Raw genomic sequence first — 72,089 nt, 5'->3', positions numbered from 1 at the left:
GTATTCACAATATTGCGAAAAGATTTTTCTGTGCAGTTTCTTAGTAGCTCGAGACTTACTCTTCCAGTGCGATCAGTTCAGTGCTTGTCATTCCTGGTTTGACGTCACAAACACACCCAGCGTTCGCCCAGACACTCCCCCGTTTCTCCAGCCACTCCCGCGTTTTTCCCAGAAACGGCAGCGTTTTTTCACACACACCCATAAAACGGCCAGTTTCCGCCCAGAAACACCCACTTCCTGTCAATCACACTCCGATCACCAGAACGAAGAAAAAACCTCGTAATGCCGTGAGTAAAACACCAAACTTCTTAGCAAATTTACTTGGCGCAGTCGCAGTGCGAACATTGCGCATGCGCAATTAGCGGAAAATCGCTGCGATGCGAAGAAAATTACCGAGCGAACAACTCGGAATGAGAACCATGGATCTAGAGCAGTTGAGAATGGAACAAAATCGTATATATGCCCGCATTACTTTTAAAAGGAAAAAAACGTAACTCTTGCAAAAATTGGGAAAAAGCTGCCCTGCAAGATGAGCTGTTGGAACTTGCTGACAATTTGGCTGCAGTGAAAAAGAGAGTTATGATGTTGCAGGCTCAGGCCTTGCAGGAAAAAGAGGTACTTTTAAAATCTGTGCCTGGACAGAATGGCGGCTGTGCAAATGATGGTAGCCTGGTCCCAGCGGGTTCTGCAGTGACATCTGGGCCCAAGGATCACATGGAAGAGATGGAAGTATGCGGCCAGACAGCAGGAGTGGCAGCCGTTGTGAGCCGGGATGGAGGTGAAGCTTCTAAGATTGCAGTGAATACAGAGAAGAAGCTTAAGATGGCAACATCCTGTGCATTCCATGAGGGGGAGGCGTCTCTCCCAGAGAGGGTGCTGGGTGGTGGCAGTGCAGGGGGCGTGGTGGTTGCCGGGGTGACGGCGGCTGCTGGAGCTCTGGTAACTACTGCTGCATCCGGTGGACTTGCCCCCTCGGCACCTGTCTTCAAAGCTGCGGATATAGGGCAGTGGTAATGGTAGATCCTGAGGCTGGCTTTCCTTGTAAGCCTGTGGTGGTTGGCTCCGGCTTAGTCGCTGTGGTGGCTGAAGGAGGCGGGGCCAAAGAAGCATCACAAGTGACATCACTGATGGCATCAGTGGGAATCCCGTGGTCTGAAACCATAGTAAAGACTGGACAGAGATTAGCCCAAGGACTGCCAGCAGTTAATAAAAACAGTTTAACCCCTGCAGAGACTGTACTGGTGGAAACAGTTTATGGGGATATGGATATGCCTGTGAGGGCTTTAGCGGCTGTAAATTTGATTCAGGCAAACCAAGCTAGGTTGGCTAGTGATGCTGGTGCAGGGGTCAGTAAAAATATAAATGTTCAGGAACCCAAGTATCTCCCTGAAATTCCTCCTGTGATGGTTAGACTGGGATCAGGCTCATATGCTGGAGCTTTGACTTCTGCTGGTCGGGCTAATACTGGTCCTCAGCCTGGGGTAAGTGGTGGTCAACCTATCAAAAGGCGTACTGTGGTCCAGTTTAGATGGGTAGGGGGGGAAAAGGCTCCTTCAAAGTCAGAGTTCCTGGATATGGTGTTCTCGCTGGGCTTTAAGGCCGCAGACCTTTTTGCGTGCATTCATCCAGTGACAACTCCTGACTTTGATCTTAGCTTTCTCTCTCTGAATGGCTTACAAGCATTTGGCTCCCAATGGGAGAAAAATAAGACCAAAGAGCCTTACTGCCATTTTAAGACCAACACCATCACAAGGCAGGATAGGGTAAAGGTTACAGTTCTGGTGCGCAATGAGTCGCTGCCTCCCTCGGATATTGTGTATTGGTTATCCAGGTCCTGCACAGTATTGTCCCCGCTTGAGAAGTTTGATTATACTAAGGGTGTCTGGGGTGGAGCCTATTCAGCTTTTGTGAGGTTGCACCAGGTAGGGGCTGAGACAAAGCACATTCCATCTGCTGCTTATATTGGCCGTGACCGGCTTCAATGCTTCTACCCTGGGCAGCCCAGAACATGTCACAAGTGTGGTGATTTTCGTCACTTTAGTAATGATTGCACAGTTGTAAAATGTGCTCTGTGTGGCTAGACAGGCCACGGGTCCCGTGAATGCAATAAGGTCAAGTGCAATCTTTGTGGAGCGGATGGCCATCCCTATAGTCGGTGCCCTAAGGCATCACATAATCATGACATAGCTGTGGTTGGGGAGGCATTGGAAATCAGTCCCAGCCGTGACAATAGCATGGTGGAAGTTTTACAGCATCAGGAGATGTTGAGACAGCTAGAAGTTGGTGGAAGAGGGGAAGTCCAGGTGGAGGAGGGGGAGGCATCCTTTCAGACGGCAGGAGAAAGAGGTTGAAAAAGAAGGGGGTAGACATTGTATGTGCTAACAAATTTGACATTTTGTCCTCCTCTGATGTTGAGGATGAGGAGGAGGTAGTTATGATTGGGGGAAAAGAACTGGTGTTTGTCCCAAATACTCCCAAGTGTAAAAAGTCAGAACAGCCTTCTAAACTGTCTGTTAGTAAGGTGGCAGTTACTGTCAATACTAAAGAGAAAAGGGAGAGGCGTGGTAAAGCCCAAGCCAAAACCAGACACCTGGATGGTTCCCAGGGGGACCTAGAGTGGGATCCTGCAGGGATAGAATTAAGTCAGGCTTAGGATCTCTATTAAATGAGGTTGAGATAGTGCAGAATTCTGAGGGGAAGGCCCCTCAATCTCCACGAGATGAGATGGTGGTGGAGGAGACTCCTGACCTTGAGTAGGGAGGCCCTACCTCTCCTTCCTATTCTCCTCTAGAGTCCCCTGGTGGGGACGATCCTGGGGGTGGTTCATGTGTTGTTGCCCCAAAAAACCCTGATCCGGATCCTCCCCCGGACATGGGGACAAATAGGGAAGGGTGTGATGTTAGGGAGGGTGTTGTTGAAGAGAGGCCTAAGGGTCTGCTTGGCGAGGCTACAGTCTCAGATGTTGGGTGTGTGTGGGGTGGAGGAAGGGGAGGTGGAGGAAATTGTTTTGTCTAATTTTGTCTAATGAGGATGCTCTCTCCTTTGGGATCACATGTAAAAGGGTAGGGTCCTCAGATGAGGACTCTGAAAGGCAAGTAAAGAAAAAGTGAATGGGGTACTACCTCTATAATCCAAGAAACATGGATCCCCAACCTATACGATGTTCCACCATTAATGTGGCTTCTGTGTTTTCTGAACATGCTCGTTTCTTGGCCTTTGAATTTTTTAACACGGTTGATGTTGACTTTTTATTTTTGCAGGAGACCAGAGTAGGTTACTTGGCCACACTCCATCGGGCCAAGTGTCAGTGGAAGCAGGGGCCATCTTTCTGGTCTCTTGCGGCCGAGACGTACAGTGGGTTGGCAGTGCTTTTTACTGATATGGTAAACGTGCACAGGATTATAGAATTACAGGTAGGTAGGTGCATAGTTTTAGATGTCACCCTGAGAGGACATGACCTGAGACTAATAAACATTTATGGGCCCCAATCAGCTTGGGACAGGAAATGTCTTTTCAGGGAGATTAAACTGTTTCTTTTTACGGCCCTGCAGATTGTCTTTGGAGGGGATTTTAACACCGTCAGTAGGCCAAAAGACAGAGGAGGCACACGGGCAACCCTGGGCTATGATTCCAATTTTCTAGTTAGCATGGTTAGAGAGGCTGGTCTGGTAGATGTGCACGTTCGCCATTTCCCAGACCTCACGGGTTTCACCTATCATTGTGGTAGTCGTAGGTCTAGGATAGATAGGTTTTTTGTTAAGGAGTCCTCAAAAACTTTGCCTCCTGAGGCAAAGCCAGTAGAGTTCTCCGATCACGTTTTTCTGTGTGTTACTTTGAATGTCTCAGAAACCCCTCAGAAAGGGCGGGGCCTTTGGCGTTTGAATTTCCGAGCTCCTGAAGGAGGAGGGAGTCAGACAGTCCTTTAGAGACTTTCTTCAACTGCAAGAGACACTTCTGGAGGCTGGCTGGAGTAGATCTGAGTGGTGGGAGGAGTGTAAAAAGAGGACTCAAAGGTTTTTTCAACGGCTGGTAGCCAGTGATGTGACAGTGGAGGAAGTCAAGAAAGCCATAGCCGGTTTGTCTATAAAAAAGTCTCCAGGCCCAGATGGGTTAACATCTGAATTCTTCAAAGCCTTCTCAGACATCTTGGCTCCTCATCTCATGGAGGTATTTAATGAAAGCCTGGGTAAGGGATCACTCCCTCCCTCTATGAGCTCCTCTGCTCTCATATTATTGTCTAAAGGTAAGGACCTGGCCCGTATTGAGAACTGGCGCCCCATCGCTCTTCTCAATACAGACAGAAAGATTCAGGCAAAGGTACTCTTTAATCGGCTGATGGAAGTTTCCGGGCTGTTACTTTCTCCATCTCAGCATTGCACCGTGAAAGGCCGAAGCACCTTTAGTGCTGTCCTTGGCATCCGGGAGGCTGTGGAGCGATGTCATGCTGAAAAGTGGGGTAAGTATTTGCTGGCATTGGATCAGTCCAAGGCTTTTGACCGAGTTAATCATCAGTACCTGTGGGCTGTGCTGGAGAGGTATGGTCTTCCTGTGAGGGTGGTAGATTGGCTACGTGTCATTTACAATCAGGCCGAGAGCTTCCCACTTGTCAATGGCTGGGTAAAGCCTGCTTTTGCGGTCGACTCAGGTGTCCATCAGGGGTATCCCCTGAGCCCCCTTCTATATGTATTTGCAATTGATCCTTTTGTGCGGAGGATTGAGAGCGGTGCTGTGGCAGGGGTGCAGCTGGGCCCTGGATTGCCTCTGAGGGTGGTGGCCTACGCAGACGATGTTACTGTGGTCCTGTCATCTGTGGCAGAGGCACGTGGCATGGAACATCTTATCTGTGAGTATTCTGAGGCTTCATGCTCCAGAGTCAATTAGGATAAGTGTGAAGCTTTCTGGATGGGGGAGGAAGGTGATGAGTTTGCCCTTCCGGATAGCCTCCCTCGGGCCAGCCCAGAGATAAAAATTCTAGGTATCAAATTTGGCCGTGGTGATTATGCCACTCAAAATTGGGAGAGGAGGCTGGAAGATGCTACCAGGAAGGTGCAGTCCTGGAGAAAATGGCAATTTTCTCTCAGGGAGAGGGTTGACTTATGCAAAACCTATCTGATTCCACTTTTTCTGTATGTCAGTTACGTGTGCTTCTTGCCACAGTCTTTGTGGACCAAGATGAATTCTTTATTCTTCCTGTTGTTATGGGGGAATAGAATGAATCTGGTCAAGAGAGGGATCACATACAGATCACGGGAACAGGGTGGGCTGAGTATGGTCAACCCTGTGGTGTTTTTTGCTACAACTTTTTTAAAAATGAACCTAGGGAGTTTGTTTCTAAAAACTCCCCCTCGATGGGTAGAGAGTTTTAGGGCCTGGGTGTTTCCCTTCCTCAGGTTATGGATGGATGGTGGCCAAGTAAAAACCCTTCGAGTCCGGCATGACTACCTCCCGATCTACGTTATATTGTGCTTGAAGATGATGAGGCGTTGGTGGCTGGAGGTGGGTGAAGTCAAAAACTTCTCTAGAAGGGAGTTGGAGAGAAGAATTTTGCAGACTCACTTTTATGTTCCGCTGTCGTTAAGGGACTGCCCAGGCAGTGTCTGCTCAGATGGGTTGGCTTTGATTAATTCTCATAGAATCCCACTGAAGTTTAGAGATATTGCCTGGCTTTCCTTCCAAGGGAGGCTTTATGTGCGGGGTAACCTCAAGTGTCGAAGTGCCTATGATCGTGGCTGCCCACGTGAGGAATGTCTAGGGGAGGAGGAGACAATGGACCACTTCCTCCTTGAGTGTCCCTTCAATATAAAGGTTTACAGAGCGGTATCAAGGGCCTTATGCATCCCATGCTTTTCGGGGCTTAGTTACCCTGAGTGGGCAAAGGGTATAGAAGGTTTGATTTAACCACAATTTTTATAGTTAGTTTAGTAGTTAGGTTTCACACATGGAATGCACGGTGTCAGGTTTCCCTCAGAACAAAGGTCCTCCCCTGTGAGGAGGTGGTGGGCAATATCCTGCACGAGGTTAAGAGGATGATGGATATGGACAGGAAGAGGATGGATGCTGTCGGGTGGTCTAGGCTCTGGCGCCACCTGAAACCCCCTTGAGTGGGTGGCAGAAGTCCTTTTTCTTGTTCATCTTATGGCTTCCTATCCTTCACCTTCCCGTAGATTTTCTTTCTTTCTGTTTTTTTTTCATTAAACGGTTTACATGTGGCTAAAAGACTTCATTCATCTTTTCATTGCTTAAGGTTATGGTAGGTTTTGTGTGTAGTATAGTATGTTTTTGTATAGTAGGTTGTTTATGCTTAACTGTTTATGTTAAGCAATACTGATATTATATATATTTATATAAGCTTTGTTGCTTTTTGAAAATTGGGCAACAATTCAATGTATATGTCCTATTTTATGCATTTCTCTGACGTCCTAAGTGGATGCTGGGGACTCCGTCAGGACCATGGGGAATAGCGGCTCCGCAGGAGACAGGGCACAAAAGTAAAAGCTTTAGGATCAGGTGGTGTGCACTGGCTCCTCCCCCTATGACCCTCCTCCAAGCCTCAGTTAGATCTTTGTGCCCGGCCGAGAAGGGTGCAATCTAGGTGGCTCTCCTAAAGAGCTGCTTAGAGTAAAAGTTTTGTTAGGTTTTTTTTATTTTCAGTGAGTCCTGCTGGCAACAGGCTCACTGCATCGAGGGACTTAGGGGAGAAGGAGTGAACTCACCTGTGTGCAGGATGGATTGGCTTCTTAGGCTACTGGACACTAGCTCCAGAGGGACGATCACAGGTACAGCCTGGATGGGTCACCGGAGCCGCGCCGCCGACCCCCTTGCAGATGCTGAAGAGAGAAGAGGTCCAGAAATCGGCGGCTGAAGACTTCCCAGTCTTCTTAAGGTAGCGCACAGCACTGCAGCTGTGCGCCATTGCTCTCAGCACACTTCACACCAACGGTCACTGAGGGTGCAGGGCGCTTGGGGGGGGCGCCCTGGGCAGCAATGAAAGTACCTATGCTGGCTAAAAATACATCACATATAGCCCCTGGGGCTATATGGATGTATTTAACCCCTGCCAGGTTGTCAAAAAAACGGGAGAAGAAGCCCGCCGAAAAGGGGGCGGGGCCTATTCTCCTCAGCACACAGCGCCATTTTCCCTCACAGAACTGCTGGAGGGAAGGCTCCCAGGCTCTCCCCTGCACTGCACTACAGAAACAGGGTTAAAACAGAGAGGGGGGGCATTTTTGTGGCGATATTATTACATATTAAAATGCTATAAGGGAAAACACTTATATAAGGTTGTCCCTGTAAAATTATAGCGTTTTGGTGTGTGCTGGCAAACTCTCCCTCTGTCTCCCCAAAGGGCTAGTGGGGTCCTGTCCTCTATCAGAGCATTCCCTGTGTGTGTGCTGTGTGTCGGTACGTGTGTGTCGACATGTATGAGGACGATGTTGGTGAGGAGACGGAGCAATTGCCTGTAATGGTGATGTCACTCTCTAGGGAGTCGACACCGGAATGGATGGCTTATTTAGGGAATTACGTGATAATGTCAACAAGCTGCAAGGTCGGTTGACGACATGAGACGGCCGGCAAACCAATTAGTACCTGTCCAGGCGTCTCAAACACCGTCAGGGGCTTTAAAACGCCCATTACCTCAGTCGGTCGACACAGACACAGACATGGACACTGACTCCAGTGTCGACGGTGAAAAAACAAACGTATTTTCCATTAGGGCCCCACGTTACATGTTAAGGGCAATGAAGGAGGTGTTACATATTTCTGATACTACAAATACCACAAAAAAGGGTATTATGTGGGGTGTGAAAAAACTGCCTGTAGTTTTTCCTGAATCAGATAAATTAATTGAAGTGTGTGACGCTCACACGCTTATCAAAACAAGTGGCGTTACCGTCTCCAGATACGGCCGCCCTCAAGGAGCCAGCTAATAGGAGGCTGAAAAATATCCTAAAAAGTATATACACACATACTGGTGTTATACTGCGACCAGCGATCGCCTCAGCCTGGATGTGCAGCGCTGGGGTGGCTTGGTCGGATTCCCTGACTGAAAATATTGATACCCTTGACAGGGACAGTATTTTATTGACTATAGAGCATTTCTATATATACGAGATGCACAGAGGGATATTTGCACTCTGGCATCATGAGTAAGTGCGATGTCCATGCCTGCCAGAAGATGTTTATGGACACGACAGTGGTCAGGTGATGCAGATTCCAAACGGCACATGGAAGTATTGCCGTATAAAGGGGAGGAGTTATTTGGGGTCGGTCCATCGGACCTGGTGGCCACGGCAACAGCTGGAAAATCCACCTTTTTACCCCAAGTCACATCTCAGTAGAAAAAGACACCGTCTTTTCAGCCTCAGTCCTTTCGTCCCCATAAGGGCAAGCGGGCAAAAGGCCAGTCATATCTGCCCAGGGGTAGAGGAACGGAAGAAGACTGCAGCAGGCAGCCCCTTCCCAGGAACAGAAGCCCTCCACCGCTTCTGCCAAGTCCTCAGCATGACGCTGGGGCCGTACAAGCGGACTCAGGTGCGGTGGGGGGGGTCGTCTCAAGAGTTTCAGCGCGCAGTGGGCTCACTCGCAAGTGGACCCCTGGATCCTACAAGTAGTATCCCAGGGGTACAGATTGGAAATTCGAGACGTCTCCCCCTCGCAGGTTCCTGAAATCTGCTTTACCAACGTCTCCCTCCGACAGGGAGACATTATTGGAAACAATTCACAAGCTGTATTCCCAGCAGGTGATAATCAAAGTACCCCTCCTACAACAAGGAAAAGGGTATTATTCCACACTATTTGTGGTACTGAAGCCAGACGGCTCGGTGAGATCTATTCTAAATCTGAAATCTTTGAACACTTACATACAAAGGTTCAAATCAAGATGGAGTCACTCAGAGCAGTGATAGCGAACCAGGAAGAAGGGGACTATATGGTGTCCCTGGACATCAAGGATGCTTACCTCCATGTCCCAAATTGCCCTTCTCACCAAGGGTACCTCAGGTTCGTGGTACAGAACTGTCACTATCAGTTTCAGACGCTGCCGTTTGGATTGTCCACGGCACCCCGGGTCTTTACCAAGGTAATGGCCGAAATGATGATTCTTCTTCAAAGAAAAGGCGTCTTAATTATCCCTTACTTGGACGATCTCCTGATAAGGGCAAGGTCCAGAGAACAGTTGGAGGTCGGAGTAGCACTATCTCAAGTAGTTCTACGACAGCACGGGTGGATTCTAAATATTCCAAAATCACAGCTGATTCCGACGACACGTCTGCTGTTACTAGGGATGATTCTGGACACAGTCCAGAAAAAGGTGTTTCTCCCGGAAGAGAAAGCCTGGGAGTTATCCGAGCTAGTTAGGAACCTCCTAGAACCAGGCCAAGTGTCAGTGCATCAATGCACAAGAGTCCTGGGAAAAATGGTGGCTTCTTACGAAGCGATTCCATTCGGCAGATTTCACGAAAGAATTTTTCAGTGGGATCTGCTGGACGAATGGTCCAGATCGCATCTTCAGATGCATCAGCGGATAATCCTGTCTCCAAGGACAAGGGTGTCTCTTCTGTGGTGGCTGCAGAGTGCTCATCTACTAGAGGGCAGCAGATTCGGCATTCAGGACTGGGTCCTGGTGACCACGGATGCCAGCCTGAGAGGCTGGGGAGCAGTCACACAGGGAAGAAATTTCCAAGGAGTGTGGTCAAGTCTGGAGACTTCTCTCCACATAAATATACTGGAGCTAAGGGCAATTTACAATGCTCTGAGCCTAGGAAGACCTCTGCTTCAAAGTCAACCGGTGCTGATCCAGTCGGACAACATCACGGCAGTCGCCCACGTAAACAGACAGGGCGGCACAAGAAGCAGGAGGGCAATGGCAGCAAGGATTCTTCGCTTGGCGAAAAATCATGTGATAACACTGTTAGCGGTGTTCATTCCGGGAGTGGACAACTGGGAAGCAGATTTCCTCAGCAGGCACGACCTCCACCCGGGAGAGTGGAGACTTCATCTGGAAGTCTTCCACATGATTGTGAACCGTTGGGAAAGACCAAAGGTGGACATGATGGCGTCCCGTCTGAAAAAAAACAAAAAAAAAAAAACTGGACAGGTATTGCGCCAGGTCAAGAGATCCTCAGGCAATAGCTGGGACGCTCTGGTAACACCGTGGGTGTACCAGTCGGTGTATGTGTTCCCTCCTCTGCCTCTCATACCCAAGGTACTGAGAATTATAAGAAGGAGAGGAGTAAGAACTATACTCGTGGCTCCGGATTGGCCAAGAAGGACTTGGTACCCGGAACTTCAAGAGATACTAAGAAGGGACTTGCTTCAGCAAGGATCATGTCTGTTCCAAGACTTACCGCAGCTGCGTTTGACGGCATGGCGGTTGAACGCCGGATCCTAAGGGAAAAAGGCATTCCGGAAGAGGTCATCCCTACCCTGGTCAAAGCCAGGAAGGAGGTGACCACACAACATTATCACCACATTTGGCGAAAATATGTTGCATGGTGTGAGGCCAGGAAGGCCCCCACGGAGGAATTTCAACTCGGTCGATTCCTACATTTCCTGCAAACAGGAGTGTCTATGTGCCTCAAATTGGGGTCCATTAAGGTTCAAATTTCGGCCCTGTCGAATTTCTTCCAGAAAGAATTGGCTTCAGTTCCTGAAGTCCAGAAGTTTGTCAAGGGAGTACTGCATATACAACCCCCTTTTGTGCCTCCAGTGGCACTGTGGGATCTCAACGTAGTTCTGGGATTCCTCAAATCACATTGGTTTAAACCGCTCAAATCTGTGGATTTGAAATATCTCACAGGGAAAGTGACCATGCTGTTGGCCCTGGCCTCGGCCAGGCGAGTGTCAGAATTGGCGGCTTTGTCTCACAAAAGCCCATATCTGATTGTCCATTCGGACAGGGCAGAGCTGCGGACTCGTCCCCAGTTTCTCCCTAAGGTGGTGTCAGCGTTTCACCTGAACCAGCTTATTGTGGTACCTGCGGATACTAGGGACTTGGAGGACTCCAAGTTGCTAGATGTTGTCAGGGCCCTGAAAATATAGGTTTCCAGGACGGCTGGAGTCAGGAAAACTGACTTGCTGTTATCCTGTATGCACCCAACAAACTGGGTGCTCTTGCTTCTAAGCAGACGATTGCTAGTTGGATGTGTAGTACAATTCAGCTTGCACATTCTGTGGCAGGCCTGCCACAGCCAAAATATGTAAATGCCCATTCCACAAGGAAGGTGGGCTCATCTTGAGCGGCTGCCCGAGGGGTCTCGGCTTTACAACTTTGCCGAGCTGCTACTTGGTCAGGGGCACACCCTGGCTGAGGAGGACCTGGAGTTCTCTCACTCGGTGCTGCAGAGTCATCCGCACTCTCCCGCCCGTTTGGGAGCTTTGGTATAATCCCCATGGTCCTGACGGAGTCCCCAGCATCCACTTAGGACGTCAGAGAAAATAAGAATTTACTTACCGATAATTCTATTTCTCGTAGTCCGTAGTGGATGCTGGGCGCCTATCCCAAGTGCGGATTGTCTGCAATACTTGTACATAGTTATTGTTACAAAAATCGGGTTATTATTGTTGTGAGCCATCTTTTCAGAGGCTCCGCTGTTATCATGCTGTTAACTGGGTTCAGATCACAGGTTGTACAGTGTGATTGGTGTGGCTGGTATGAGTCTTACCCGGGATTCAAAATCCTTCCTTATTGTGTACGCTCGTCCGGGCACAGTATCCTAACTGAGGCTTGGAGGAGGGTCATAGGGGGAGGAGCCAGTGCACACCACCTGATCCTAAAGCTTTTACTTTTGTGCCCTGTCTCCTGCGGAGCCGCTATTCCCCATGGTCCTGACGGAGTCCCCAGCATCCACTACGGACTACGAGAAATAGAATTATCGGTAAGTAAATTCTTATTTTTTATCATATTTATGTATTTTTGATATGTAAGTTGCAATTTTTCTTAATAAAGAAGAGTCAGGTGTCGCGCGTTGACACGTGTGTGCGCGCACATCAGGTGTCACTCATGTACGTACACGTGTGTGCGCGCACGTCAGGTGTCGCACGTGTACGTACACGTGTGTGCACGCACGTCAGGTGTCGCACGTACACGTCTGTGCACGCACGTCAGGTGTCGCGCGTGTATGTACACGTGAGTCAGGTGTCGCGCGTGTACGTACACGTGAGTGTGCGCCAGGTGCCACACGTAGACATGTGTGTGGGCGCTTCAGGTGTCGCGCTTGTACATACACGTGTGCGCGTGTCAGGTGTCGCACATGTACGTACACGTGTCTGTCAGTTGTATGAGGTGTCACTTGTTTGTGTCAGGTGCCGCACGTGTATATGTGTGTGCCAAGTACTGCATGTGTATATTAGTGTGTCTGATGCTGTGCTTGTATATGTCTGTGTCTGGTGCTGCGTGTGTATGCATCAGTTGCCGCGCGTTGTGTGTCAGGTGTTGTGCGTGTATATGTGTGTGTGTCAGGTGCTGTGTGTGTCAGGTGCTGTGCGTGTATATATGTGTGTCAGGTACTGCGCGTGTATACATGTGTGTCAGGTGCTGCGCGTGTATACGTGTGCGTCAGGTTCTGTGTGTATGTGTGTGTGAGTGGCAGGTACTTTGCATGTATATGAGTGGCAGGTGCTGCGCGTGTATATGTGTGTGTGTGAGGTGCTGCGGGTGTATGTGTGTTAGGGGCTGCGAGTGTATATGAGTGTGTGTGTCAGGTGCTGTGTGTGTGTGTGTGTGTGTGTGTGTGAGTGTGTGTGTGTGTGTGTGTGTGTGTGTGTGTTAAATGCCATGTGTATATATGTGTATCAGGTGCAGCCTGTCTATGTATGTGTCAGGTGCTGCCTGCCTATGTGTGTGTCAGTTGCTGCCTGTCTATGTGTGTGTCAGTTGCTGCATGTGTATATTAGTGTGTCTGATGTTGTGCTTGTGTGTATATGTGAGTCAGGTGCTGCCTTTGTGTGTGTCAGGTGTTGCACGTGTATATGAGTGTCAGGTGCTGCGTGTGTGTTAAATGCCGCTCCCCCCCCAACACACACATACCGAGCTCTCTAGATCTGCTCTCACTCTTAAGGAGCGTTGTCTTGTATGACTGCAGATCAGTGGTTCTCCTCACACCCCTATATAAAAAAATATTTTATATATATATATATATATATAGTGGAAAGCAACACTCAGGGCTCAGGGGACTGTGCTGAAGGGGGCAACAAGCAAGGCACAGGAGACTGGACGGGGGCGGCACGCAGGCACAGGACTGTACGGGGGATCGACACTCAGGGCACAGGGGACTATACAGGGGGACGACACATAGGGCGCAGGGGACTATGCAGTGGGGAATTGCACGGGGCGCATGGGACTATACAGGGGGGCAACACACAGGGCGCAGAAGACTGTATAGGGGCGACACACAGGGTGCAGGGGACTGTTAAGGAGGGGTGATACACAAGGTGCAGGACGCTGGGGACTGTACAGGGTGGTGACACGCAGGTGCAGGGGACAGTACCGGGTGTAAGCGACACGCTGGGTGCAGGGGACTGCACAGTGAGGGCAACATGCAGGATGTAGGGTACTGTGAGTGGGGCAACATGCAGGGCGTAGAGTCCTGTCACACTGCAGTGCCGGGCGGTGGGAACTCTGTGTCTGGCAGAGCGCCCTGCACACACAGCGTGGGAAGGACACAGCGGGAGGAGGTGGGGGGTTGGCCGGACACACAGCGGGAAAGGGGCCAGACACACAGCGGCAGGGGGGGGTTGGATACACAGCGGGAGGAGGGGGGCTGGCCGGACACACAGCGGGAGAGGGGAGGTCGGACACACAGCGGCATGGGGAGGGGGGGGTGGCCGGACACCAGGGACGTGCAGTCAGGGGAGGCAGGGGAGGCAGTGCCTCCCCTGTCATTAATGATTAAAATAATACAAAGAATATACTTATGACACACTGTTTGTGTCATAAGTATATTATTTAGCCTTTGCATTATTTTGATAATTTTTTGTCTACTAAAAAAGTTTTAAAAGTGTTTTGGAGGCACCGCTCTCGGTGCCTCCCGATGTCAATGATACAGGGTCGGAAGCAGGGAGGCGGGGCGAAGCATGGAGCAGTCATAGCCCATTCAAAAAAAAACCTAGAAGCGGCACCTCTAGCAGTGCCGCTGTGACAGGGGCGTGCTGACAGCAAGCACATGCAGGCACGCCCATGTCACTGAGTTCATGTGATTGGCAGTGTACAATTTCGGGGGCGGGGGTACAGCAGTCCAGGGCCCCGGGCACTGTAACAGAGAAAGGGGCCCCGGCACGCTGCTACCGCTCACAGGCTGCAACGTGAATGGAATCCTAAGATATATACAAAATAATGAAGCGCTGTCCAAATCAATATATATTTAAAACATGTAACATTTAATTAACAATTACAAGACAAACATGAATCACACGGCCGGTGTTTGTTCTGATATCACTTAAAACATATATAATATATATGGTAAATAATGTAGCCACTCCGGAATAATTATGCTTAATTGGTGGGCTGAATGTTAGTAGCCATTAGCATGCCATAATGGAAAACGAAGAAAGTTTAAAAGCATGAAACTCTTTCAGCTGATAATTTGATTATGGTTCAAAGCTTGAAATTTGTTAGTAGCAAGCGTATTAGTGCAGGAATCTCCTTGCTTAATTGTAACAATTGCAGACAGTTTTTAGTATATTCCTAAGATAACCTGCCCGCTGCCGCAACTGCTGCTGGCTGCCACATCTAGTGCCGAATGCCATGAAAGGGAGGAGGCGGGGCTTACCGGCAGTATCAGACAGTGCACCTGCCTCCTGACAGCCTACTGCCCATCTCCTGCACAAACAGTCCACGCCCCTCCCCCCCCCCCCCCCCTCGGCCGCCGCGCTGCTCCTGCTCTTTGGTAACTCACTTGGGAGGCAGCAAGAGGTGAGTTTAGCAATGTGGACTGCTGGGGGGGGGGGGGAGTGCTGGGGCAGACACACTCCATGCGTAGAGGAGGGCACACACCACACCAGGCTCAACCATGATGATTAGTTCAGTGTTACTATGTTGCTGTGTGTATGTATGTGGCTGTGTCTGCATATGTGGATGTGTGTAGCTGTACGTGTAATGTGGCTGTGTCTGCATATGTGGATGCGTGTAGCTGTACGTATAATGTGGCTGTGTCTGCATATGTGGATGTGAGTGTGTATGTGGTATATGTTTATGTAATGTGTAACTGTATGTAACCAAGTAATGCTGTGTACAACACCAGTTGTCTGAGCAAATGTGACCCATTGTATATAGACATAATGGTAATTTTGGCTGAAGAAGGCTGGGGCAGGGGGACTACAATAAAGCAGCGAAGAGCAAAATCCAGCCTTCAGGTCATCCGTCAGGCGTATTCAGTTAGACATAGTACAAAAGCTGTGTATTGCCATGTTTGTTATACCCCCTATGATGTGTGATACCCTGAAACTGCAGCCCAAATCAACTGTGGCACTACAGGTGCCAGCATGACTTTAATAAAAGTAAAATGTTTGCTGGAGTTGCATAAGCACTGTGCCAGCAGCCTATAGCTTCCAGCACAGAAGGAGTTAACAGCACAGCTCATAGCAATACAGATCAGTCTGCAAAATGCAAAGTGCATGACTCACCCATTTGCAAACTAAGAGCGGGAAATCCCAGATAGAATGTGGTCCTGGGAATGCAAAGTTATAAAAGGGTTGTCCTGCAGCAGCCTGGAGAAGAGTGAGCTGAGGAGAGTGAGCAGGCAGTGAGGAGACTGAGAGAACAGTGAGCTGAGGTGATCGGGGCAGAGGCGGGAAGACGGAGAGAGAGAGGACCGCGGTGTGAGGGGAACGAAGAGAGCGCGCCCACCCGCCAGACTCGCTGCTGCCTGCCACGGCCGGAGCAAAGGAACAACACCGCCACGTGTACAAGAGAGGGAGGTGGCTCAGGTCACAGAGGCTTCCTGACACCTGCCCAACATCAAAGACGCCACGGCACAAGGGCTCGAGATCCGGAAGGGGGGAGATTGCGTGGGAAGAGAATTCCCCTAACAACAGTCATACGGGAGAGGCTGCAGTGACTGGGAGCACGGCTGCAGACAGCAGGAGCACCGAATATACCGCAGGTACTCTCACTTATCCCCAATATCCCAGCTATCCGGGTTACAGGAACCCCAAGTACAGAAGTACTGTACCTGGGTCTTCATAGATGTTTCCATGTAAAGTAGAGGGTTATCATTAACTGCCGCCTGTCAGAAAAGGGGGACGCCCCTAACCCTAAACAGCTCCGTCAAAGACTCTCCCTATGTAATAGCGCCTCCTAACGGGTCCATGTTATGACCTTCACACTTATACTGCACCCGGTTGTTACAGCACAGTTCAACAAAAGGTAACAGGACTGTGCAAACCCCTGTTCTTACTGTGCAAACCCCTGTTCTTACTGTGCAAGCCAGAACTGGTCTGTTTACTAGTTTATATCACTGGATGATAATTGACTTACCTTTCTGTGGATACAAATGCGGTTGGTACCGTGAATCATTACTGCTGTTCTGTATTATGGAGAAAGTGGTTTTGCATGCCTGTTTACAACTGTTTACCTTGCGTCCACTGACGCCTCCTTAGAAGTCCTCTGTTTCAGTATAAGCAGTCTATTAGAGAGACATTGGCCGCAAATGCCTCTGGGGCGCAGGAACTGAACGTTACGGTCCAGCATATAACACCCCCCTCGTGGACAGTTTAGGGATGGCTCCCGCGTTACTGCCAGGACATACTTTACCCTAATAGGACATTATCCTCCAAATGATTGGTAGTACGGGTGAAGTATTTGATTGTTTGATTTGGTCAAAGTTATACCTTCGAGGTGTTAAAACTGTGAATGTTGTTATAAGACAGGGAAAGACTCAGGTTATTGTAATAATGTTCAACCTATGCAACTGTGTTTAATGAAAATTGAGTTACAGCGGTGACTGATATCGTCAGTGCAATAAATGGTTGTCACCGTCTCCATGTGTCGTGGTCCTTGAGCACATTGGGTTTGGGTTGCCCTTCCGGGGTTCTCCTGGTCCTTCTGCCCCAGCCTTACAGGTGAGGAGAAGAATAGACGCTGGCCAAGACATCGTTGAAGAGTGGATACGGCCGATTACGAGACCGACAGAGTTTCAGGTACGAACCCTTTTATAGAGATATTACACTTGGCGTCCGCGAACAGGATCGTTTCAAGATGTCGAACCCAGATGTTCCGGAGTCGTCCTCGGCACAGGGACAACCACCAGCGGCACCCGGAAATCCGACAGGGACAACGGCATCACCGATCACCATGCCATATTACTTTGGGGCCTCATGGTTGCCGACATATGCAGGAAAACAAGTCCCTGGCTCAAGTACTTTCAAGGCATTCAAAGACAAAATGCTCTCCATGTTCCGCCTATATACGCTCACGGAAGAACAAAAAGTAGAGATCCTGAAGGGACAATTAACCGGCCCAGCACTGAGGGAGGTAGAAGCATGGGAGGATACGGAGAAGAAGAGTGCAGATGGTATACTCCAGAAATTAAGGAACATATTTGAATGCAGAACGGTAGCAGAACTAAAGTGCCGTCTGTACGCAAGAAAGCAACGACCAGGCGAATCTCTACGGGAGTTTGCACTAGGCCTACAGGAAGCCTTGAGAGCTGTACGAACACTAGATCCACTGGATGCCGGACTGACCGATGACACCCTAATTAATTTATTTATGGAAGGAGCACAAGGTGAAGCAATTCGGTCACAATTACGAATGTGGAAACGCCAAAAACCGGACAGTTCCTTCTCTGCATTTAAAGAAGATGTTCTACAGATCTTAGGAATGAATCAGGGCAACGAGGCTGAAGACGACGAGAGACCAAGGAAAGTGGACGAAGAAAGCCTCCAGAGCATCCCTTCGTACAAGAATGTAGACACCACTACCCGAGCGGGGGCAGTCCTTCAGCAGGCACAGGCCCCAACAGGGCCAGACCCTATCGAAGCTTAAACCGAGCAAATGTCACCTGCTCAAGCCCAAGGTCCAGTATCTGGGGCATGTCGTCAGCGCTGAGGGCGTGATGCCCGATCCGGAGAAGATCAGAGTCGTTCAGGACTGGCCAGTCCCCAAGACCGTCAGAGATGTCCGAAGCTATTTGGGATTTGTGGGGTACTATCGACGCTTCATTGAACAATTTGCCACAGTGGCAGCCCCGTTGCACGAATTACTCAGAGGCCAATCGGGTCATGAGCGAAGAGGGTCGTCCCTGGTATGTTGGGGAGAGGAACAGCAGCGAGCCTTTCATCAGTTGAAAACGTCCTTAATCGAAGCCCCGTTGTTGGCCTATCCCGATTATGAACAACCATTTCAAGTTTATACAGACGCCAGTCACCGGGGTTTAGGGGCCGTACTCTCCCAGGTGCAGGACGGGCGGGAAAGAGTGATTGCATATGCCAGCCGGGGCCTCCGCAAGACCGAGCGTAACTGTGAGAATTACAGCACATTTAAGCTAGAGTTACTCGCCCTCATCTGGGCCGTCACCGAGAAGTTTAAACACTATCTGGCCGCCACGCCATTCGTCATCATGACGGACAATAACCCGCTGGCACATCTGTCCACTGCTAAGCTCGGAGCCCTGGAACAGAGATGGGTATCCCGATTAGCAAATTTCCAGTACACCGTATCCTACCGAAGTGGGAAGTCCAACGGGAACGCCGATGCCCTCTCCCGATTACCCACCGTGGACATTACAGAGGAAGATAGAGATGTGGATGAGGATGTCGAAACCCCGGTGTTTAAAGTCTCTCGAAAGGGACGAACGGTCACGTCAGACCCCCTATCCATCACCGGACCTCCACGAGTGGAGAATGCCCTACTGGATGCTCCCACAGTCGACTGGCGCGAGAAGCAGCGGAAGAATCCAGTGCTGAGGGAACTTGTGGCCTTGTTGCACCAGCGGCGCCCATTGACCCGGGCCCAACGGGATAAAGCCGACCCGGAATTGATAAAGTTACTACGGCATAGGGACCGCATTCACTTGGAGGAGGGGATCCTAGTGCGTACCAGCATAGATCCAAGTACCCACCAACCAGTCACTCAGGTGGTTGTATCCAAAGATCAAGCTGCTCTTCTGCTCACGGCCTACCATGACAAGTCCGGGCACTTCGGCACACAAAAGACTGAAGCTATCCTACGCACACGGTATTTCTGGGTGGGCATGCGAGAAGATGTAGAAAGATGGTGCCGTGACTGTGTTCCATGCACAAGGAAAAGGCAGGCCGACATTACCCAAAAGGATCCTCTGCATCCCATTAAGAGTCAACATCCACTACAAATTGTTGCCCTGGACCACATGAAATTGGAGCCGAGCACCAATGGATATCTGTATGCCCTTACAATAACGGACCATTACAGTAAATTCCTAGTAGCCGTCCCGGCCAAAGACCTCACTGCAAAAACCACTGCTGAACTGTTTTTGAAGCACTTTGCCAGGCCCTATGGGTATCCAGACTGCATCTTGACCGACCAAGGCCCTGCCTTTGAGTCGCAGTTGTTTCACGAACTGTGTTCCTACTACGGCTGTCGGAAAGCTCGGACCACAGCTTATCACCCACAGGGGAATGGATTGTGCGAAAGAGCTAACCAGACCCTCATCGGGATGCTCTGGAGCCTCGTGGCAGAAGATCGCACCAAGTGGCCGACCGTACTCCCCGAATTAACCTATCTTTACAACAACACTGAACATTGCTCTACCGGCTTCACACCGTACTACCTCATGTTCGGCCGACGAGGCAAATTACCCCAGGACCTGGAATTGACCCCTGCTGTTGTCCCTCCCATCGACCCAAAGACCGACTGGGTCCGTGAGCACCAGCGGAGGATAGAAGCTGCCCGAGAAATTGTAATAAAAAGAATTGAGCGTGCCCAGCAGCGCCAAGAGATAAACTACAATGCCCACATCCGACCGGAGGCACTGAAGACTGGGGACCTTGTCTGGAAGAAACGGAATCACCGTACCAGCAAGCTTGACGCTATGTGGGAAAGTTGCCCGTACGTCGTGATCAGTGTTCCTGAGGGCGACCGATACACCTACAAGATCCGTAAGGGCCCGGAAGGTCCAGTCAGCGTGGTACCAAGAGACCAACTCAAGCTCTGTACCGTAAAGTTACCAATGAGAAGCGCAGATCCACCTGTGGCAGAGGGACGGGAGACCCTAGGGGGCATACCCTTACACGATCCCATGGAGCTCTTAGTGTTTATGGGTGGACTACCACCACCGCATTCAGCCTCACCCATAATGCCAAACCCGGTGTTCAATGGGCCTGTTGAAGACCAGGATCGGCCTAGCCTAATTACCGCTCCTGACGAGAGCGACATCCCTGGGGTTGAGACCAGAAGGTCAGGACGCAGCACCCAGGGTGTCCCGCCTTTAAGGTATAGGGAGTAAACTGTTAACCGTTTCCACTGTATACTTATATCCGATTTGTTTACACCTGTTTATTGTTATGCTTAAATTGAGATTTATATTAGAGACTTTGGCTTGCTGCCATAGGCGTGAGGACACGCAAGATTTTAGCTGGGGGTGCATGTGATACCCTGAAACTGCAGCCCAAATCAACTGTGGCACTACAGGTGCCAGCATGACTTTAATAAAAGTAAAATGTTTGCTGGAGTTGCATAAGCACTGTGCCAGCAGCCTATAGCTTGCAGCACAGAAGGAGTTAACAGCACAGCTCATAGCAATACAGATCAGTCTGCAAAATGCAAAGTGCATGACTCACCCATTTGCAAACTAAGAGCGGGAAATCCCAGATAGAATGTGGTCCTGGGAATGCAAAGTTATAAAAGGGTTGTCCTGCAGCAGCCTGGAGAAGAGTGAGCTGAGGAGAGTGAGCAGGCAGTGAGGAGACTGAGAGAACAGTGAGCTGAGGTGATCGGGGCAGAGGCGGGAAGACGGAGAGAGAGAGGACCGCGGTGTGAGGGGAACGAAGAGAGCGCGCCCACCCGCCAGACTCGCTGCTGCCTGCCACGGCCGGAGCAAAGGAACAACACCGCCACGTGTACAAGAGAGGGAGGTGGCTCAGGTCACAGAGGCTTCCTGACACCTGCCCAACATCAAAGACGCCACGGCACAAGGGCTCGAGATCCGGAAGGGGGGAGATTGCGTGGGAAGAGAATTCCCCTAACAACAGTCATACGGGAGAGGCTGCAGTGACTGGGAGCACGGCTGCAGACAGCAGGAGCACCGAATATACCGCAGGTACTCTCACTTATCCCCAATATCCCAGCTATCCGGGTTACAGGAACCCCAAGTACAGAAGTACTGTACCTGGGTCTTCATAGATGTTTCCATGTAAAGTAGAGGGTTATCATTAACTGCCGCCTGTCAGAAAAGGGGGACGCCCCTAACCCTAAACAGCTCCGTCAAAGACTCTCCCTATGTAATAGCGCCTCCTAACGGGTCCATGTTATGACCTTCACACTTATACTGCACCCGGTTGTTACAGCACAGTTCAACAAAAGGTAACAGGACTGTGCAAACCCCTGTTCTTACTGTGCAAACCCCTGTTCTTACTGTGCAAGCCAGAACTGGTCTGTTTACTAGTTTATATCACTGGATGATAATTGACTTACCTTTCTGTGGATACAAATGCGGTTGGTACCGTGAATCATTACTGCTGTTCTGTATTATGGAGAAAGTGGTTTTGCATGCCTGTTTACAACTGTTTACCTTGCGTCCACTGACGCCTCCTTAGAAGTCCTCTGTTTCAGTATAAGCAGTCTATTAGAGAGACATTGGCCGCAAATGCCTCTGGGGCGCAGGAACTGAACGTTACGGTCCAGCATATAACACCCCCCTCGTGGACAGTTTAGGGATGGCTCCCGCGTTACTGCCAGGACATACTTTACCCTAATAGGACATTATCCTCCAAATGATTGGTAGTACGGGTGAAGTATTTGATTGTTTGATTTGGTCAAAGTTATACCTTCGAGGTGTTAAAACTGTGAATGTTGTTATAAGACAGGGAAAGACTCAGGTTATTGTAATAATGTTCAACCTATGCAACTGTGTTTAATGAAAATTGAGTTACAGCGGTGACTGATATCGTCAGTGCAATAAATGGTTGTCACCGTCTCCATGTGTCGTGGTCCTTGAGCACATTGGGTTTGGGTTGCCCTTCCGGGGTTCTCCTGGTCCTTCTGCCCCAGCCTTACAGGTGAGGAGAAGAATAGACGCTGGCCAAGACATCGTTGAAGAGTGGATACGGCCGATTACGAGACCGACAGAGTTTCAGGTACGAACCCTTTTATAGAGATATTACATGATGTACTTTCCTCACTACTCCCTAACACCATTATTATTATTATTATTATTATTATACTTTATATTTAATGTGCTGACTTACAATGGCATGTCAGCAAAGATGGTCATGCACCAAATGACCATCTATCTATCTATCTATCTATCTATCTATCTATCTATCTATCTATCTATCTATCGTGTAAGGTCTCCGATATGCGCAGTGGTATACGGGGAACAAGCCGCAGGTGCATGGCCCCCTCCCATAACAGCTTCTACTACGGTGACAAGATGGACCAGCTGGAGAGGATGGAGGTACATTCTGTTCACCCTTCGCCAAGAACAGTGTAGATATACAGCTGTTATAGGGCAGGGTGGAATAGGGAGGGGGTAGAAAGGTGGAAGTGGCCGTTGGGGGGTACCAAGTGACCTGGCAAATGCCAGTCTCTTTACTAGCTTATAATATCATTATGCATAGTTATTCGGTCTTCCAGCGGTTGGTGGTGAAAGCCGGGGGGGGGGGGGGGGGCACCATTGTTATTTTGCCTCCGGGCGTCTGCTATGATCTGACACCCCTGGAGACACGGTGCCTGAGAAGCAACTTGGATCAGGAGAGGTGTATGTTTGCTGGCTGAGGCAGAACTTTGCTGGAACAACAGTGTGTGAGCATGACTGCAGTGAGTGTCTGTGCATTGCTGCAGAGTGTGAGTGACTACATTTTTTTGTGTAAATATAAAGTAGCAGGGGGAAGGGGGTCCTGCCTATTATGTCAGTCCTGGGCCCCATAATTTCTGATGGTAGCCCTGCTGCCACATAGGCAGATTCAGGGGAGGGGGTTGCCCTCTGATGGGTTGCTGAGAACTCAGCTTACTAAGTTACCATGCTCCACCAGTGGCCGGCTCAGATGGTCCCCAGCTGTGATGACTTCCTCTATCACAGGCAGGGCTGCAGAGAGGATGGGACGGCTGGAGCGTGGGATGCCTGCCGCACTGTGTGGTAAGCTAGTGGTGCCTGGCTATCCCCTGACTACTAGCCACTGCCACAAACCAAGTTGCCGGGTGACTGCTGCATTGTGTGATACGCCAGTGGCGCCCGGCCCCTGCTGTCCCTGAATCTCCCTGCTTTCAATGCCTTCCTCCTCCTCTTCCAGTATGTGACACGATCTGCCCATTCAAGAAGGAAGAGCACACAGCATCACACAGAGAAGAGGAGCTGTAAGAAGAAACAATGAACCTGTGGATTGGCCCTGCTCCTTCCAGCCATAGTCAGCCCAGTATAAGTAAGTTAAAGAAACAGATGATGGCATTAGTAGATGTTCCTATTAATATTTATAATTCATTAGCCACTTTTGACTTGTGATTATGTTTTGTACAAGGCGTATGTGCCTGGGGGAGGGGTGTCAGTCATAGTCTTGTTAGGTGTAATTTATCTTCCCCTTTCCTATACTCCTAGCATATTACTACAGTGGCACTGGAGGGAGACAGGGCAGGATGGTGGCGTCGAGGGAGACAGAGCAGGATGGTGGCGCTGGAGGGCAGGATGGTGGCGTCGAGGGAGACAGAGCAGGATGTTGGTGTGGAAGGAGACAGGGCAAGATGGTGGCGTCGAGGGAGATAGGGCAGGATGGTGGCGCTGGAGTGAGACAGGGCAGGAAGGCGGCAGCCATTTGCGTGGGCAGAGGCCATTAGCGGTAATGGTAGTGGGCATCGGCTAGGGGCAGTAGCAGGCTTCGGTTCGTCGGTGGTAGGGGTCATCGGCGGGACTCGGTGGACATTATGGCTGCAGTGCCTCACCAGCCACTGACCTCACCGCATGCCACTGCCGGACACACAGCGGCAGGGGAGGGTGGCCGGACACACAGCGGGAGGAGAAGGGGCTGGCCGGACACACAGCGGGAGGAGAAGGGGCTGGCCGGACACACAGCAGGAGGTGAAGGGGCTGGCCGGTCACACAGCGGGAGGAGAAGGGGCTGACCGGACACACAGCAGGAGGAGAAGGGGCTGGCCGGACACACAGCGGGAGGAGGGGGGCTGGCCAGACACAGCGGGAGGAGGGGAGCTGGCCGGACACAGCGGAAGGAGGGGGACTGGCCGGACACAGCGGAAGAGGAGGAGAGGGGTGGCCGGACACAGTGGGAGGGGGGGTGGCTGAACACAGCGGGAGGAGGGGGGGTGGCCGGACACACAGCGGGAGGAGGGAGGAGTGGCCAGACACACAGCAGCAGGGGGGGTGGCCGGACACACAACGGGAGAGGAGATGAGGGAGGGGGGGGGTGGCCGGACACACAGCGGCAGGGGGATGTGGCCGGACACACAATGGTAGAGGAGGGGAGGGTGGCAGGACACACAGCAGGGGGGGGGGGTGGCCGGACACATAGCGGGAGGAGGGAGGAGTGGCCGGACACACAGCTGCAGCGAGGGTGGCCGGACAAACAACGGGAGAGGAGGGTGGCCGGACACACAGCGGCAGGGGTGTGTGGCCGGACACACAACGGAAGAGGAGGGGAGGGGGGGATGGTGGCCGGACACACAGCGGGAGGAGGGGGGCTGGCCGGACACACAGCGGGAGGAGAAGGGGCTGGCCGGACACACAGCGGGAGGAGAATGGGCTGGCCGGACACACAGCGAGAGGAGAAGGGGCTGGCCGGACACACAACGGGAGAGGAGGGAAGAGGGTGACCGGACACACAGCGGGAGGTGGCCGGACACACAGCGGGAGGAGGGGGATGGCCGGACACACAGCTGGAGGAGGGGGGCTGGCCGGACAGACAGCGGGAGAGGAGGGTGACCGGACACACAGCGGGAGGTGGGCGGACACACAGCGGGAGGAGGGGGGCTGGCCAGACACACAGCGGAAGGAGGGGGGCTGGCCGGACACACAGCGGGAGGGGGTGGCGGCCGGACACACAGCAGCAGGTGGGGGGGGGGTCAGACACAGTGGGAGGAGAGGGGCTGGCCGGACACACAGCAGGAGGGGGGGGGTCGGACACACAGCGGCAGGTGGTCGGACACACAGCGGCAGGGGGGGTGGCCGGACACACAACGGGAGGGGGGGAGGGTGGCCGGACACACAGCAGGGGGGGGATGGCCGGACACACAGCGGCAAGGGGGGGTGGCCGGACACACAGCGGCAGGGGGGGTGGCTGGACACACAGCGGCAGGGGGGGTGGCCGGACACACAACGGGAGGGGAGGGTGGCCGGACACACAACGGGAGGGGAGGGTGGCCGGACACACAACGGGAGGGGGGTAGCCGGACACAGCGGGAGAGGGGTGGCCGGACACAGCGGGAGAGGAGGGGAGGGGAAGCCGGACACACAGCGGGAGGGGGGGTGGCCAGACACAGCGTGAGGAGGGGTGGCCGGACACAGTGGGAGGAGGGGTGGCCGGACACAGCTGGAGAGGAGAGGAGGGGAGGGGGGGCCGGACACAGCGGGAGAGGAGGAGAGGGGGGGGGCAGACACAGCGGGAGAGGAGGAGAGGGGTGGCCGGACACAGCAGGAGAGGAGAGGAGGGGAAGCCGGACACAGCGGGAGAGGAGAGGAGGGGGGCCGGACACAGCGGGAGAGGAAAGGAGAGGAGGGGGGGCCGGACATGGACAGAGCAACAGGGGGACGGGTAGTCTGTATTTATCTGCCGGAGACCGACGTCCTGCTGCACGCCGCCTGTTTCTCCTTGCTGATCTCCCTGGTCCGTGCGCTCTCCTACATCTTGTGTGCTCACCAAATTACGCTGGCTCCGGGAACTGCACGAATGCCGCACCCGCTCCCCCACTCCACTCGCTTTTACATTGCCCTGTCCAGTGGCGCCCCCCTCTGACGGACCTGCACTGCGCCCAGCACATGCCCTGCTCGACCCCTCCACCACCACCTTTGGTACGCTTCTGCCAACCACTTACCTCTGCAACCAGGAACAGGGTGACATGGCTTCAACACAGCTGAGTATACTGGGAGCCCGCAGCGGATCACAAGGTGGGTTGCGGGAGATCCCACGGCTGCAGCTTTTCTCTGTCTGCCTGCCCTGTCATACCTGGCAGACTCAGCAAAGATCGTGTGGGGGTCCCGCAGCTGCTACAACCCACTAGGGGTGGGGGGTTATATATATGTACTGTAGCCTGCAACAAAGAATGATGGAGGAGCTGTGGAGGTCGGCGGTGTGTTAAACTGTAGTATGCTCGATCAGTTCTAAAACCGCTTATTTCAGGTCCAAGCATACTACAGTTTAACACACCACTGACCTCAACAGCTCCTCCATCATTCTTCACAAGATCTTGTTACAGCAAAGCACTGTTAAATTCCCCGCTACCTGATGACATCACGGGAGTGGGTGCGGCTATGCTAATGCACTAACAGCTGCCCGACCACCGCACAGACTCGAACTCTTTAATGTGAGCACTGCCTACAATAATATCTCTGTTTGCACTTCACAGCTAAAAAAAACATCCCCCCTACCCTCCAATATAACACACATTTCTCTACTGCACGCAGATAAAATTAGCTAAGTTGGTGGCGTCAGCCATGTTAGTGCACCCAAGTGAAGCTACACTGTGTACACCCCCTGCTGGCGGCCACTGCGCAGCCGCAACAAATTGAAATTCCCTATCTCTATAATGGGGCATATTTTACTAAATTAAAAGAAACCTGTAACTTTCTGAAAAACCACAACCCCAAAAGGCACTACACTGGGACAAGATCTATCTAATAAAACAAACCCCAAGGGGTATATTTACAAAGATTCGTGTTTTTGCCGTTTTTAATGGTGTTTGAACTCGAATGGTATCGGGTGCATTTTACTGCAACTTTTTGAATCCTGATACGATCATTCACTAAGCTGCCGATTTTTCCAAATTCGTATTTTCCGATGTCGATGTGATTCGTAATGTCAGGCAGTGTTTTACGGGAGTGATGAGTAAAACACTGCCTGACAAAACACAAGGAATCCCGGCCGGATCTGTGAGATCCGTGCAGGGCTTCATTGTGTACCTTAAGAAGGTGTTTAAAGTGTTAAAAATTTGAGCCGGTCCTGGTTGACAAAATATGGGGGGGGGGAATTACAGGGGTTTCCCCATATTTCATCAACCAGCACCGGGCTCTGCGCCTGGTCCTGGTTCAAAAAATACGGGGGACAAAAAGCATAGGGGTCCCCCGTATTTCTTAAACCAGCACCGGGCTCCACTTGCCAGGTACATGATGCCACAGCCAGGGGACACTTTTATTGTGGTCCCGGCGGCCCTGGCATTACATACCCAACTAGTCACCCCTGGCCGGGGTACCCTGGAGGAGTGGGAACCCCTTAAATCAAGGGGTCCCCCCCTCCAGCCACCCAAGGGCCAGGGGTGAAGCCCAAGGCTGTCCCCCCCATCCAAGGGCGGCGGATGCGGGGCTGATAGCCAAGTGTAAAAAATCAGAATATTGTTTTTTAGTAGCAGTACTACAAGTCCCAGCAAGCCTCCCCCGCAAGCTGGTACTTGGAGAACCACAAGTACCAGCATGCGGTGGAAAACCGGGCCCGCTGGTACCTGTAGTACTACTACTAAAAAAATACCCAACAAAAAACAGGACACACACACCGTGACAGTATAAGTTTATTACATGCATGCACACCTCCAAACATACATACTTACCTCTGTTCACACGAGGCTCGGTCCTCTTCTCCATGTAGAATCCTCGGGGTACCTGTGAAAAAAATTATACTCACATAATCCAGTGTTGCTTGTCTTCTTTGTATAATCCACGTACTTGGCAAAACAAAAAAACGGAAACCCGACCACGCACTGAAAGCGGTCCCATGTTTACACATGGGACCCCTTTCCCCGACTGCCAGGACTCCCCCTGACTCCTGTCAAAGAGGGTCCCTTCAGCCAATCAGGGAGCGCCACGTCGTGGCACTCTCCTGATTGGATGTGTGCTCCTGTAGTGTCTGTGAGGATGCACACGGCAGAGATACAATGTAGCGCCTATGCGCTCCATTGTATCCAATAGTGGGAACTTTGCGGTCAGCGGTGAGGTTACTTTCGGGTTCCAGCGCTGCATGGAGTAGTCTCTCCCACCTGTAGCTACGATGCCTCCTGCCACTTACCCTGCTTATTGCCCATTCTGGGCATCCACTGACTGGCCAGCCGCCCCCCCCCCCCCAGCAGCCTTAATGACTTCCTTTTCTGCATGGAGAAGTTTTTGGCTCCGAACATGCAGGGTAAAGCCTCCGGCAACAAGCCTGATTCTGCCCATGACTCCTCTTCCAAGATGGCCGTCATGGTGTCCGCAGACTTCAGAGCTCCGGCGGCGAGTACTCGGGCTGAAGGTCTGGGTACTATCCCCCCTGCTCCCGCTCTGCCTCCCCCTGCTGGGACCCCTAAAGTAGGGAACGCTCTTCACTGTCAGACTCTGCTGCATGCTCTATCCTATGATGATATTGTCAGGGCTGCAAAGGAGACTGTGCAGCCATTGTTCCTGGAGCAAGCTCAGTCTCATGCTGCAGCTTTGCAACAAGATGTCCTTGATATTAAGAGTCAATATAAACAACTCGCTAAGAGGGACTTACAAGAGGAACACAATGCTGGAGAAAATTTCCAACAGATTGCTGATTGGACGATCTTGAGAATAGATCACATCATAACAACCTTAGACTCATTGGGCTCCCTGGATCTGTTAAGGGCTCGGCTCTCTATCATTTTCTTCATCATACTTTACCTGAAATACTGGGTATCCTCGGACCTGGTTATTGAGCGCGCGCACAGAATGGACCCCGCCCATCCATCTTCATCTCTCAGACCAAGGGCTGTATTGTTCATACAGATGTATCCACATTTATCTTGACGGTTAATAGGATTAACTGTGACTGGCCAGTCAGATTTAATCCCCTGCTGTAATGACTTAATCCCTTGCTGTATTGTTCTCTGTATTGTATTGCAGTTGAGAACAATAGATGAAGGGTTTATGCTAATAAATCATGTTGTGACTAGGCACAGAAAACTACTCAAGATAACGGTGGATACATCTGTATGCCTTAATTTCCTCCACAATGAAGCCATGCGGTCTGCATCTCATCACAAATGGGACCTTGCCTGGAAAGATGCTAAACTATTGCTCTTTTACAAAGAACAAAAGTCCCGCACCAGACCTATTCTCATAATAATTTTGTGTGTGATACACACATATATATATAGACTGGTGCTACCCACTGATCCTAACAAATATGCAAAATGGGAGAAGAAAAGGGATCAGTTGTTATGGGTGCACTCACTCCCATAAATACAATATATTATTGTTACTGTAGTGTCACTAAAAAAATGTCTTTTATATATACGAGTTGACACTCAATTGTAGTACATTACCAATACCCATATGGAATGAATCAACTTTAATAGTATCCCATATGAAGTATTATGACCTCAAAGTAAGGCCTCAAAGGTGAAATATAAAAATAATAAAAAGATGACGCTAGAGCCCTGACGAAGCTCTAATATAGAGAGAAATGTGCATAGGATTAGCCGTGCGCCGTCTATTGAAAACGCTATAATCTATAGGAACTGTTAACCTAATATGCCTGACAACCGATTACTATGACCCTTTAATGAATGCATAGAAGAATTATACATAGAATGGCATTGTGAGATCTCAGCAGCATTAATCACAGGCAGCATTGCTGTCTTGTGAGATTCTATGATGGAGTGAACGTCTCCCTCTTTCATGTTTTGCTGCTTTTTGTCGTCGAACCCATACACCTGTTATTGGATAAGTCTAATGCCTCTATTTTCTCTGTGCCTGTACTCTGACCCATGTGTCTGACGGCATGCAGGATATAGTATTTGTCCTTCTGATGGTCATATGGCTGATGTATAATTATACCAGCTCTACAGTCTTTTCATAATTTGTGACTATAGACTTTTTTACTTTATTTACTGGTCTTGCCTGTTTGAACTGTGTATTCTGTTTGCATCCCTGTTCGATTACACATGCTGAGTTTCCCTTCAGGGTTACTCCCTTATTTTTCTACTGTATTGATTACTATGGTAGTGGTTGGCTTGGGGCTTGTACTCCCTGCCCTATGTCTATTGCTACTGGTTTAACTTACCGTGAAGTCTTTCTAAACTTATCTTTGGGAAGACTCCCCTCAGAGTCTTTTCTTCTTTTCTTGTTCATTCTGTGTTCTTTCTGTAATCTTCCCCCTCCCCTCCCCCTTGTGTGTCTCCCTTCCCTCCCTGGGTTTCTGTGAATTATGGTTTGCCTGCAACTCTGATTGTTGCTCTACTATATGCCTATGTCTTTGCTTAAAGTAGGATCTTGGAAAGGGAATACACTCCCCCGTTAAAAGGAAGAAGATTCTAATATATTTAAATAGGCTGCATATGGGTTTGGTGTTTTTACAGGAGACTCACTTTCTTTCCCTGGAAGCTGAAAAATTGGGTACCCTGGGATGGAAGGTGCTCTCTGATGCCCCTTTTGCTTTCATAGCTAGAGGTGTCTTGGTACTAGCCAAACGTAGCTTACAAATTGATGTTCTTAATCCTGTTTCTGACCCAGGCAGCAGGTGTATTATTCTAGATATGAATATGTGTAATACAAGATATGTCTTATGCACTGTATATGCTCCAAATTCCTACTCTAAAACGTTCTTTAGAACCCTTATGTCTAAGCTATACCCCTTTGCCACATTCCCTATGATTGTTGGTGGTGATTTTAATGTTATTGTCTCTAAATATATGGACACTAACTCCTCTGCTTGTACACGCTCCCCCCTACTCTTGATATCCCATTTATTGTACAACAATTCAAATTTACTGATGTGTGGAGGTTCATCCACCGTACGGATATGGAGTTCTTATGCCTCTCAGCTGCCCATAATACCCTATCCAGGATTGACTTTCTTTTGTTGTCTGACCAGCTGATTCCCACTGCTACAGACTTCCAAATGGATCCTATTTCCCTTTCTGACCATTCCTTAGTTTTGGTGGCTTTCACAATGTCCCTTGATTTTGGGTCATTTAAATGCTGGTTATTCCCGACTGCTTTTACCTCCTCTTTAAAATTTCGGAACAAGCTAGATGTGTTTTGGGAAGAGACTGGACAATGCTCATATTTGCTCTACCGACCCTTTGACATTTTGGCAAGCCTCTAAGGCAGTTATCCACGGTAGACTTATTGACTATGTCTCCTCGAGGAAGAAATCTTTCCTTTCTGACTTCAAACTATCGCAGAGCAAACTCACCGAGGCCTACCAGGCTTTCAAACAGAATCCCTCCCCCAAGTCCAAAAATTGTACTTAGATGCTCAATCTCAATTTAATGCAGTCCTAGTAACAATGGGAGGAGATAAGCACACATTTCATAAAAACCACAGGTTCTATAGGTTTGGCAACAAGACAGGTCACCTCCTTTCCAACCTTCTGAAGGGATCTGTGCCTTCTTCCATGATTCAGACGTTACGACGTCCTGATGGTTCACTGGCATCAAAATCTAGTGAGATGGCGCAACTCCTTTCAGAATTTTATACTGAGATTTATCCTCAGCCCCCTATTGATGAACAGGCTAAAGATTCCTTTTGGGATTCCCTCCCTATCCTTCAGATTCCTTTGACCTTGGTCGATGGAATCTGTTCCCCTATTACTACACAGGAGGTAGAGAATGCTGTGAAAAGCGTTAAAATGTTGAATGCCCCGGGTCCAGATAGTTTCTCAGGGGAATTTTATAAGATGCTGCTGCCTAATTTGCTAGAACCCTTAACTATGGTATTTAATACTATCCTGTCTTCCTGCTCTATCCCACTTTATTTCAATGATGCCCTAGTCCGTCTTATCCCTAAAACAGGTAAAGATCCCCACCTTCCGGGGTCATACCACCCTATTTCCCTTCTCAATGTAGACTAGAAGTTGTTAACTAAAATTATTGCTGACAGATTAAAGGGACTGCTACCCCCTATCATACACATGGATCAGAGGGGTTTGATCACTGGCCGTCACTCTACCAATAATATCCACAAAATTATAGCAGTGGCTAGTTGGTTGGGGTCTAGCGGGTGCCCTGACCCAAAATACAAGCTTTCTTTAGATGCTGAGAAAGTGTTTGGTCTCGTAAACTGGGATCATCTCTACACTTCCCTGGAATGGTTTGGGTTCCTGCTGGACCTGATCAACATGCTACGTACCCTCTACTCCCCCTCAGCTTCCCGTATAATGTGTAATGGCTATCTTTCCACTCCCATCCCCCTTCACAGGGCCACCAGACAAGGTTGCCCGCTGTTCACCATTGCGGTTGAGCCTCTGGCCATCATGTTACGCAATCACCCTGGATTTTTGGGTATAACAATCCATGACTCTGAACTACGAGTTAGTTTGTTCGCGGGTGATATGCTCCTGTTTATCTCCAACCCTATCCCAATTATTATGCAAATCATTACTATGTTTGGCTCTTTTGCAGGCTACCGAGTACACGCTTCCAAGTTTGAACTGTGTCCACTCACTCAAGCTGCGTTTGTGCGATCTTCCTCTCTCGCTCTCTCCCAGTTCCAATTGAATGTTACTAAATAAAAAATACCTGAGTGTATATGTCCCAGTTAAACTGTCAGATTTATACTCTGTAAATTATACCATGGTTTTCTCAAAAATATCCCAACTCCTTACCACCTGGGCTTCACTCCCTATTTCTTTACTAGGCCGTGTTGCCATTCTGAAGAGTATTATCTTCCCTAATATTTCTTACCTCCTTCAGATATTGCCTTTAAAACCTCCAAAATCAGAATTTGTATTATGTGAGTGTTGTTTTCTAAATGTTTGTGGAAGAACATCCCTTGCTAAACTCAAACTCGTCTGCAAGGATGATTGCCTGGCAGTTCCTGAGCTTTTAGCATTCTTTAGGGCTGTATCTCTCAGGCATATTTCTGATTGGTTGTTGGGCACCTCCCACTATACTACATGTCATAAGACTCCTTATGACCTCAGGGCACTCCTTCACCCTCCTTGGTCCTTACTCCTGCCAGTAGCCCACTCGAATATCCTTTTCTGGAATACTTACATCTCATGGTGGGCCATATATAAGGCAATAGACAGGAACCCTGAGTATTCCTCCTTTATCCCGTTCTGTGAAAACCCCTGTTTTACCCCACCTTTTGAGAATTGCAAATTTTCTACCTGGAAAACAAAGGGAATCGATATTATTAGAGACGTCTTTGATCCAGCTGGGTCGATATTGTCTTTTAGGGAACTAGCTGAGAGGCATGCTGTGCTCCCGTCTAATTTTCATATGTTTCTCCAATTACAACATTATGTGCAATCCCTACCTATCGCCACTGTGCATGAGCAGAGGAGTGACCCCTTGTCCCCCCTTCTATTACGGTTGCAATATTTCTCATACAGAACTAGGTGGTTGCACTGGGACCTCCTTCCACACAATTCTACGGTCCTTTGGCCCTCTACGATTTCCAAATTGTATTTGCAAACTGATTGGTCCTGGACACCGGACACCGACGAGTTTCATTCCCCTCTTCCACATGTGCTTAAAGCAGAGGTTTCCAAACAGGGCGCTCAAGGCACCCCAACAGTCCAGATTTTAGGATAATAGTTACCACCCCGAATTACAGGCGCTTCTCAATGAAATTTCAAGGGTTGCCCAACACCATTGGTATAATGGAGAATAAAACCTTTTTAAAAATGACATAAAGCACAGACATAGTGTGATACAGTTAAATATATGATCAGAAGGAATAATTTCAACTTCAGACTCGTACCAAGGATAATGGTCTACTCAAGTAGACAAATAACGCCTTATAGGAGCGGGCCACCGGCGTGGCTTGGATCCCAATCCTTCTTTACTTCTGATATATATTTCTCTCCGAGCAATCAATTCGCAATGTGCATGTAGATAAAAAAGCTCAATAGTGTATTACCAAACTATTTATTTCTACAGACAACATATACAATGAACCAGGTTTTTGACAAGTGGACTCTCACCAGACTGAGTGGTCTACAGATGGAAGTAGACAAACAAGCAGGTAAATGATATACAGCCAGGCGTCACCAGGAGTACTCATTAACAGTCGAGTCCCCATGCTACCTTCACCAATGCGTTTCGATAACTGAATGTTATCTTTTTCGAGATGTAGAAGGTAGCCACAGAATCAGAGAATTTATATCCTCCCCCCCCATTAAAATCAATCTATAGCCTAATGCCAGACATGGATCATCTAGCCGCTAAAACCTCTATACATAATACAATTAAAACCAATCCATTTAGTCCATTTCATATGATCGGAATGTCCTCCCTAAAATTCTTTATGTCCATTTCCCGCACTTTGTTCATTTAACAGTCTCCCGGTCACATGGGTGTTACTTCTGGCAGAAGCTGAATCGTACGTCAATTTCCCCGCTCGTGGCCACCTCCGGAATACGGAAGTCCCGCAAGCGGAAGTGCGTCATCCGTGCGTTCCAATTCTGCGGGACTCGTGACAGGACGTATCATGTCCATTTCTCAATGTTACGATGTTCAGTGTCCCATACAAATACCACTTATTCGATGCCATTTTATTGGAGGCCAGCCGATATTAGTCATTATAGAATAAGAACAAAAAGATAAAGTTAGGATTCTTTATCCAAAATACAATCAAATTACAAGATCATGAGTTTAAATAACTACATCTTGAGTTTGAATAAAACATCTTCTTAAAAATTTCAATTGTTATTACCAAATTCATAAAAACCATTTTGTTTCGAAATCTTTATTTAATCCCCCGGGTTCTAAAGTTTTATAAGTAAAAATTGCCTGCATTTCAGCCCTTGCCAATTTCTTATGTGGATCCCCACCTCTTATGTCCGATTTAATCTTTTTTAATGCATAAAAGTTTTTTTATATCATTGGGGTCACAATGGTGAATCTTCTTAAAGTGCAATGATAAGGTGTGAGTCTCTAGTCTTTTTTTTATATTCTGGAGGTGTTCCGCCAACCTGACCTTTAATGCCCTACTCGTACGTCCAATGTAGACTTTATTACAACGGCACTCGATACAATAAATAACATTGACCGAATGACAGGTAATAAATTCCTTAACAATACACTTCCTGTCATTAATGGTGACTTCCACTTTCTTATTTCTGAACGTATTTGCGATATTCTTACAAGCTATACATGATCCGCATCTGTAGAACCCCTCTGGTGTTATTATCGGACCGTTAGGAGTAGTAGGATGAAAACCTCGGACCAACTTTGATTGTAAATTGGGTGCTCTCCTATAGATGCAGATAGGATTATCTGGTAATTCTGTGCCAGTGACTGGATCTCTCTTTAATATCGTCCAATGTTTCCTCAAGATCTTCTGAACTTTCCTATGTTGGGAAGAATAGTTTGTGGTGAAAGCTCACTTGTATCTATCATCCTTCCCATTATTGTTCTTATTTTTGGCTCCAACCAGGTCTACCCTTTCTATCTTGGAGACTTCTTCCAATGATTGTTTTATATCTTGAGCATCACAACTACAATCAACAAAACATTCCACCATTACTGACACCTGGGCTAAAAAAACCTTTTGATCAGTACAATTTCTTTTAAGCCTTTTGAACTGGCCAACAGGAATACTGTTCAACCAGTTATCGTGATGACAGCTCAACCTATTAATATACGCACTAGAGTCTGTTGGTTTGATGAATGTTTTGGTTTTAATCATCCCGTCCTCAACATATATGGTAAGGTCTAAAAAATTAACCTCTTCCTTACTCATATCGAATGTCAATCTAATGTGATTCTCATTGTTGTTCAGGTAAGTGCAAAAAAGATCCAAAGACTCCTTATCTCCTTCCCAAATAAATAAAATGTCATCAATATACGTGTGCCAGGTCACTAGACTTGCCCCATGCATGCCCCCAGTCCATACATGATGATCTTCCCAAGTACCCATAAAGTTGTTGGCATAGCTAGGGGTGAACCTAGTGCACATGCCACACTTCTGCATGAAGAACACCTCTTTGAAGATTAAATAATTATTGTAAAGGATAACTCTTATATTATCCAGTATAAAATCCTGCAGACTCATTGACAGATTGGACTTTAATAGCATTTCTTTAACCGCTTTTAACCCTTGCTGATGATCTATAATAGTGTACAAAGCACTGACATCAGCTGTCACTAGCTAATAATTGTTTTTCCATGTGATGTCCTTTAAAATTCGTAAAACGTCACCTGTATCTTTCAAATGCGACCAATTGTGTAAAAACAAAAGGTTGCAGATGGGAATCAATCATTTGCAATAAATTTGCTGTCAATGAGTCCACTCCGGAGACTATAGGTCTTCCCGGGGATTGTGGATGCTCTTGTGCATTTTAGGTATTACCGAGTACTCAACGAATAAAAATACGCACCTTCCACTAAAGCGAATCAATTCGATACTTTTATTGATATTGAAAAATTTACAAGAAAATTAACCTTAAAAAAGATTTTTAAAATAAAAGGAGAATCAATAGTAGCAGAAAATGTTGAAATCCTGAGTTTCAAACCTAGGTCCACGTTTTATCCAGCCCACCTTAAGGGGTGTTTTGTAGAAACATTTGCCAACTTAGTAAAGGAAGATTGGGAGAAATGAGAATGAAATCATATTAAATACAATCTGACTCCACAAGAAAGAAAAGCTATCAAAACCCTCACTTCCGATAAGGAACTCATTATCAAGCCTGCCGATAAGGGGGGTGGGATTGTCCTTCTGGATAAGAAAGAGTATGAGGCAGAAATAAATCATCAATTAGGAGACAAAGTCACTTATAAAAGAATGCAGGGGGACCCCACTAAAAAAAATCCAATCTCAACTAAAGGAACTTATAGATAAATACAATAAAAAAGGAGTTCTAACGGAATCTGAGTGTAAATTTTTATACGTTGAATACCCGGTAATACCTACCATATATATTTTACCTAAAATGCACAAGAGCATCCACAATCCCCCGGGAAGACCTATAGTTTCCAGAGTGGACTCATTGACAGCAAATTTATTGCAAATGATTGATTCCCATCTGCAACCCTTTGTTTTTACACAATCGGTCGCATTTGAAAGATACAGGTGACGTTTCATGAATTTTAGAAGACATCACATAGAAAAACAATTATTATCTAGTGACAGCTGATGTCAGTGCCTTGTACACTATTATAGATCATCAGCAAGGGTTAAGAGCGGTAATAGAAATGCTGTTAAAGTCCAATCTGTCAATGAATCTGCAGGATTTTATACTGGATAGTATAAGTTTTATCCTTTACAATAATTATTTCATCTTCAAAGAGGAGTTCTTCATGCAGAAGTGTGGCACTGCCATGGGCACTAGGTTCACCCCTAGCTATGCCAACATCTTTATGGGTGCTTGGGAAGATCATCATGTATGGACTGGGGGCATGCATGGGGCGAGTCTAGTGACCTGGCATAGGTATATTGATGACATTTTACTTATTTGGGAAGGAGATAGGGAGTCTTTGGATCTTTTTTGCACTTACCTGAACAACAATGAGAATCACATTAGATTGACATTCGATATGAGTAAGGAAGAGGTTAATTTTTTAGACCTTACCATATATGTTGAGGACGGGATGATTAAAACCAAAAACATTCATCAAACCAATAGACTCTAGTGCGTATATTAATAGGTTGAGCTGTCATCATGATAACTGGTTGAACAGTATTCCTGTTGGCCAGTTCAAAAGGCTTAAAAGAAATTGTACTAATCAAAAGGTTTTTTTTAGCCCAGTCGTCAGTAATGGAGGAATGTTTTGTTGATTGTGGTTATGATGCTCAAGAAATAAAACAATCATTGGAAGAAGTCTCCAAGATAGAAAGGGTAGACCTGGTTGGAGCCAAAAATAAGAACAATAATGGGAAGGATGATAGATACAAGTGAGCTTTCACCACAAACTATTCTTCCCAACATAAGAAAGTTCAGAAGATCTTGAGGAAACATTGGACGATATTAAAGAAAAGAAAGATCCAGTCATTGGCACAGAATTATCCTACAACTCCTAACAGTCTGATAATAACACCAGAGGGGTTCTACAGATGTGGATCATGTATAGCTTTTAAGAATATCGAAAATACGTTCGGAAATAAGAAAGTGGAAGTCACTATTAATGACAGGAAGTGTATTGTTAAGGAATTTATTACCTGTCATTCGGTCAATGTTATTTATTGTATCGAGTGCAGTTGTAATAAATTCTACATTGGATGTACGAGTAGGGCATTAAAGGTCGGGTTGGGGGAACGCCTCCGGAATATCAAAAAAAGACTAGAGACCCACACCTTATCATTGCACTTTAAGAAGATTTACCATTGTGACCCCAATGATATAAAAAAAACTTTTATGCATTAAAAAAGATTAAATCGGACATAAGAGGTGGGGATCCACATAAGAAATTGGCAAGGGCTGAAATGCAGGCAATTTTTACTTATAAAACTTTAGAACCCGGGGGATTAAATAAAGATTTCAAAACAAAATGGTTTTTAGGAATTTGGTAATAACATTTGAAATTTTTAAATTTTTAAGAAGATGTTCTATTCAAACTCAAGATATAGTTATTTAAACTCATGATGTTGTAATTTGATTGTATTTTGGATAAAGAATCCTATCTTTTTGTTCTTATTCTATTATGACTAATATCGGCTGGCCTCCAATAAAATGGCATCGAATAAGTGGTATGTGTATGGGACCTTGAATATCGTAACATTGAGAAACGTCCTATCACGAATCCTGCAGAATTGGAACGCACGGATGCTGCACTTCCGCTTGCGGGACTTCCGTATTCCGGAGACGTGAGACGGAAACGAGCGGGCAAATTGACGTACGATTCAGCTTCCGCCAGAAGTAACACCCACGTGACCGAGAGAAACTGCGGGAAATGGACATAAAGAATTTTAGGGAGGACATTCCGATCATATGAAATGGACTATATGGATTGGTTTTAATTGTATTGAGGTTTTTTTTTTTTAATTAATATTTTTTATTAAAGAAAAGTCGAGTATGCAAGTACAGAACAAACAGGAGATGACAGCTCCAAGTAAGTGCTTAATCATATGCAAGTTATCCCCTAAGGAACAACCAAATATTACAGAATCAAGGGAATATTATGACAAATACAAAGTATATGCATGTCTCGACCATCACAATTTTTTATGTTTAAACATCAAACAAGCAAAAAAGAAAATAATAAGAAAGGTTCTGAGGAGAGGAGAGAGAAAAAGAGTGGGGGAAAGAGAGGAAAGGGAGGAGGGGATGGGAGAGTGGTGGTTCGTCAGAAAAGCGGACTAGGTGAATACATGAGATGGGAGAGTAATACTTCCCAGCTACAAATCATACCATCTGTACAACCGGGGTCTGTATTACACCTCTTATGTTTATTGGAACCTGTGTGGTGTAGAGAACTGCCTCACAATGTGACGTATCCCATCAAATCCCGGTAGCGGGGGGCGTAGTATAGGTGAACCATGGTTCCCATATCCTCCTATATTTGTCCGATCTGTCATGTAAGGAGGCTGTGATTTTCTCCATCGTGGAGATATGCCAAATTTTTGCTATTAGCATGCTCCTAGGGGGGTATTGGTGTTTTTCCAATTTTTCGCTACCACACAGCGAGCTGCATGTAAGATTTGGAGAACTAAGCTATTAGCTTGGTTATCTAGGTTGGGTAAGGGTAGGCCGAGCAAGGCTGACCAGGGGCTCAGAGTTATCCGTGAGCAGAAGACAGAGCCCAAGAGAGCTTCCACCTGAGACCAGAACGTGTGCATTTTGGGGCATGACCACCAGATGTGTTTAAAGTCTCCAATCTGGCCACATCCACGCCAGCACAGTGGGGAGGACCCGGGAAAGATCTTATGCATTGTTGCTGGGACCCGATACCATCTAGTGTAGACTTTATAAGAATTTTCCTTCACAAGAGAGGAAATTGATGATTGGGCTACTTTTTGTCTAATGGTTTCCCATGAGTCTTCATCAGGTGGAGGGCCTAGGTCCTGCTCCCACTTACTTTCATGGGGGAGGATGTTTGTTGCCTTCAGGGAACGTAGTAATCCGTAGAGTATAGAGATAATACCCTGCCGCATAGGAGAGTAAATACATAGACGCTCCAAGGGGGTGAGTTGGCGAATAACCTGGGATTTGGGAAGGGAGCTTAAAAAGGAGCGGAGCTGTAAATATTCGTAAAATACGGGTTGGGAGATATCGTATCTGTCACATAAAGATTGTAGGGAGCGCCATGAGGATCCTTCTATAAAATCAAATACGAGACCCGGGCGTGGGTTCAGATGAAGCCACGAATGAGATTGCAAAGTGGAGCCTGGGGGGAAGTCCCTGTTATCCCAGATGGGCGTGATAGGAGATGGGAAAGTGGACAGGCCATAATGTCGAATGCAGAAAAACCACAAGGTGCAAGTGAGGGTTGTTGAAGGGACACAGGTTTGTAATGACCGTAGTGGCTTGGTCGGTGAGAGGAGGGAGACCAAAGAGGAGACCCCGGCCGCCAGAAGCTCGATTCGAATCCAAGGCAGGTGGGGGGCAGGGGAGAACCATGCCAGAGCCTGACTCAGGTGGGTTGCATGATAATATTTACGAATATCCGGCAATCCCCTACCCCCTGCCAATGGGTCATGTATCAGAGTGGAGGTCCTAATTCTAGGGGGCTTACCAGACCATATAAATTTTACAAATAGTTTCTGCATTCGACATAAGGCCTTAGCGGGGATGCTCACGGGGATCGTTTGGATCAGATATAGGATCCTCGGAAGGATGTTCATTTTAATTGAAACTATCCGTCCAAACCAGGCTATAATCTGTTTGTCCCAAGCTCTAAGGTCAGACTCTATACACTTAAAGAGGGCAGGGAAGTTTTCAGAGTATAGAGAGTCGTAGGAGTTTGTGATGTACACGCCAAGGTACTTAAGTTTCTTGGAGCGCCAAGAGAAGTTATAGTTAGCAGTTAGGAGAGATCTGGTATTCTCATCAAGATGCAGTGGGAGGGCTTCCGATTTGGAGTAGTTAATACGATATCCAGAGTAATGAGAGTATAATGAGAGGGTTTTAAACAGATTAGGGATGGATATGTTGGGAGAGGAGATAGTCAAGAGGACATCATCTGCGAATAATGATAATTTGAATTCCTCCTCACCAACATGGATGCCTTTGATATCGGGGTTGGCCCTAACCATACACGCCAGAGGTTCGATCGTCAGGGCAAAAATTAGTGGAGACAAGGGACACCCCTGGCGTGTACCGTTGCTAATGTGGAAGAGTTGAGAGTCCTTACCGTTGACCCGAACTCTAGCGGAGTGGTTGGAGTAAAGTGCCTGAATGCCTTGAAGTAGGCTTCCCCCCAGACCGAATCTGCGTAGAGTGGCAAACATAAAAGGCCACAGTATTTTGTCAAAAGCCTTCTCTGCGTCTAGCGAGAGAAGGACGGAGGGCATTTTAGTTTTGTTAATAAGGTGGACCAAATTAATCGTTCTTCGTGTATTGTCTCTGGCTTGTCGACCCGGGATAAAGCCCACCTGGTCAGCGTGTATTAAGCGCGGGAGAACTGGGTTTAATCTTAAGGCTATAATTTTGGCGAATAACTTAATATCGTTATTTAATAGGGAAATGGGGCGGTAGCTGGCACAGGAGTTGGGATCTTTCCCAGGTTTATGGATTAAGACTATTCGTGCCTCTAAGGTACGGGGTGATAGAGGATCACCACTTAGGAAACCATTGAAGAGCCGACAAAGGTGGGGCAGAAGCGTCCCCTTAAATTTCTTATAATAAGTAATTGACATCCCATCAGGTCCAGGGGCCTTACCCGGTTTCTGAGTTTTAAGTGCGTTCTCTATTTCTTCGATAGTAATCTCTGAGCCGAATTGGGATACTGTCGCGCCATTCAGTGACGGTAGGTTACATTTGTCTAGGAGGGAGTCAATTCCCTTTTCAAGTCTCGGTGATGAGGGGGGGGGGGGTAATTTCCGAGTTGTACAGCAATTTATAAAATTCCTCGAATTCACCCAGAATGCGGTCAGGATCATGGGTCAGAGCCCCTTGTTTGGTGCGAATAGATAAGATATTTTTGGAAGAAATCCGGGCCCTCAACTTTCTGGCTAATAGTTTATCCGCCTTGTCCCCTTTTTCGTAGTAAATCTGGTTAAGGCGTCTAAGGCACATTTCAGTCTTATGAGATAACAGTAAATTGAGTTCGCCTCTGATTTTAAGTACCTTCTCTAAATCAGCAGGGTCTAGAGAGGACTTATGCACTTCCTCCATTTGGTGGAGTTGATCAGTTAACTCAAGAATCTTTTGGGAGCGCTGCTTGGTGATCCTGACCGCAGTCTGGATGAAGTGGCCCCCGGAGGACCGCCTTGTGTGCCTCCCACAGGGTCATATCGGATATGCCGGGGGTTTGGTTCTCATTGAAGTAATCAGTTAATACCTGAGTAGTTTGCTGTAACACCTCAGGTTGTTGGAGGAGGGCGTCGTTAAGCGACCAGGAGGGGGGGGGAGGAGTGCGAGCTAGCCCAGTTAGAGTCAGAGAAATCGGGGCGTGATCAGACCACGTGATTGGATAAATACAGCAGTTCTGGATTCTAGATGTTAGATCCCTTCCGACCATAATCATATCGATTCTAGTGTATAAATTGTGGACTGGGGAATAGAACGTGTAATCCTTAATTAGGGGATCGACAACCCTCCAGGAGTCAAATAGAAGGTGATTTTTAAGCAGCGACTGTAGGGCTCTAGAGTTGCGGGAGCTGATATGGGACTGGGACCGTGGGAGGGGATGGGAGCGATCCAGACTATGGTGTAGTATGGTGTTAAAGTCTCCTGCTATTAAGAGGTCACCTTTCGTACACTGGGCGATTTTGGAGTCTAAGGAAGCAAAGAACGAGGTCTGGTTGATATTGGGGGCGTAGACATTGACCATGGTAATAGGAACATTATTAAGTTTACCTACTATAATGAGAAACCTACCGCGCTTATCCTTAATGATTCGGTCTGATTCCAAATGTAAATGAGCGGGGATCAGAATGGCGACCCCTCTTTTCTTTTGAGTGCGATCACAGGCGTGTATGGCAACAGGGTGGCGTCTAGAACGTAGTTCAGGGTGGGAAGTCCCTTTGAAATGCGTCTCCTGCAGGAATACCAGATCTCCCCTCACCTGTTTCAGAAAAAGAAATAACTTGGTCCTCTTTTGAGGACTGTTGAGGCCCTTCACATTGTAGGATATTACGTTAACAGACATAATGTTACAAGTGTAAGTGTAGCATGAGTGATCTTAATGAACCTTAAGTAGTCTCCCTGGGGAACAAGAGAAACAAGGGGAAGAGGAAGAGCGGGAAGTGGGGGGAGAAAAAGAAGGAGAAGAAAAAGAAGAATAAAAAAAAGAAAAATCAAAAGAGTCACAAAAAGACATTTAAGAAACTGTAAAATAAACAAATAGAATTGACCGAGCCAGCGACCCATTGTACGCTGCGTACGGGTCCGTATGTTTGAGCACCCGTATGGGGAATTTAAGGGAGAAGAGAACTCCCTCATGCTCAAAACTGACTATGGAGGCTCGGTGGAGGGCGCGGCCCCGGCCACCGGGACGCCCACCAATTAAACATAGGGGGGGGCGACCAAGGGGGTCGTTGCAACAACCTGCCACAATGGACCACTGTTGGAATTATATGAGAAAATAAATAAATAATCTCAGCTCAAGAAGAAATTCTTAAACCTCTAAACTAGTTTGTAAAATAGTAACATTTAACGTATAGTGACCCAGCAGTATATCTATGTAAAGACTTTCACGGCGGGCCATGGCTTGTAGAGGTTTTCTCCGGAACTGTCGACCAAAGACGTCTAGGTGCTCGTTGAGGGAGGGGTGAGTTTGGAGAATGTCGGAGATCTGGAGCATCCCGTGGGGAGGAAGGTTTGTTGGCCTCCGGGGGGGGCAAGTTCAGTCTCAACAGGAGCCTGTGAGCCTCTTCCTTGGATCGTGCCAACAGTCTCTTTCCATCCAGCTGTACAATTAAAGCAAAAGGGAAGCCCCATCTGTAGCGAATTTGATTATTTCTGAGGATTTGGGTGTACTCCCTCAAATCGAAGCGCCTCTTGAGAGTAGTAGGGGATAAGTCCTGAAACACCAATAGCTTATGTGATTCGAATAAACATACGTCTTTATTCCGGGCAGCCGACAAAATTCTCTCTTTAGTTTTGAAATAGTGACAGCGTAAGACTACGTCTCGTGGGGGAGACGAGGTTGAGGGCTTTTGACGTAGTGAGCGATGGGCTCTGTCCAAGAGGAGCAGCTCACACGAAACGTCCGGCAGGAGGTGCTGAAAGAACCTGAGGAGAAAATCCTCTAGTTGGGCTGGTTCTACTGACTCTGGAATATATTTAATGCGCAGGTTGTTACGTCGCGCGCGGTTATCAGCGTCCTCTTGTTGATCCTGGAGTAGGTATATATCCTCCTGCATGACTTGTACCGAGTGCTCCAGCTCCCGTTGGAAGGTGATGACTTCATCGATTTTCTGTTCCACATCATTAGTGCGGGCCCCGAGATCAGATATCTCGACCTTAAGGCCCGAGATGGCTTTGTGGATCTCCGAGTGGAAAGCCTGCTTCAGCGACTTCATTTCCGTTAAAATTGAGGAGAAACAATCTTTCATGGAGGGTTCAGGGGTTGACGATTCTTCCTCAGATTCCGAAACCAGGTCAGAGGGGGGGGCAACTGGGGGTTTGGCCGCACTAGACTTCATCTTGGATATAAAGGTCGAGATTTCCGCCGAGGCTGTGGTTTTCTTAGACTTGGATTTAGATTTAGGCATGGTGTAGGACAGTCCCGAGGATAGTGAAGGTCATAGGTCAGAGCTGAGGTATAACGTAAGTAATTAGCGATCCATCATGTAGGCTGCATAAAGATAGAACATGAGAAGACCCCCCGGGTCGCACCCCTAGGAATTCAGCAGGACATTCCCCCGCTTGAAGAGATCATGGGGGACTAGGGTATCGTATAGAGAGAGTCACCGGCATTAGGCAGGGGGGGTGGCACCCCCGGGCTGTAAGTTGTAATATAGGAAGAGTCCAGTGCCTTGAGGTAGAAACAGGTAGCTCCAGTTATATATGGTTACAGGTGGTACTTAGGGGGAGAGCGAGTGAGAGTGGAGTGAGTGAAGGCCTTACAAAAAGGGGCCAGGAGGCACCTCCCGTGTACTGGCTTAGAGCAAATATTGGAAAGAGGGATGGCGTGCCAGCATGTGTGGGGTGATCCTCAGCTCAGGACCCCCAGGTGTATCATGCGAGCTCAGTGCTGTGGGTCCAGGAGGGAGGGGGAGCAGGGTTCAGCAGGCAGGTGGGGCACGTTTGCAAAGAGCCCTGGAGCTTATCACCTCGGGTCGCACGTCCCGCCGGGCCGGATCATCCACACCTCGCCGGGTGCAGGGCGCAGGGCCGAGAGCCGTCGACCCCGGCACGAGACCGACGCCTGCCGAGTCCGGTCCGGAAGACGGGAGACAGCCTCCAGAGAAGACCCCAGTCAGCGCCGCTGCGGGGCTGCACGCCACCTGACTGTCAGCCGTAGGGGAGACGTTAGCGGTCACTCGCTGAATGTGGCTGGATGTGGCAGGATCGGTAGGAGCAGTAGTAGGTAAGCGTTGGTGGGGGAGAGCAGGAGTGTGGCGCTCTGACGGGTCCCGCAGCCGCAGCCTCTCCGTAGGCCCAGGGGTAAAAGATGGCCGCCGTCTCTGAGGCGCCGGGGTGACGTCGTCCGCGTCCCGGCCGAGTCTTCTTACCCGTACAGTGGATGGACGGTGGATGGTGTCCAGGCAGCGGAGGTAGGCTGGGAGGTAGATCACTGGGTGGGAAGCGAGACCAGCAGCAGCAGGTACGGCAGGAGGGGGCCCAGGTCCGGAGCTCCGTGGGCGAGTGGATGAAATTTAGGCCCCGGCTTCGTAGTGGAGGGTAGGCCGCAACCCGCAGGAGCCAGCAGACCGGCTCCCCGATTCCGCAGCGCTACCCCACCGTTCAGCACTGCACCCCCAGACCAGGGAACAAGTTTAGAGGGGTTTGAGGGGTTTTTTGAGATGGGAAATGCAGTTTTTTCCCCTAGGATCTGTGGAGCTCACTGCACTTGCTGCTTATCCGTTCAGCCTCCAGGCCACGCCCCATTGTATTGAGGTTTTAAGCAACTAGATAATCCATGTCTGGCATTAGGTTATAGATTGATTTTAATGGGGGGGGGTATAAATTCTCTGATTCTGTGGCTACCTTCTACACCGTAAAAAAGATAACATTCAGTTATCGAAACGCATTGGTGAAGGTAGCATGGGGACTCGTGGAGGATTCACTTGGCTGTTAATGAGTACTCCTGGGGACGCCTGGCTGTATATCATTTACCTGCTTGTTTGTCTACTTCCATCTGAAGACCACTCAGTCTGGTGAGAGTCCACTTATCAAAAAGCTGGTTCATTGTATATGTTGTCTGTAGAAATAAATAGTTTGGTAATACACTATTGAGCTTTTTTTATCTACATGCACATGGCGAATTGATTGCTCGGAGAGAAATATATATCAGAAGTAAAGAAGGATTGGGATCCAAGCCACGCCGGTGGCCCGCTCCTATAAGGCGTTATTTGTCTACTTGAGTAGACCATTATCCTTGGTACGAGTCTGGAGTTGAAATTATTCCTTCTGATCATATATTTAACTGTATCACACTATGGCCCTCATTCCGAGTTGATCGCTCATTATTTTTCATCGCATCGCAGTGAAATTTCGCTTAGTGCGCATGCGCAATAGTCGCACTGCGACTGCGCCAAGTAACTTTGCTATGAAGATAGGATTTTTACTCACGGCATTTTCTTCGCTCCGGCGATCGTAGTGTGATTGACAGGAAATGGGTGTTACTGGGCGGAAACACGGCGTTTTAGGGGCGTGTGGATGAAAACGCTACCGTTTCCGGAAAAAACGCAGGAGTGGCAGGAGAAACGGGGGAGTGTCTGAGCGAACGCTGGGTGTGTTTCTGACGTCAATCCAGGAACGACAAGCACTGAACTGATCGCACAGGCAGAGTAAGTGTGGAGCTACTCTAAAACTGCTAAGTAGTTTGTGATCGCAATAATGCGAATACATCGGTCGCAATTTTAGGATGCTAAGATACACTCCCAGTAGGCGTAGGCTTAGCGTGTGTAACTCTGCTAAATTCGCCTTGCGACCGATCAACTCGGAATGAGGGCCTATGTCTGTGCTTTATGTCATTTTTTAAAAGGTTTTATTCTCCATTATACCAATGGTGTTGGGCAACCCTTGAAATTTCACTGAGAAGCGCTTGTGATTCAGGGTGGTAACTATTATCCTATTCTGTGCTTTTAAGTGTGGGTGACGACACCATCTGTTATTCAGGCTGCTTTTGTTTGGCGCGTGAATTGTGATCTGTATTTTATATAGTCCAGATTTTAGGTATATCCATGGCTCAGCACAGATGGTTAAATCAAATTGACTGAGGTGCTCATTAAGTCACCTGTGGCCAAGCATGGATACATTTAAAACCAGGACTGTTTGGGTGCTTTGAGGGCTGTGTTTGGGAACCTCTGGCTTAAAGCATTACATTCTGCCCAGTTCCAGGAAATCCATATCAGGTTTCTACATTGTGCCTATATAGCCCCTCGTCAGCGGAAGCACATGGGTTGTACGCAAACCAGTCACTGTCCTAAGTGTAGAGCACCTATTGACCTTTTACTGCATAACTTTTGGCTCTGTCCTAAAGTGAGAAAGTTTTGGCACAAAGTGCTATGGTATCTTAAGTCCACTTTTCACGTCCACCTCCCTATGGACCTAGCGGCAATCCTGGGTCTTCTCACTTCTACGTGGCACTTACCTGCCTCCGAGATACATTTCACCCCCTTCCTATATGTTTTGCTGACCTTGGGGAAGAAACTAATTTTAAATCACTGGATTCTCAGGACCTCTCCTATGCTTGAGAATCTTAAGTCCTTGCTCACCATTACATTATATCTTGAACGCCAATCTACTCTCCCTGATCTGGAGCTCAATGCTATATGTTTTTAAAGGAAATTGGATCCCTACATTGATTCTCTAGCTCTCCCACAACAAAAACACATTTTGCAATTGTTTAATTCACTTTGTTGGGAATCTTACTGAAAGCTTTGCCTCACTGTCTAGTACTTATGTAGTCTTTGGGTTCTTTTTATTCTCTGCTGCTCATTGATTTCTATCAGTGTCTTTCTTCCACAGCTTTTCTTCCACAGCTTTGTGTCCAATTTGATGTCTATTTTTAGGATACTATCTTGTTGCATATTCTATCACCCCCCCCCCCTCCTCCTTTCTCTACTTCTGATACTTGTCTTCATTATACTTTCTCTTGTTACTGTTTCCTGTTTAAGTAATTGTTTCTATGTACATTTACTGTGTATACATCTCGGGTTTAGGTGAATCATTCTATGTCAATTTATTGAGCTTTGATTTTTATCATGCACGGTATGCTCTGACATTATCGAACATTGGGGGTAATTCAGACCTGATTGCTGCTAGAATTTGCATCGCAAGCGGTGGGTTTTAGCCAAATGCGCAAAGCCAGAGGTGCGCATGTGCCGGGCTCATCGTGCAACGAATGTGCAACATTACACATGGAATTTGTGTTCGCTGTCAGGCAATGACAAAGAGGCGTGTTGAAGGCGGTGCGGGGGCATGGCTTCGCAGGCTAGCAAAAAGGGGCGAGTAGGTGGGTGTCTTGCGGGGGAGTGTGCTAAGGGCTGCAGGTGTAGTTTTTGCACAGCTGCAAAGCACATCACTGTTAGTGCACACTGGGCATTCGCAGCTGACAAGTAAGTCTTAGGCTGTGCATGACTGGTGAACACTCAGCGCGGGTGTCCTGTCCGGCACCTCCCAGTGATTAGTTGCAAATCAAACACACCTGTATGCAATTCAACCGCCTCCACAGCTCATTGCACCTCTAGCTCTGAAATGGTATGTAGTTTATGAAACCCTGCATATGTGCAAAACACAATCTACACACGTTTGGTTACAACTTTTACATGTGTACTGCACATGGACAACATGTGTTGTTTGACAAGCAATTGTACACATAACACACAACCGGAGCCGGATCAAGACCATGGGGGACCCGAGGCACTTAAGACAGTGGGTCCCCTCATAAAGAGAAGGCAGATAAATTATATCAATATATATATATATATATAGATATATATATATATATATATATATATATATATATACACTGCTCAAAAAAATAAAGGGAACACTTAAACAACACAATGTAACTCCAAGTCAATCACACTTCTGTGAAATCAAACTGTCCACTTAGGAAGCAACACTGATTGACAATCAATTTCACATGCTGTTGTGCAAATGGAATAGACAACAGGTGGAAATTATAGGCAATTAGCAAGACACCCCCAATAAAGAAGTTGTTCTGCAGGTGGTGACCACAGACCACTTCTCAGCTCCTATGCTTTCTGGCTGATGTTTTGGTCACTTTTGAAAGCTGGCGGTGCTTTCACTCTAGTGGTAGCATGAGACGGAGTCTACAACCCACACAAGTGGCTGAGGTAGTGCAGTTCATCCAGGATGGACATCAATGTGAGCTGTGGCAAGAAGGTTTGCTGTGTCTGTCAGGGTAGTGTCCAGAGCATGGAGACGCTACCAGGAGACAAGCCAGTACATCAGGAGACGTGGAGGAGGCCGTAGGAGGGCAACAACCCAGCAGCAGGACTGCTACCTCCGCCTTTGTGCAAGGAGGAACAGGAGGAGCACTGCCAGAGCCATGCAAAATGACCTCCAGCAAGCCACAAATGTGCATGTGTCTACTCAAACGATCAGAAACATGATGGTGGTATGAGGGCCCGACGTCCACAGGTGGGGGTTGTGCTTACAGCCAGGCCCGGCGCTACCCGCTCTGTATGGCGGTGGGCTGCGGAGCTGGAGTATAGGTTAATCCTATGCTTGCAGGTTGCGGCCTTCCCCCCGTTGTGAAGCCGGGACCTGAATTTTGGGAGCTTCCGACCGAGCTCCTGTGAGGCCCAGGTGCCGCGTGTCAACAAGCAGCCTACCTTCCCTGCACGCCTCCTACCTGTGGGACTTTACCTGGAGCCGGGGTGGGGAAGTGAGCCCCTGTAGCTGTGGGACCTGTGCCGAGACAAGCCGCGGGGATCGGGTGGCGGCTGCCATCTTGGAGGAGGCAGTAGGTGGAACTCGAGCGCCACGCTCACACAGGCGGCCCCTATTTGCTGCGCTCCCCTAGCTGGCGGTGTCTTGCTGGAGGCAGCGGGACTGACATTGTGCCCCTGGAGTGGCGGGTCACAGACAGCGGCAAGCAGAGGAGAGGCCCGCTGGGGTTTGCTGACGGTGGCCATCTTTGAGGGGGAAGACCGAGCTTACCCATGCTGTGCGGTCCCTGCAGTGCTCAGCAGAAATCAGGATCTCTGTACTAGAGGGCGGTTGAATCAGGGATTTAGATCTGTACAGCCAATTATCTCTTAATACTGTACTGTGGATTCCTGATATAAATTAATTATATATGCATACACTGCACTCTGCTGGGACTGATCATCAGAGCCCCCTGCTGTTGGTTGTTATACTGCATCTCCCTTATTTTTAGCTCAGTGTGTGGGGATTCTGAACGCTCTCCAGCGGACCTTTTTCATAGCCTTAACAGATTATTGGGACCTGGGTCCTTCAAATGGTGTGAATACACAGATACCCGACTTCCCCCCTACCCAAATCAATTGATGAGTACATAATGCTCTGGCGGACCTTCATTGTAATTTGTCCCTAAGCTGGCACTTCTATTTCACCAGATATTATGAACAGAGCGAACACCCGAACAAAAAACCCAGGAGCTTCACAAGATATTTCACAACACTTTTTGCGTCGGGAGAAGTCAGCTGAAATTTCATCTCCGTCTTCTCTACTGTCCACCCCTAATATGGATCCGAAAACTTCTCCCTCAACCAAAGAGGATATCCAATCACTTCAGAATATGATACTGGACCTCAAAAATGCTTTCACTACCGCTCTCCAATCAGCGATTCGTGAACTGAAATCTGACATGGCGGCTCTGGACTCTCGCACCAATTCACTGGAATCACAGATGAAAAAACAGCAGGAATTCCAAAAACAAGTGGGCGAGGACATGAGTTATCTTTCTGGCGAACTGGAATTCCTTAAAGATAAAGTTGAGGATAGCGAAAATCGCGGAGGCAGAATAATTTATGCATTTGCAATGTCCCAGAATCCGAACTGGAAACATACCTCAAATGACTGTTTCTTTACTTGGTCCCGTCGCTTTTGGACTCTGCCATCCTGCTTGAGAGAGCTCATCGTGCCTTGAGACCCAAACCGAGGGACTCTGACCCTTCCTGTGCTGTTATCCTTCGGTTTTTGTCTTTCAAGATTAAAAACAGTATTACCATGGCAAGAAGGAACTCAACTTCGATATTATTCGAGAACTCTCGGATCCAGATTTATCAAAACCTGTCACCAGTGACCACTGCTAAATGGCGTGACCTACGCTCTGTCACCTCTGCACTACATGATATCGTTGGGGTTTTACCTTTTCGTCTTATTGTGGAGGTTGAGTTCATATCATCCGCTCTCCTGAGGATGGCAACAGACTGCTTCGTAAACTACAACTGTCACCCGCCTCCGGACCGAGTCAGGCCGGACCTGATGCTTCTTCCCAGATGTGAAGCTTTTCATGTTTAAATCTGAGTTTCGATCACATATAGCTTAACTAGTCTTTGAGTTTTTGCTCAATAGCTGTGTTGAATTTATTGTAGGTAATATCTCACATCTGATTGTTTCTATACTGCACTGCCAAACTGTTCTTATTAGCCGGCTCTATGTACTTTTTGTTTCACTGTATTTTTATCCCGCGGCCCTGACCGGTGGCCTGGATCCACTGCCCATTAGATAGGGCCTTAAGATTGATCCCTGCTCCAACACACTAGGACTTCTCTCTAGCTACAGGTCAGCTCAGCGACTTTGCCGTAGGTATGTTATTGTTACTATTTTACTAATGTCTAATGCCTGGATATTTTTCATTCTATTTTCTGTGTCTTGGACTATTATGCCTCCGTTTTGGGTTATTATCTGGAACTCGAAGGTCCGTTCTCTATATATACGCTTAGTTTTGGGTGGGGGGGGGTGTCAGCACTCTTGCTTGACACTTCATCCCCCAGTCTCTAGGGATTAGTGATATATCCAACTATATTGGGTTAGTACCCTCTTCTGATTCATTGCATTTGTATCCCACCAGTGAGCTCTCTTTGTTATAGCGCTCAATCTTAGTAGTCCAGTATCCTGCCTTTCGGGTACTTCGTCCTTATTTTCTCCTCCTTTTTTTTTCTCTTCTCATTTTAGCAGAGTCCAGGGCCCCTTGGTTTTCTGAGGGTTACCCCCTTTCCCTCTTCAACCATGCCGCTAACATGTTTGTCCATTAATGTTAAGGGTCTTAACACCCTCCAGAAATGCTCCCACCTCCACAGGTCTCTTAAAACTTTAAAGGATGACAGGAGACACATTTGAAATCAGCCTCCCATCCCTCACTGACGGCTAAACTATTTCCCATGGCCTGGTACTCCAATAATACAACGAAACAGAATGGTGTAGCTACTCTAGTCAGAGGATCCATTCCTTTCCAGTTCTTAGACTGTAAACGCGACAATGAAGGTTGTTATATGTTGGTAAGAAGAAAAATTGGACACGAGGAGGGTACACTGGCTAATCTTTACTCTCCAAATATGGCCCAATCTAAAAAAATTTGCAAGTTCTTTCATGACCTCTATTCATATAGACGGGGTAAGACACTTGTTGGAGGGGTGTCAAAGTCGAAAAATATCGTTATTCTCATCGCCTTGTACTAACCCCAATGCTCATGCCCGATGCGCGTACATTCAGTCTGCTGTACGTGCACATGTCCGCAAAGTGCGTACGCTCGCCCCGGCGAGTACGCGCGGTATATGCGTATTTACGGTAGAGTTTATGAGCTTCTAGCGGGCGATTCGTTTATAGTATATTTAACCCACATAGCATGTTCTGTAGGTAATATTCCCTTTAATAATATCTGTAAGTATGATTAGTGTAACTGGTTCATAAAAAAAGGAATTCCTCTTTGCATGATACGAAGGGTCAGACAGGGTCTGGGCGGTGGTGTTTAGTACCTAACCGAAGAGTATTTTATTAGAAACATTCCGGTGTTGGTTAGGAAGAGATCGGTCGCTCCAGCGTATAGTTATATGTAAAAGTAGTTTATGGACTTTAAAAGTATTTGCTGTTTTATTACACATGTGGTGTGAGTCCTGAGAATCCATCCCAGCTGAGCATTTTGGAATAGTCACAACCCACCTGTTCAAACTAACCTATGATCTTTTGTTATAATGCGAAGACTGGTTTCTGTGTCCAATGAACAATAAGATTGTAGGGCCCTTTGTAGTGTACTGTACTTAGTGTATATAAGGCAGCCAGTCTGGGCCAGCTCAGTCTTCTCTCCACAAAGGTTTTCATCATTGACTAACTAGAGAGCTGGTTCCAGGACTGCGCTAGCGATCATTCCCCACGTGTGTAAGTTCTCTGTGACCAACTTATTCTCTGTCTGTATTTGCCATACTCTCTCTCTCTCACTGTTATTGTTTAGGATTAAGACGCCATTGTTTATTTATGTCCAGTTATTCTGTTTAGGTGTTTTATGTTAGTGCTGTAGTGTATAAGCTGTTAACTGTATTTTCCCTTTTTACATAGCTAAATCTCGTTAGTAAAGGTGTTGGAACCTCAGCAAGGTGTCTGTGTTTCTCTAGCTAGTACAAAGGGTTTCTGAGTATCTCAATCACTCAAACAGCTTGCTTAAATATCCAGGTTAACCAGTGTTATATCATTACAGTATCTCAATACTAAGACTTACAGTATAATCATACTCTGTGTTTAAGGTTTAAAAGGTTATTATCTGTGTGTACGCTCGCTGTGTGTATTCCGTACACTCAGCGCAGCGTGTGTTCGTAACTTGCGTACCACGTGCGAGGTCTTTGTACGCCAATAGCGTACGGAGTGCATAGCACGTGCACGTGGTTTAGTGGCCATTACAGCTTGAAGGTATTAGTAAATAGCTTGTGTTAAAAGGTAGAAAACCGACTCTATCAATTGGGGGCAAGTCCGGTCCACCATATATCCGCAGTCAGGCGAAAACGCGCAGATTGTATCGATCAGCAAAGGGCGGAAGGTGGTATCTTGTAGTGCTGATCGGATGTGCGTCTGTGTCTGATTCTCTTGGTTTGTAGGGATGCTGGTGAAATCCGAAGAAGGTAAGAACATTAAGCTATTGTCTTTTTAAATCTGGTTTTAATTTCTATTTGGTGCCAACTGCACATGCAGATTGGATTGCTTGTCTGTTTAAATAGGTTTAAAAGTATTTTAATCGCTCTGCATAGCTTGATAGTTTTATTTTTAACCCAGGCTTAAAAAAAAAAAAAATAACTTCAGGGGCTTGGATGGTGATTTTTTTGTGACAATAGAAGCCGCATGGTCTGTCCTCCATTTTGTGTAACCCTCATGGATGTGGAAGGGGGAGGAGCAGCGGCCATTTTGGGAAGGTCAATTTTTTTCCCTGAATGGCTGATTTTCAGTTGACTCAGGAATAATCAGCCTTCCATTGTCAAAAAGAAATCACCATTTATGAGTTTCCAATGCATTTATTTAATCCATATCATAATTAATTATAAATAGTTTAGATAGAGTTTAATGTAAGTTAAATGTAAAATTAATATTTGATCTAGGAAATACACAAATAAAACAAAGTTGTTGGTTTTCTTTTTTTTCTTTCTCTTTCTTCCTTCAAGAGTCTGTTTTAACTCTGCTACTTGTGAGATGGGCCATTGAGATGCAAATTAACCTGTGTAACTGGTGACACTTCTCAACTGTTTTTTTTTCTCCCAGCAGTGAAAGAAATCGCCTTCACAGATAATTAAAAGCACATTCATATGCAAATTAGAAGCACTGAATAAGGTCTCATAGATGTAATAGTGATTAGTACATATATGAAATATTATATGTGTGTGACATCAATGTATGTTATTAGATTAATTTAGAATTGCATTTTCATCTGTGTATTTTCACATCTCGCCTTCATGTTTGCCATTTGCATTGATAACGTGCTGATAAAGATTTGTTGCTATTTGTAGTTAAAAGTAAAAATTAATATTTAAGGGAGTAATTTTAAAACACGCACACAGCCTGGTCTAATATAAGTTGATCAAATGAAATCTGTGTGGTGTTCGGTAAATGATTATAGCTAAATATCATTTGCATTTATAGAAACGTGTTATTTGCGTTACTGTGAGCATATCTGGCTTTTTGCATACGTGTCTCGGGCAACGTGCGAGATTACGTACGCAAACACAAAGGCCTACACACGTGGCATGTTTACGCAACACAGTGTGCAGATACGCCCACTAGATACAAATCACACGATAGCATTGTTTTAGTAGGCGATACGGAAGCAACGCAATAATAGCACAAATTGATTTCAGTTTCCAAAATTTAGTTTAAATACCTTACTTTACTGTAATACCTCTGGGGAGAGCTATCAGATTACGGGAAATGATTTTTCTGATCAGAAAACTATAAAATGATAGTGGGTTGAAAACGGTATGAGTGTATTGAACTCCTCTTGGTGAAGTCTTGGTGAAATCTTGGTGAAGTGAAGTCTTGGTGAAGTAAGTCTTGGTGAAGTCTTGGTGAATCACGGTCTAGGTGAATACGTGATGAGCACGGTCTAGGTGAAAACGTGCGTGCACGGTCTTGGTGAACACGTGCGACGAAGTGTGATAATTTTGTGGTATTACACTCTGGCTGTTCTGGAGCACAGTAGGGAGACTCCAATGATCCTACCATTTATAGGCAACAAGTGTCTATAAGTGGTACGACTGGACCGCACGGTTGTATGTGTGACCAATAACGCAATGTGATATGAGGTCGTGTATTTTAATTGCCCTCATGCGTGTTGTAGTGAGCACATGCAAGCGTGATTTGTGTAAAATATAAAGGTAAGGAATTTTCGCTGGTAGGGCCTGCAACGATTACGTGGGTCTGCTAAAAGGGGCGGATTCATTGTACTCGGAGCAGAAGAAGCTGGTGGAAGAGCTTGGAAAACTCCCACCGTAGACTTCTGTGTTTGGTGCATTTTAGGAAGTTTTTTTGTGTTAAAAAGGTCCACAATGGAAGCCAAGTGCACAACACAGGGACGTTTAGCAGTCAGGGTTCAGACTGAAGAGGCTTGCAGACCCCGAGGGTCTGCTCGGTTAGTAATGTGGGGGAAGTATGGTCCCCACACTGAGACCTTTTGTGATGAATGGACACGAATGACTGTGGGGGATAAAGCACCATTTCCTGGGATAGGTAGTTTTGACTCAGAGGTATTGCAAAATCTAAGGAGAAGGATATGTCTAATTAAATCCAGCAAGCAGCGAATCAGACATTATGATTGTTTACAGTTATGGCAACGGGAATGTGAGATACAAGGAGGATTAGCTTACACAGCTGACTCTCACTTTGGTAAGAGAAATATGGCAACAAGAGAGAAAGTGGTTACAGAGAATGGCACACTGGTGTATGATAAACATGCACTTAGCAACTGTATTATTGATGATAAGAATAATTGTAACAAATGTAACAATGCTAAAAGTAAAACTGTTAAATGTACAACTGTTAACCCGTGCAAGTTGCACCCCATGTTAAACTTCCCTCAGGATTACAAGCAAGAAAGTGAGCCCAGCACGATGTCGGCACCTTTTCCAGCAGCCATCATACGAGACATCCAGGTGGACGCGACCCAATCGGTAAAGGCAGTAGTCAAACCCCCTAATGGAGGGTCAGGTGAGGTCGTGTCCACAGGTACGTACGGTGTTATATATCACGCACAAACAAATGTATCTCATATTGTAGAACCAACACAAGATGATGTGGTTGAATTTAATCCTGTCAGGGTGATCACAGTCCCCAATGGGAAGACTGACGCTCAGGGAATCATTCCCGCCAGGGACAGTGCAATGCGCCGTCCCTGGTCCCGGACAGAATTAGGAGCAATTATGTCTGAATTCCCTGATCCTAGGAAAGATCTAGTTGCATGTCAGAGGTTTATTAAAGAACTAGGAAACTCCACAGAACCCACCAACAAAGGTTGGCGGACAGTGCTGAGGGCATGTTTGCCCTCCAGTGTTGACCCTGCAAAATTTATTACTGATTGTAAATTAGACACAGAAGTACCTCGTACGGAGGAACACAATCGGGAATGTATTAAGCAGATCAACCGACAGTTAGGAGTATATTTCCCAGCCGTTGTCGAGTGGAACACAATCTTCTCCATAAGACAAAGAGGAGGAGAAAGTACTTCTAATTATTTCAATCGAGCACTGCAAGTAATGGCTAGAGATACTGGGATCACGGACATTGAGAGAAATGCACAGCATAGAGATATAGCGATTAAGGTATTAATGGATGGTTTAAAGGAAGTGTTGAGAACAAGGGTACAAACCTCTCTACCTAACTGGAGAGATATCTCGGTGGCTGTTTTGAGAGAGTCTGCTATTGACCATGAATGGAACATCAAAAGACACCTGGAGTCACAGGGCAGTAAGCAAATGACAATCAGTAGACAAGCCCTGACAACGAAGCCACACCAGCTTAAGCCCCAAACCCCTGTGAGAAATTCAAATGTGATAGTTTGTTATCATTGTCACAAAGAGGGACATTTTGCAAGAGATTGTAGATCAAGAAATATACAAAAGTCATATCAACCCCCTAGACAACGACATGACCATGATATCCAAAGAAACAGGGAAGCACAGGGAGGTAAGAAGCCTCAGATCCCTGTGGGTAAGTCAAAGGTGATAAGATGGTATAATTGCCAGAAGGAAGGTCATTTTGCACGAAGTTGAAGGTTTAAAGATCCACAAAAGGTATATCAACCCCCTAGAAAAAAAAACATGAGCAAAGTCATGATACACGAAATTGTAATCAGGAATCACCTAGGAAGAAGTTTGGGCCGCACCTGTAATATGCAGTCAGGAAAGTTGATCATTAGGACTGGTAGTAAACCTGAGGTTACAGTTAATGATATTGGGAGGTCAGTTCCTTGTAGACACAGGAACGGCCGGGTAAACTTTGTAATTTATCTGTAAATGTTTCTTTTTCCCCATCTCTGACGTTCATCGGCAGAACTCAAACATCACATAGCTACTTGGTCTTTGCAGAAGTCTACCTAACCCCAGTGTGACCTACCGACATCGGTGTGTCCTGGCCAGGCACAAAAGGGTGAAGTGTGGAAATACTGGTGGGGGAGACTGCGCAAAGATACCAATGGACGTGTTGAAATGACAGCCTGATGGTGAACGGAAGACCTGACAATGTTTTTTTGGGTTGTGTCTTATGTAACATATATATATTGTTCTCTCTCTCTTTAGTTTTTTTTTTCCTCATGTTCTCATGCTTTACAGATGGTATGTCACACATCAGTTAGACAAATGGTAATGCAAGATTTTTGCTCCTTACAGAAAGATCGCTGAGTCGGAAAGAATAATGGATCACCGGAATGTTCGTTTGGAAGACTGAGAGACAGCACCATTTAGATGACGACAGAGCAAGAGGAACAACAAGACTAGAAGACATCGTAACATTTTTCTTTCCCCTCAATTATTTTCTGTACCCCCATTACAAATTTCTCTTTTTCCTCCTATAAGAAGGACTTACCCCAAGAGACTGTGATCGGGATTTTCCTGTTGACCATGATGTTGACCAGAGCAGTCTGTTTCGGTGATAGTACCATGGAGGTCGAGAAAGGATCTAGAATGGGTTCTGATGACCAGGATGGAGGCATAAATTTCCAAGAGCAACATAATCACTGAGAAAAGGCGAGTATCAGAAAACGATCTGGTAGCATTGACAATAGAAGGAATTGTGAAGGATTGTTAGCTGAAGAAAACTGCATCTATAGGCATTGTGACAATATAGTTGAGGATAGGTGCATCAAGAAATGTCAGTCCAGTTTTAATATCCACATGGACCGGCATCCATTGAGTGACTATCACTCCTTAGTGGGTAAAGTGTTAAACCAGACAGACTGTTGGGTATGCTCTCAAGTACCTCAAGGTCACAGCAAATCAGGGCTAGTACCATTCCCTTTAACTGTAGGAGAGGTACTTGAGTTAAGTGGTGGGAGGCCGGTGGACAAGAGGTTTAATATCTCTAGTCCTCCTAGTTTGAAGCTCCACCAATATCATGTGGATAAGTCCTTAGTATGCTTTAACATTTCCAATCCCCGAAAGCCGGGAAATTGGGAAGTGTCATGGAGTAATCAAGCCATGACATTTTCATATAGAGCCGATAGAATGCCCATAGACACAGAGCTTATACGCCGGATAGCCAACAGTGGAAAATATTTCCGGTATAGGTACACTCTAGGAAGTAGGACCATGCGAGTTGGAGAAGTATCACCAGGATACTGTGCACATATCGTACAACCGGATACGTGTACTAGACAGATGGGAGAGTTAGGGTTAGGAGATTTCACATGGAAAGTTTGTAACATGGTTATGTCATACTCCGTCCCATATGTTCTCCCCGATGATGCATATTTCATATGCGGGAGAAAGGCGTATAAGTGGCTTGCCCCAAACTCAGAGGGATTGTGTTACATTGGAAAAGTACTGCCTGAAGTAATGACTGTATCCCATATCAAAATGAAAGATATTCACCGTGGTGCCCAAGCTCCTTATACTCACACTCACTACGAGCACGTCGTTAAACGGCACCTGATAGAAAGGACAGAGCATCCGGCCTCTGATCTGATCCATGAATCCACCGGGATTCAATTCCTACTCACGTTAGATATCACTCGTACCGCCAGAGGAGTGATAAATTATAGATATATATCTGCGCTAGCAAACTTATTAGACAATATCACCGAAATGTATGACGACACGTTCAGGTATACTGGGAGAGAGTTACAAGCCTACAAAACAGAGCTGGTTCAGCATAGGATGATTCTCAATTATCTCACAGCAGTGACAGGCGGGTATTGTGTTACCCTAGCAACTCAGTATGGAATAAAGTGCTGCACGTACATTACAAACAGCACGGAGGACCCGGTCGAGGTCATAGACCAAAAGATGGATGACATTTTACAATTAAAGTGGGAGTTCCGAAGGAGACACAATCTCACTCTCGCTGCTGTGAGTAATGAGCTGACCAGTTGGGTGTCATGGTTGAACCCACGAAATTGGTTCTCTGGTTTAGGAGAATGGGCCCAAGGTATTATCATGGATGTAGGGAAATTCCTCTTGTGTATTCTGGGAGTCGTCATATTGGTTGGTCTGATATTTAGATGCGTTCGGACTTTAACAAAGTGTAAAGGTAGTACCAGAATGATGAGTCTGAGGAGCGAGGACACTGTAATAACAACAACTAATTTGATTTATGACCCAACGATAGAGACAATGTTGTGATGAAAATGTGATTCCACGGTCCGTTTCTTTCACCTCTTTCTCCTTTGTTTTCCTCCAAGGTACAAAGACATCCGCTTGGAAGAAGAATTTGACAACCTCTTTTATACAGACCATTGATGAACTGTGTCACAGACCCCCAATATCCCTAGTGACTTTAACTTTTTACGAAAGCCCAATACTTTAGAGACTATAATTTTATGGACACTTGAAGAAGCTTTCGATTGCTATTATCTGTAAAGCTACAGTAAAGATACGACGATCCAGACAAGACATCAGACAAGACTCCAATCGGCGAATGCATACTAAACTCACATAATTGTATGACTACATTTATAACATTGTTTCTTATCTTCACCACTACAACCTTCAGGTAATGACACACATAGTCGACAGGGAATATAGACACATATATCAGCATTCACATGTTCCCCCTCATTCATGTATCATCAACTAAATGTGCTCCCCCATTTGTTGCAACCAAAAGCCGATAAGAGCTCAGTAGAGTTTGACAGCCCATCCACAGACCCTTAATACGGGATAAGAAGGATTCAAATGTATACTTCGCAATACCTCGAAGCTTATTTAAAACATATACGGCACGATGATACATGCCCCTCAGACATGGATTCATACACACATGATTCTACTATCTCACTAGGTCATATCTTTCTAACCTTCTCCTCTCCTCCCTTACCCAATCATAAAAAGGTGTTTACATGATGACATATATTTTTCTGTTTTGTTTAGGAAGTGGCAGTTATTGGTGACTGCCAAAGGGTGGACTGTCAAAGTCGAAAATATCGTTATTCTCATCGCCTTGTACTAACCCCAATGCTCATGCCCGCTGCGCTTACATTCAGTCTGCTGTACATGCACATGTCCGCAAAGTGCGTACGCTCGCCCCGGCGAGTACGCGCGGTATATGCGTATTTACGGTAGAGTTTATGAGCTTGTAGCGGGTGATTCGTTTATAGTATATTTAACCCACATAGCATGTTTTGTAGGTAATATTCCCTTTAATAATATCTGTAAGTATGATTAGTGTAACTGGTTCATGAACAAAGGAATTCCTCTTTGCATGATACGAAGGGTCAGACAGGGTCTGGGCGGTGGTGTTTAGTACCTAACTGAAGAGTATTTTATTAGAAACATTCCGGTGTTGGTTAGGAAGAGATCGGTCGCTCCAGCGTATAGTTATATGTAAAAGTAGTTTATGGACTTTAAAAGTATTTGCTGTTTTATTACACATGTGGTGTGAGTCCTGAGACTCCCTCCCAGCTGAGCAGTTTGGAATAGTCACAACCCACCTGTTCGAACTAACCTATGACCTTTTGTTATAATGCGAAGACAGGTTTCTGTGTCCAATGAACAATAAGATTGTAGGGCCCTTTGTAGTGTACTGTACTTAGTGTATATAAGGCAGCCAGTCTGGGCCAGCTCAGTCTTCTCTCCACAAAGGTTTTCATCATTGACTAACTAGAGAGCTGGTTCCAGGACTGCGCTAGCGATCATTCCCCACGTGTGTAAGTTCTCTGTGACCAACTTATTCTCTGTCTGTATTTGCCATACTCTCTCTCTCTCACTGTTATTGTTTAGGATTAAGACGCCATTGTTTATTTATGTCCAGTTATTCTGTTTAGGTGTTTTATGTTAGTGCTGTAGTGTATAAGCTGTTAACTGTATTTTCCCTTTTTACATAGCTAAATCTCGTTAGTAAAGGTGTTGGAACTTCAGCAAGGTGTCTGTGTTTCTCTAGCTAGTACAAAGGGTTTCTGAGTATCTCAATCACTCAAACAGCTTGCTTAAATATCCAGGTTAACCAGTGTTATATCATTACAGTATCTCAATACTAAGACTTACAGTATAATCATACTCTGTGTTTAAGGTTTAAAAGGTTATTATCTGTGTGTACGCTCGCTGTGTGTATTCCGTACACTCAGCGCAGCGTGTGTTCGTAACTTGCGTACCACGTGCGAGGTCTTTGTACGCCAATAGCGTATGGAGTGCGTAGCACGTGCACGTAGTTTAACGGCCATTACAGCTTGAAAGTATTAGTAAATGGCTTGTGTTAAAAGGTAGAAAACTGACTCTATCAGGGCATTCAATATGGCCCTCACTTATATGGATAAGTCCGGTCCCTTATGCACTGGCCGAAACCCAACTTCTTCTGCATTACACAGGGGCATGGCCGAGGCTGGTCTATTTGATGTCTGGCGATTTCTTAATCTGACCACTAGAGACTACATTTTTTATCCAATACGCATGCTGTGTATTCTCGCATTGATATGGTTTTGAGTTGTGCGCCTCTCTCCCAAACGGCTCATGTTTCCTCGATAATCCCACTTACTTGGACTGACCATTCGGCTTTGGTTGCGTCTTTTGACATATTTGATATTCCTGATGGTAGACCATCATGATGACTTAATGAAACCCTACTGAAGATCCCTCAGTTTCAGGACTTAATTAAAACTAAACTTCAGGAATATTTTGATCTCAATGTGCAAGGTGACTGTAGTATAGCGACTATATGGGAAGCCCGTAAGGCGGTTATCAGAGGTTTCATTATTCAATATGCGTCCTGCCGTAAGAGAAACCAGGAAAATCACATTGCTTTATTAAAAGACACCATTGCAAAACTAGATCGGGAACACAAACGAACACATTCTAAGAAAATACTAGTCGAACTTTCTAAGGCCCAGGATGATCTCCAATCTCTTTTGGCTGAAAAGATTGAGGGCTCACTTCGATGGGCTAATCAATCGTTTTATGACAGAAGCAACAAGGCTCATACTCTACTAGCTAATAGGTTACGCGCCAAGAAAGCTAATCAAGCCATTCACACTATTAAGGAACTTTCGGGCAGCGCTACCTATGACCCCAAAAAAATTAACGGTATCTTTTCTGATTATTATAGGGCACTCTACAACTTAGATCCCCCAACCGATCCCTTGGCACATGCCTGTCAGGTCCAACAATATCTTGACTCTTGCACTCTCCCTCGGTTGGATGATGCAGCTAAACTCTATATTTCAGGGTATTCCCCTGGACTCCCTTCTGTGGCTCCCCAGGTCATGCAGACCGGCCTCGGCTTATTCAATCCCCACGATCAAATTTACACTCGAGTTGTGTGACAAGCTCCGCACCACTTATAATCTCTCTTCATACCCCTCACCTCTGTCACCTATCAGGGATCACCCGGCCTTTCCCCCAGGCTGCGATTGCCGCATGGCAGATCCATGGCAATCTCGGGGTATTACGAGATTTATCCATGTCAAAGACCGCTCTGCGCCAACCTCCTTTGGAGATCTTCAAGACCGCCTTGATGTTCCATAATCATGTCATTACCATTATATCCAAATTCTTAGCTTTCTTAACTCACAACTTAAAACTACTCTTTTGAGACCACCCAACTCCTTTGAACATATGTGTCTACTATCAATTGGCAGAAAGGGGAACATTTTGACAATTACAACTCTATTTTAGCTCCAGATCCTCCTCCTCGTGAATCCCACGAATTAGTCTGGGAATCAGACCTCTCTCATCCTTTAGAGGATGATCAATGGGACAAAATTAGATTGCGCACTGCTAGGGCTTCCCTTAACGTGGCGCTTAGGGAGACATGTTATAAAGTATATACCCAGTGGTATTTAGTCCCCTCCAGACTTCACTCTATTTTCCCTGTGACCTCGAAATGCTGGAGACTTTGTGGAGAGGAGGGTACCTTTTTCCACATATGGTGGACCTGTCCCTCTATTTGCCCCTTCTGGAATACAGTTTGGCCACTCATCACTCAATCTTGCGGGCATAGCATTGACCTCTCTCCTGCAACTGCTCTACTTCATGCCCCCATACCGACACTACCCAAAATTCAAGATAAGCTTGTTATGCAAATTTGCATGGCAGCTAAATCTATGATTGCTAAACACTGGAAGAATCAATAAGCACCCTCCATGTTATCACTTGTGGCTAGGGTTAACTACATTGCTAATATGGAATATATTACTAGTTTACGGAATAATACGGTGGCCCAGTTCCATGACGTTTGGTCCCCCTGGTACCTCGCGCACTCTTTATCCTTACCTGGACTCTGCTGATAACCCTGCTCAGGTTCACAACCAATCTCCTGTTTACTCATCTATGACTTTCTCATCTTCCTCTTCCCATCCTAACACTTTTTCTTTTTTCTTCCCGTTTACTTTTAATTTTTACCGTTTTCTGTTTCTGTTGTGATATGGTTTATATGTAATAATTGTAAAACAAAATGAAATTGATCACCCACTTACTTATATTTACACATGTTGTATGCTGCTGTCCTCTGATAATTTACATTTTCACAGGACTATGTATATCTTTATTATAACATTTGAAACTTTCTTTATATCATAATTCTGTAATGCTGTATAAGCAAGTTTTCTATTTACAAGTTCATTGTCTTGACCTGTACTTGCATATGTGTATTACAATGTGTTGGTTGGTTTCAATAAAAATTCTTACTTTAAAAAAAGAAATGATATTAGGATGGTAACTATGTACTTGCATGTATAAACTTTATGTTAATAATTGTCTAAGTTTGTGAAACTGTGTTTTGTTATGTTTGTTCTAGAATTAAAGAAGCATACATATTATTAGTATATATCTCACTACTGTGTATATCTCATTCTGTATGATTTGATTTTGCCTGTAAATAAACAATCAGATTATAGGAGCTGTGAATTCCATGTTTGAACTCACTTTGGAATCATAATTTAATAATTCATATGTATGAGAACTGCATATATGTATCAGCTACCTATTTTGTAAGACTGACATATTTGCAGATATATATGATAAACATATATTATAAAATATACATATATTATTATTGAAGAGTCCACTTTTGAATAAATTGACACCCCAGACATTAATATTAAAATAAAATATAATATAAGATTCCTCAACATTTGGCAGCCCATATGGAACTTGGAGATTCTAGTATCTATAAAGTATATTTTCCACTTGCCTCGATGTATTGCTTGGACAGTAGTTGTTGGTACCAATGGATATACCCGCATAGTCAATGAGACAGGATTATATATCTTTGTAAAGTATATTTACACTTTGCCTGGACATATGTCCTGGACAGTAGAGATATAGCGCCTTAAAACCACACAAGCCGATCACATGCATATGTATAGGAATGTTCATGTGACGTACATTGCTGTGTGATTGGACTAGTGATAATATTGCCACTATTGTTATGAGCCAACCTATGGGTAAGCCTATTATAATATATTGCAGATATAAGAAATATAAAAACTATTGATGTATGATATAATAAATATATATGATATATAAGATTCCAACATTCAATATTGGTGACATTAACTTGTTCAGTATCTATTTTAACTAAATACAATACAGGTTTAGTATCCCTTATCCAAAATGCTTGGGACCAGAGGTATTTTGGATATCGGATTTTAAAGTATTTTGGAATAATTGCATACCATAATGAGATATCATGGTGATGGGCCCTAAATCTTAGCACAGAATGCATTTATGTTTCATATACACCTTATACACACAGCCTGAAGGTCATTTTAGCCAATATTTTTTATAACTTTGTGCATTAAACAAATTGAATCTACAGTCACACAATTAATTTACGTTTCATATACAGCTCATACACACAGTCTGAAGGTCATTTAATACAATATTTTCTGCGGGGTACACTGGGCTCCACAAGTCTGGACAATGGGGTATAGAGTAGTATCTTGATCCGAGGCACCAACAGACTCAAAGCTTTGACTGTTCCCAGAATGCACAGCGCCGCCTCCCATATCACCCCACCTCCCAGCACAGGAGCTCAGTTTGTCAGTTGGTGCTGCAGTAAGCAGGCACTTAACAGAGGGGCTGCTCCAAGCAGCCCTGAGAAAAGCTTTTTATGAGGTAAAAAGTGAAGACTTCAAGGGCAGCAGCGGTGGTAAATGTCTTGTGACATTCACTGCTGCAGCTCCAGCTCTCCCCAGCGGCGCTGTACACTCCCGAGCCCTGGTTGCCGGGTACCTACAGCAGAGGCTCCGGTTTTCTTCATGTTAGACACACATGGCTGGGGCTCTCCAGGATCGTGTGGCCACGCTTCGGGATGTGGTAAGTGGGTCCCGCTCGCGGGACCCGGTCTTTATCGCGATCCGGCGCGGTCAGTGGGAGGCGGGCTGCGCGCGCTGGTGGTGGACACTGTGGCAGTACAGGCGATCCCACTAGATCACCAGGGCATGGGCGCAGGTTGGGTTTTCTCTCTAAACCACTTCTTATATCGCCCACAGTACCCGGTGGTTTTGCCAGCAAGTGGGATAAGGCTTAGATCTGAAGCCCCTCCCCCAGCCCCAGGGCACCATTTCCCGCAATTTTTCCCGCCCTGGAGCTGCATATCTGTCTTTTCCTCACTCCCAGTCAGTGTCTGCGGCGCCATTATCCCTCAGATCACTGTTCCTGGGACTTATTGGGCAAATCCTCCTATGTAAAGCCGCCTGGTTGTCAGCGCTTTGCCTTTACATGACACTTAAGTATTCTACCTGCCTTTTTAGTCAGTGTTAGTTAAGAAAGAGTGCATTTAGTCAGGGTTTTATAGTACAATTACCCTGTGATATACATCCAGTTCTTACTGTGTACTGTTATATCTACTGTTATATAGCTGTGTAAGCTAGTCCAGTGCAGTATTATTGTCTGTAATAACCTCTGCATTGTACAAACTGTGAACTTCTGTGTGTGCATTTGATAGCTGAGTGTTGTCCATCTCGTGTCTTTCACTCAACTTGCTATCCCTATATTCTATAACCTGAGGGGTCTTGGTGCGTCAGGTGTTATCTAATATAGGATTTTCACAAAGATATACTGTATTACGTATTTTTCTCTGTGATTTGGTCACCATATCTCTCCTTTATCTCTGCTAGTGCTGACTACACTGCGCAGAAGTTTGGGTTTGGGATATTGTGCTGCTAATAATTGTACTGTGTTACCTCATACTGCAAGTTATATCATGTCTGCTTCTGAGGGTAACGGATCTGGGGTGGAACACACTGCTGGTGTTGCTAAAGCCACAGGCACATATGAGGAGAATATAGCAGCTGTGGGCTCTGGTTCTGGGGGCTCCTTGCCCCCCAGTGGGACTGTGGCAACGGAGGCACTTACTGACCCACCGTGGGCCGCTTTTTGCACGCTTCTGCATACGCTAGCTCATAAACTAACACCCCCTATGGGACCCCCAAATGCCGGTACAACCGTATGTGGGCCCTGCAGCTAACCCGCCATGGGCGGACGATTTATCTGCTCAATTAAAGAAGTTGAACCAGTCCTTGACTACTAAAAAGTCTGACCAACGCTCGCCTAAGTCCAAGAGGCCCTCTAAGCGAGCACTCGTCTCCTCACAATCCACTGCTGTCACTGACACCTCGTCTGATGAGGACGGCACTTACACTGACCCCACAGGTTCTGACTCAGATACGGCTGATGGGGAGGGTAGTTTACATGTGGATGTTCCTGATCTTTTGGAGGCTATTAAGTTAATTCTGCAGATTACGGATGATCCCGAGCCATCCGTGCTTCCTAAGAAACCAGATAGGTTCAAGCGTCAGAAGGTGGTTAAACAGGTTTTACCTCACTCTGATCACCTAGTGGATGTACGTCAGGAACCCTTTGAAAACCCGGGTACGAAGTTTGTGCCTCAAAAGAGGATGCTGGCTCGCTATCCCCTCGCGCCAGAGCTGTCTAAGAATTGGGAAACACTTCCTCCAGTGGACTCACATGTGGCTAGGATGGTGGTTTCCTCAGCTCTACCTGTCACTACCGTCATGTCTCTGAAAGAGCCTACGGATAAACATGTGGAGGGTTGTCTTAAAGCGGTTTACACCCTCACGGGTGCTGCACAAAGGCCTACTATTGCAGCTTCATGGGCTGCTGAGGTATTGAAACATGGGCCTTGGAGTTAGAAGCTGAAATCTCCTCTGACCATGCTAGACAATGCTTGTCATATATTGTCACAGCTTCTCGATACATTAAAGAGGCGGCTTCTGATGCCGGTATCCTGGCAGCCAAGGCCTCTACTACGTTAGTCCTGGCTCATCGGATATTGTGGCTGAGATCCTGGTCTGTGGATCTGGACTCTAGAAAAACCCTGGAGGTACTCCCTTTCAAGGAAGATATTCTTTTTGGGAAGGACTTAAATAAGATAGTGGCTGACTTGGCTACTGCCAAATCTGCCTGTCTACCTAATACTGCTCCTTCTGTGTTGAAGGTTAAAGGTACGTCCTTTCGACCTTCAGGTAAAGCAAAAGGTCAGGTGTACCATAAGCAGGCCCGCACTTCCAAACCTGGTTAGCCGAAGCCCAAAAGAGCCTGGGCTGCCCGTCAGCCAGCTGCCAAGACGATAAGCCTGCTGTATGACGGAGCGGGCCTCCCCCTGGGGGATCCCAGGGTGGGAGGCCGGCTTCTAGGGTATACCCAGGAATGGTTGAAGACCACTTCAGATGCCTGGGTACGGGAAGTTGTCACTCGAGGTTACGCCATTGCCTTCAAAAACCGACCTCCTCCTTGATTTTGCCAGACAGACGTCCCTTTTGCCCGGACAAAGTCAAAAACTCTACACTCGGTGGTACAGACCCTCCTGGATACAGGAGTCATAGTACAGGTGCCTCTTGCTCAGAGGGCCGGGGGTACTATTCTCCGCTGTATCTAGTCCCGAAACCGAATGGGTCCTTCGGGCCCATTCTCAACCTCAAGGCATTGAACAGGTTTGTGAAGGTTTCCAAGTTCCGTATGGAAACCCTTCGCTCTATAGTTCTGGCCTTGGAACCTGGGGACTACATGGTCTCCTTGGACATACAGGATGCTTACCTGCTTATTCCTATAGCAGTGTCACATCAACAATACCTAAGGTTTGCTATTGGCAACATCCATTACCAGTTTCGGGCGTTACCTTTTTCGGTTTAACAACGGCTCCATGAGTCTTCACCAAAGTTATGGCGGTGATGACGATGGTACTCCGCCGTCAAGGGGTCAGGATACTGCCATATCTGGACGACTTGTTAATCCTGGGAAATTCCCCAAATCTTCTCCTGTGTCATCTGGATATGACGGTCGAGTTTCTAAAAGCCCACGGGTGGCTCATCAACTGGAAGAAATCCTCCCTGGTCCCTGCTCAGAGCATGGTGCACCTGGGAGCGCTGTTAGACACTCACAACCAGAGGTTGTTCTTGTCTCAGGAGAAAGTCCTGAAGCTTCAGGACAGGATTCGTTGCTTCCTTTCTCGTCCGCAAGTGTCGATACATTCGGCTATGCAGGTGCTGGGCCTCATGGTGTCAGCATTCGACATGGTGGAGTATGTTCAATTCCATTCTCGCCCCCTCCAGAAGCTGATTCTAGGCAAGTGGGACGGCCTGCCTCACCAGATCAGGTCTCACATGATCTCATTGACTCCGGAGGTCCATCTGTCGCTGCTCTAGTGGCTCCAGGACCAACAATTGTGCAGGGGACATTCCTTCTGGATATCCAACTGGGTCCTGTTGACGACAGATGCCAGTCTAAGAGGTTGGGGTGCGGTGCTGGAGCAGCACTCCTTACAGGGTCGGTGGACCAAGGAGGAATCTCTCCTCTCGATCAACATTCTGGAGTTGCGGGCGGTCTTCAACGCGTTGAACCTGGCCCAGCATTTAATTCAGAACCGTCCTGTGCAAGTACAGTCGGACAACGCCACCACAGTGGCTTACATAAATCATCAAGGCGGCACTCGAAGCCGTTTGGCAATGAAGGAAGCCTCACGCATTCTACAGTGGAAAGAACGCCATGTTTCAACTCCTCGTGGAAAGGTGGGGTCTTCCAGATGTGGATCTGATGGCGTCTCGACACAATCACAAGTTTCCGGTCTTCGGAGCAAGGACAAGGGATCCTCAAGCAGCATTCGTGGATGCACTGGTGGTGCCGTGGAGGTTTCGGCTGCCGTACGTGTTCCCTCCAGTGTCACTCCTGCCCAGGGTAATTCAGAAGTTCAAGCAAGAAAAAGGAAATCTGCTTCTCATAGCTCCGGCGTGGCCCAGACAGCAAGGCCTATCGTCAGAGCGTCCACTTCTACTTCCACAATGCCCAGACCTCCTCGTTTAGGGCCCTTGTGTCTACCAGGACCTAGCCCGGCTATCTTTGACGGTGTGGCTTTTGAAGCTTCCGTCTTGAGGGCTAAGGGTTTTTCTGAAAAGGTCATTAAAACTATGTTGCGGGCCCGGAAACCGGCTTCTGCTCGTATTTACCATAGGGTCTGGCATTCATACTTTGTTTGGTGCGCATCTAACAATTATGACACTTCCAAGTTTAGTACAGCCAAACTTTTGGCTTTTCTGCAGCAGGGCCTAGATTTAGGCCTGCATCTGGCCTTCCTCAAGGTTCATATTTCTGCCTTGTCGGTGTGGTTTCAGAGAAAAATTGCTACTTTACCTGATGTTCATACTTTCACTCAGGGTGTGTTGCGTATCCAACCTCCCTATGTCCCGCCTGTGGCTCCTTGGGACTTGTCGGTGGTTTTGGAGGCATTGCAGGAGCCTCCATTTGAACCTCTTGGTTCAGCTGACCTTAAGTGGCTTTCCCTTAAGGTGGTGTTCTTGCTGGCTATTGCCTCTGCTAGAAGAGTGTCGGATCTGGGTGCCTTGTCTTGCAGTTCCCCATATCTGATTTTTCACCGTGACCGGGCGGTTCTTAGGACTCATCCCGGATATTTACCTAAGGTGGTTTCTTCGTTCCACCTTAATCAGGAGATTGTGGTTCCAGCCTTTGTCTCTCCTGATTTGTCTCCCAAAGAGCGGTCTTTGGATGTGGTACGGGCTCTCCGTATTTATGTGAAGAGAACTGTTTCTATTCGAAAATCTGATTCTCTCTTTGTTTTGTTTGGATTTCACAAACGTGGCTGGCCTGCTCATAAGCAGACCCTGGCCAGATGGATTAGAATGGTGATTGCACATGCTTATGTGAAGGCTGGTCTGTCAGCTCCTGCTCACATTACGGCCCATTCTACTTGGTCTGTTGGACCTTCTTGGGTGGCCCACCGTGGTGCGACCCTCGAACAATTGTGCAAGGTGGCTACATGGTCTTCCGGGAACACGTTCATAAGGTTCTATGCCTTCGATTCTGCCGCTTCCCAGGATGCTTCCTCTGGACGCCAGGTTCTTGTGCCCGCTACAGTGCGTCCCCTCCCATAAGGAAATGCTTTAGAACATCCCCATTGTCCAGACTTGTGGAGCCCAGTGTACTCCGCAGCAGAAAACGAGTTTTATGGTAAGAACTTACCTTTGTTAAAACTCTTTCTGCGAGGTACACTGGGCTCCA

This window comes from Pseudophryne corroboree, chromosome 5 (genome assembly GCF_028390025.1).
Source record: "Pseudophryne corroboree isolate aPseCor3 chromosome 5, aPseCor3.hap2, whole genome shotgun sequence".
In the NCBI taxonomy this organism is placed as follows: domain Eukaryota; kingdom Metazoa; phylum Chordata; class Amphibia; order Anura; family Myobatrachidae; genus Pseudophryne; species Pseudophryne corroboree.
Note: the sequence above shows the minus strand (reverse complement) of the source record.